A 61,522-nucleotide genomic window follows, 5' to 3' on the forward strand; every position below is an offset into this window, starting at 1 on the left:
AAGTTGGCCAGTTAATACCAGCCTAGAGGTCTGTTTACCAATGATAACGTGAAAAAATAAGAAAAAAAAAGTCCTCTGGGAATTAGGATTTGTCAGTTATTTCAGAAAGTTTGGGATCATTTTGGGGAAAACCAATTTTTAGAAGAGGAAGCTGTGTTAAAGTACCATTTCAGTAATCAGACTCTCTAAATCCAAAATGTAGGAAACCTTTCTTGCATGAAATAGTGTGTTTCAGTTTCTAGAGATATCTTTTAAAGAGTCAGTCAAGTTTATAGAGTTTGGTTGCACTGGGATCCCTAGGTGACAGCAGAAGTGTGGACAAGTGCCTTTAAACAGTCAGTTTTCACCTGCACAGTAAGCTGGTGAAGCACTATTTCCAGCACACCCTACAGAACAGGCACCTAAACCTCTTGCTTGCTCATACAACACATAGCATGCTCTCATGCCTGCCAGAGAAATGGGTGTAATAACAGATCTGACATCCTGTTTGTCATTACATACAAATCATTCCCATATATATTATGCCCCCATCAAACGTAACTGCATATTTTTCTGTCCCCAGCTAAAAAAAAATAAAAAGTGGTTTTGAGTTTTCCTGCTGATATTGCTACAGCAGTCTTCTGAGCAGCCCAAGCTTTGTAACCAAATGGGGGACGGAGTTAAAAGGCAAAGAGATGTAAATTAATTGTCTGGAAAGTTCCTAAGTGAGTTTTTGAGTACAGATTTCCAAGAATGTGCTCTTTTACAGAAAGAAGCAATTTTTTGCTGAGAGCAGCGAGTGTTGCTGATTTACTGAAGTTTATATTGGCTAGCTGCCTGGTTACAGTCCCAGGCACAGAATTATTTGCCTTCCAAGCTGCCAGCATTAAGTCCTTCAGCTCATCTCTATTTACTTCAGACACAGCCCAGGAGGTAGGAAAATTAATGCAGGCTTTCAAAAAGAGGTCAGGCCATAGACACACTGAGGATACAATGGTTACACTCACAATAGTCTCAATTTTCACAAGTCTGTTCCAGATCTTGTAAGCCCATGTCCCTGTCCTGTGAAAGCAGACACAGAGTACTGCTGTGCCTTGGAGAGGAGCGGGGTGTCATGTAAGCAGCTTTGTGTAAGAGGGTTCAAAAACCATTTACAATCACCAAAGATATTAAAACATGAAGGTATGCCTGCACACAGTGCAGTAGCCTGTGTCAGCATGAGGACCTGATAACACCATGCATCGATGCAGCTGGAAGAGGATTTTACTGCAAAAGTAACCCTGCAGTTCTTCCTGGCATTCCTGCTGTAGGTTTGGAAAGGACCTGGTGGCATTCAGTGCAGCCTCCTGTTATGAAAAGAAATGCATTTCATAGCCTACCCTAAAAAATGTTGGAACAAGATACAACATCCCTTAACAGCCTGTTCCAGAACATTAAAATATTTATAGTTCATTTTTTTTCCTAAATATTTAGCCAAAGTAATGCTTGATAAGACTTCAGCTGCTATTTTCCTGGATCTGTGCTGTTGAGCAGAGAGAATGATGGGTCACTGTCCTCTTATAATAATCTTCTAAATTTTACAGAGTTGAAAGGCTATCAGCATTACCTCTCCCCAGTCACAGTTATCTCTTTTCTGGAGATGACAAATCCTCCCCTCTTTCATTTCTCACAGATAATGTTTTTTAATACCTTTCACTATTTTCACTGCTCTTTTTTGGAATGTCTTCCTTTCAAAGTGTGGCATCCTGACCTCTCCAAATGCTGTCACACCAGCACCACAAAGAGTAAATTCTTCTAAGTTCCATGACTTATACATAGCATATGTGTAAGACTCGTTAATGCATCCCAGAGGGAGATTGATTTGCAGTGCAACAGTATGTTACTTGCTGATTTTTTTTCAGTTTGTGATCCCCACTCCCCATTCTGCAATTCTGCTATCTTGCCAGGCATTGACCATTTTGTGCTTGATTTCATATTATTATCATCATTCTACACATTTCTTTCTACTAATCTTCATTTTGTTCACCTTAGATCCTCAGTTTCTTCAGCCGGACTGGCTCTTTAGCTGGTACAAAGCCACTAATTGCAGTTGCAGTAGAGACTGTGCTGGTAAGCAGGTGTCCCAGCACAGCTGGACCAGTACTGGAGAGGAGCTCTCCACGATTAAGGTGCTTGGATTCCTGGAGGCTTAAGTCCCCACAGAAACATAGCAGTAATATCAGAGATGCAAAACATTTTATCCAGTATATTAGTTTCATTTTGTTATACCTCTAACAGAGAAAAAAAATGTATCTTCTGATTGCTCAAGTGCTTTGATCTTTCAGATATTAGCATCTGCCTGCTAACAAAGGGCTGGGTCCTATGCACACTCAGTAGGTCACAGCTGAACCAATCCCTTTCAACTGGCAGCCTTCTGAAAGCAGTTCACATACTAATGCATGGTAATGTCATAATCCAGGAATGCCTTTGTAACCTACTGCACCTGTCAGCTCTTGAAAGCAGTTTGTTGAACTCATGCGGTAGAATGGGCTGCTTTTAAAATACAACTGTTGTTAAGAAGAGTAGTTAACCAAATTACAGTTAATGTACAATGCCTTTTAAAAGGGTTTAAAACAGTAGATGCGTACATTAAGAATAATACCTATGCCTACATCCCACTGATCTTTGGACTCTAGGAGAATGGAAGTTCCATCAAAGAGCAACAGCAGAGAAAAGATATTCTTAGACTCGGTGAAGAGAGAGGTAATAATTAATATTAAAATAGTAGATTGGAAATGGCCTAGATTACCGTCACAGTGGCCAAGCAGTGCTGCTTTATAAGATGCTTGCATATACATCACACCATGGCAGATGCCATGAACATCCACAGGGTCTAAGAGAATGTTCTCTTTCTCCACTCCACAGAAACAATGACACTTTGGTCTTTACTACATTTGAACTGTGCTTACTCAAGACCAAAGAGAAGTCTTTTTCCTTTTCTGCCTCATCTTATCTTCTTTATATGGTCTATAATAATGAATACCTTCCATCATGTTCTGTAAGTATCCGAAAAATGTGTTTGACCAAGTGGGTAAAGCATTTTGTGAAGATAATTTATGAATAAAAATTATGCATACATTTCCTTTCATTTGTAAAACGTGCCACAATTTAGTCTTTTGACTGTGTGTTCTACATTGACCTGAGGTTCTAAAACTGAAAATCCATCCAGAACAGCAATTTACTGAGAACATCCTTGGTTTAAGCAGAGGGATTCCTAACACTGTCTCTGTCCCTCTACTTCCTTTCACTCACTGTCCAGAATAGACAGTAAAGTATCTGGTTTACTTTTCATTTTATATAGCATGTTATGGAGTCTGATTCTTGTTTGGGTCATAGACTGAACTATCTACAGTCGATACCAACTGAAATACTACTGAAGGTAAAGGAGAATACCTACTTTTAGACCAGCCAGAAGTTTGATACACTCCATGAAATGGGGGCTCAGACTCTTCTTGATATGCATGCTCTGCACACATACTGTCACTGCTTCTAGTTAGAATGTGTAATGAGAATGGTATGAATTTTGTTTTATGGATCAATTGTTATTAAAAATAATTACACAGCATTAGGCAGCAGCCACTTTCAAAAATGTCATTATCACAACTGCTGGATTCATCTAAAAAAGGAATACCATTTACATTATGGAGGAATAGTCTGCAAGCTTTGTTGTTGTTTTTTTTTATTTTATTTTTTTAGTGAAACAAAACAAATGGATTAAAATGCAGTGGCTTGTTGCAAAACTTTCTTAGACAGTTTTGATGACACATCATTAACACCACCAATGGGTGGGAACCGCCTGGTCAGTTGTCAGCTCTGGCTGGTAGTGCCCAAATGGGCAATACTCTGGGACCTCCAACATTGCTTTCCAAAAAAAAACATTATGTTCATATGTACCAAAGAGCTCCCCTATGTGCGGGGAGTCTCAGTCTCCAAGATCTCTCTCCCATTACTTTGTGGGAGATTTGCACCCAAAAGTGAGGCACCAGCTAACTGTGTGCTGGCTCTCAGCCATTGCATTTCAAACTCTGGTATAGCAGCTTAAACTACTCCTTTTGTTTATTTAAAACCAGGCAAAAAGATGTACCCAGTCCATGAACCATGTAAGCTATAACATAACTGAACTACACTGCAGGAGCTGCCAAGTCAGATTTGCAAGAGGTGGCCACGGGCAACACTTCTGAAAGAGTTACAGCAGCTCTATCTTCTACAGCACTAATACTTCTCTATTGTACTTATTGTACTTATATGTTGGTGAGGTACAGTGTTGGTGAGGGAAGGCAAAAGCTATAGGATGGATATAACATAAGCAAGTTTAGAAGTGAGCTAAATCACAAAATGCTCTATCTGTAGGGCATTAGATATATATGAAACGCCTTTTTTTCTATGAACACACGTAGACTCAAACTACATATGTGCAAGATGTAAAGCCATGTCTGAACATAGTGGGATATCAGATGTACCTAAATAAATATTTCAGACCATGGCTGTGCAAAATAAGTCTATTTGTTGCTGCATATGTGATGAGATATACATTAAATATGAGGATATTGATAGATATGTACTGTGTGTTAATTTGAAGCAGTAATAGTCTATTGAAGACACTATTGCTCTCTGCAAGTAGAATAAAGTTTGGTTTGGTTTTCACATTCTCTTTTCTATCTATGATTTGCCTTTCTTGCCCTGGCAAAAGATCATCTGTGGATTATTCTCATTTTGTCTCATAATGAAATATACTTTATCTCACCAGAGGAAAGAAATGTACACGATGTACTCTAGAAGCAAACTGTGCAGACTGAACTGAAATGGAGAGTCCAGATGAAGGTACTGGGAGGTGAGGAAAAGGGGAGGCAGAAAAAAAAAAAAAAACAGTCCTGGAAATTAAGTTTTTTCTGATCATGGAAGAAAGTACACATGTTTTGGAAGAGAGTACTGAATAATAAATGTAGTAAACTAGGTCTGAAATAAGGCCAGAGGGATTGTCAGTGGAATAATCTTTCCAGATGAAAAATAAGCAAAAAAATTCTAATTCTAAAATTGCAATCCAAAACTTACTCTTCAAATACAAAAAGAAAAGAAAACAAAACAAAGCAAACAAACAAACAAACAAAAAACCCCACATTCATGTCATGGGGAGTTCTAACAGTAGAAAATGGCTATAAAATAAAAAAGAACTAAAACAGGAAATTGAAGAAAATGCATAAATAAAGCAAAGTTGCTCATGTTCCCCTAGGCATACCAGGGGAATATCAGAAGCACATCTTGTGTGTTTCCCTTAAGCTGGTTCTATTTACTGAAACTGAATCCTTAATGGAAGTAGACTAAGCTGAATTTTTTTTTTTTTCATTGGCATTACTGTACATATATTTTCAGACAGATTAGTAACATCTCCTCTTTCTTCAGCAGCTGAGCTACATCTATGCAGATTTCTAAAGAAATGTTCATAGAATCATAGAATTACCAAGACTGGAAAAGACCTCCAAGATCATCCAGTCCAACTGTTCACCTACCACCAATATTTCCCCACTAAAATATGTCACTTAAGCTTAGTACAACATCAGAACATTTCTTAAACACCTCCAGGGGCAGTGACTCCATCACCTCCCTGGACAGCTCATTCCAGTGCCTAACCACACTGAATCTCTTCTGGAGCAACTTGAGGCCATTCCCTCTGGTCTAGTTACATGGGAGAAGAGGGTAATTCCCACCTTGCCACAACCTCTTTTCAGGTTGCTGTAGAGAGCTATAAGCTCTTCACTGAGCCTTCTCTTTTCCAGACTGAACATCCTCAGTTCTCTCAGCCACTCGCCATAAGACTTATGCTCCAGACTCCTCATCAGTTTCGTTGACCTTCTCTGGACGTGCTCCAGACGTGCTTCTATGTCTTTCTTGTAGAAAAAAAGGCCCAAAACTGAACACAGTACTCGAGGTGCAGCCTCACCACAACTGAATACAGGGAGATGATCACTTTGCTGCTCCTGTTGACTGCACTGTTTCTAACACAAGCCAGGATGCTATTGACCTTCTTGGCCACCTGAGCACACTGCTCTCTGAAGAGACCTTTGAAGGACCTTCCTACCTCCAGGCAGATTGACACTTCCTCCTAACTTGGTTTCATCTGCAAACTTGCTGAGGGTGCACTCAATCCTGTCATCCAGTTCAAGTTATTTTAAGCTAGAAGGATGAAGATTTCAAGTTGGTACCACAGGCAGAAGCAATCTCCATCACAAGCCTGTGGCTTCTGATTTCTGCCCAGAATTCTTTGCTGCACAATCCAGCAGGAGCTTGACATTCTGCTTACAGTACATTGTGTCAACACTTCTGTCCTACTATAGCAGTACCTGCAGCCTCAAGACCACTTTGTGTTAGGTATTGTTAGGCATATGGAAATTAGATGGTCAGGTGTTTACATCATAAGATGTTAATACATGAAATGAAGCAGGGGAGTGGAAGAAAATATTGAGGTGGCAATACCACTGAAATAAAAGATGGGCACAATACAGTGGATGCCCTCCCAGTATTGGGATTTGTAGCAAAGAGCTTATGGTGGGGTTGTTAAAGAAAATATGTTTGGACAACAAGAGCCTTCATGGGTCATCATCCCAACAAATTCATTTCTATTACAGTGTGCTGTTATATGGAGAAAAAAAAAAGTTTGAGTGCAGTGACTAAAACAGTCAAGCATGCATCTGCTTGTCTCATATACAGAATTAAACTGAGATAAAATGCAAGGCTGTTTTTTCTGTGTTTGTTAGGTCCCCAAAAAGCAAAACTTACCAAGTTCAGTCAGCATGTCCTTCAGATGTCTGTTCTCACCTTTCTGCACTTAAGTGCTAAATCTGGAACCTGATCATTCTCAATCTATTTGTAGAAGTAGATATAAAATAGATAAAAATCAGCATCCTTCTAATAAACTTTGCACAAACACAGTGCAGATACTCCTTGACCCAAAAGCGCATAAGATGATCAGGGAGAAAGCATACAGACATGTAAGTGCAGATTTAGCTAATACCTTTTAAACCACAAAGCAGGGCTTTCAATTACCTACTCCCTGATAAGCTCAGTGTGCTTTTCACTGCTCACCCTCCATTTTGCTCTTGTCCTCCGTCCTTTTGTAGCCCTGATTAAAACTGACATCTTTGTTCCCCCAGATTCCCCTCTTCCCTCTGGAAATGTTTACCCAGTAGATTTTGAGGATTTGCTATATTTGTTTTGGATTTCTTTGTGTCTTGGCAGACAAAATTGCTGGCACACTGTTGAACACAATCCAAATGAAAGCTGTTAGCAGAGATCTTGGTGATTTCCCATGTGTATGTATTGTGCAATGTTCGTGCAACACATATTCAGCATGTCTGTCATGAACATCGACAATACCTGCAGATTTCTTTCTGCAGAGGCAGACACACAACAGTCCCTGATAAACCGCTGCTTTTTTTCTTCCCATGCCTGATGCTGCCCAGTGCCTGATGCAGGTCGGTGTGAGGACAGGAGGAGTAACACAGAACACTGGTGACACCATGGGCTCCAATTCTGCTTTGCAGCCAGATAGACCCAGGGCTTCTCTGCTCAGCACTCTGTGGGTGCACTGCAGCACAGTACTCCCTGGTCACATCACACACTGCATTGTTTTTAGGGAATCCCAGCTGCCTCCTGCCCCTGCTTACTATTCTGGCATACGAACTGGCCTGCTCAGCGTGGCCTAGTTTGACCTGGCTTGGGCTGCCTTGCCTCAGCACCCTGTGAGGGCAGCCTGGAACAAGGCCTGCATTCACTGCTGAGCTGCACGGCAGGCCCTGCTCTCAGCTCACAGCCATATAGGCACTAATCAGACTTTGATTAACAAATCCTAACAGCATCCAGCCTCAGAAGCTTCATCCCACTCCCCTGCCTTGGTTACATTTGCAAGGCAGGTTTTTAATCCCTTTTCCTGAGGCATGCTACCTACACCTCTTGAAGAAGACTGAATGCCCTCTACATAAAGACTTTTTGATCAGGCTGATGGATGAGGCTCCCTAAGTTGACAGAATAAATCCATGGCAACGCAAACATGACTGAAAATATGCAGTGGGTTCCAAATTTACTGGTGGGGGCACAGTGAGTATGTAGCTTCCTCGAGGAAACTGAAAGCTAAACACACGTAGTGAGAGGAGTTTCCAGACTGACCACAAGATGTCCTCCCTACGCCAACACAAGTCCTCCTAAGGCTGTGCCAAAATGCTGGCTTGAAAGTGGCTTTTGTGCAAAGGCATGAAGTCCTCCAAACTGGCCTACAGTTGAAGTAACTTTTCAGTGTAATATTTGTCAGAATTTTTTCTGGTTTTCTGGTTTTCTTTTCCATGTAGGGTTCACTCAGAATTAATCCACTGTGGGTTTTTGTGTGCTGAAAACAGTGTGCTGTGAGCCAGCAGGCTGCAGAGACAGCTATCCAGGCTGCACTGTGCTCCTCAGAATGGTTATGGTGCTGTCCTTCACAGTGTGGTATGGTTTTCAGCCTCTATTTGGGCAAATAGTAAAAAGACAGGAAGAAAACTGTGCGCTCGCCATACTAACATCTGGGTGAAATGCTAATTGTGTTGCTGTAGGGATCAGCTGTAGGGATGAAGACCAATTTCCATTCCTATCCAGAATTCACTGGTAAGGCACATAGGCTGACTCCCATAGCCTGGGAGATGAAAATTTCCATGTACACCCAGAGGCAGCAGGTGACAGGCAGAGGTAAGAACTCAAAACAAAGAAACACAACTGCTCTCTATGTAGAGTTATATCACAACTATCAAGTAAAAAATGACAGCGTGCTTAAAGTCAGCATCAAAATAGGCCACCATCTGCTTTAACTTCCAGTTTTTCATAGTGAGGAGGTTAGAATTAACATTCCTTGTCTCAACAACCGGACTCATCTGTCTCAGTAGACTCGTACAAGAACGTGTGGGAACCATGACAGTTAGTTCTGGATGTGGTCCAACAGAATTACGGCCAAAATGTATGATGTCCACTAACTGTGTTCTGAGCTATTTTATGTATTCAAACCAAAATGAACAGCAGTTCAGTCTAACGTTTTTAGATGATTTCCCACAGCTATGAAAATGCAATCACTTTATATTTAGCTCTAGTGCAAAGTTAATTTGTTGTTACATGACATTCACAGCACTGGCTTTCTTTAAAATAGTTATTTGCATTCAAGGATAGAAAAGGGAAAATAGTCGATACTAATGTAGTAAAATATGTCCAGCTGTTTTATAATTTGGGAGTCAAATATCTCTCACTACTGAGGAAAATGCAGAAACGTGGTTTCATTATCCCAAATTAATCGCAAATTTGAATATAACTTGACAACGTTACAGCTGTAAAAGCCCAACCACACCTACAAAGATGTAAGAGTATCGTGGTGAGATAAAAATGCATCACTTAGTTAACAGGAAGAAAGAAAAGGAAGTTATAAAATCTAAAATTCACCTTCAAAACAAAGGGGTTCAGTCTAACTCCTGCTATGTTAGTATTAAATTCCATATATGATCAACCATAAAGGATAATGAGATTCCTGCAATAATGCTTACCAAAATACTGGTAGAAAAGAGCATTATGACTTGACATGGCCTGTAGAAATTTTGATTAAAGAAAAAAAAAATGTAGTTCCAAAATGTAAAGTCCCTATACAATTTCTGCTTCTCCAAGTTGTCCTCAAGACCTCATAAAAAGAATCATTTTAAACACTGGTATGATGCAAACTCTGGGTTTGGAAATCCATATACTGCAGATTATCAGAAACCAGGAATGTGTACTGGGCACTACAATTCTTTACACATGCTTTCCTCACATTCCTTCCCAATCTGATGATATACAAAATATTTTGGCCTATGAAGAATGAAAATTCAGACATTATTTCCCAGCATACTTCAAGGATTGGCTAATAGTCATGGCAGGTTTTTCAAATACGTGTTCAGAGACTGGAAAATCATCACAAGATTAGAATAAACCAGTGGCCAGAGGCCTTAGGAAAGTAAGCAGCTGCCTTCTGATACTTTCTGCTTGAACATGGGCACCAAGACAGCAGATTTGGTTGAATGCTATGGAAAGTGCTCATATACTAAGGTGGATAGGTCTGACAGGAAGCACTGATCTATATCAACCAAAGTTTTAATCTTTAATAATCAGAGTTTCTAAATACTCAAAGTTGCAAGTCCCAACAAACACAATACTGTAGTCGAGCCAAGACTTAAATCATCATACTTCTATAAAAGAGGTATATAGCTACAGGAAAAAAAGCCAAACACTCATCTTGGGTGCGTTACACAAGTATTATCTTAGCAGTGTAATTATACCAATCATGTAGACAAGTAAATACTTGGTTTGCAAAGGTTTGCCTTTGTCTGTGTCTCTCTTCTTTTATATCACTCCTCACTGTAAGACACTATTCAAATAAATTCTTTATAGTTTCAAAGTATGTTGAATAGTAGGAGGTTGTGGTTTAGCTGCCAAGCAAATCAGAGAGATGAGTACTCTCTTTGGGTAAGAACAAAGGAGTCTGTTCAATAGCAAGCTTGTGCAGGAAATTGAGAGTAGCTTTTTCACAGCTTCTTACCCTGGATCTTTAGAGTCACCATTTAGGGGACCAGAGCAGATGCTCTGTTTTTGCTTTGTCTAAAAGCAAATTTGAAATGAAAGTGCAAGTCCTAAATGCTACAACGTGAATATGGAGGGGGTGAGACAGAGGTTTGTATTTACCCCAGTATTACTGAGAATGGCATCTACTAATGCATACATTCTTAGACTTATTTCATAAATTAATGGAACTGCAATATGGGGTTTGCATTTGGCTAGCTCATACTGTGCTGCTATCTTATCATTGTCCTTTGATGACTGTTGTTATATGTCTCAGAACCTTTATTTTCTTATTGGATGAAGGTAGGATTTAAGAAGCCCTGAGAAGACCTTGCTAATGCTGTATAACCTGCATTTGCAGCTCAGAATGTCTAGAAACTGGATTTTTTCTGCTAACAAGGTAGAAAAGTCTTTTTCCTAACAGTTGAAAATTCAGCAAAGAAATTCCTGGATTGTGGTTTTCAGACCTTTTTGTGTTTTTACCTTTCTAAAGGTGGCTTCCAGCAGCCCTGAGGTGAGATACTTCAAAAACAAGGAACAGAGGAGCTCAGCTTACAAGGAGCCACATGCTTGACTTCCAGAACTGCATGCTCTCAACCATCAGCCCCTTGCTTAGTAAAACTGGCAGGTTCTCACACGTGCCTCCTCAGCAGACATCTCTTTTAAATTTTTTTTCTAAAACATCTTCCCACAAAACTCTTAACTTTTGATAAATCAGCACTTCCAGATGAAAAATTGTTCTACCTAAAAGTAAACAACCAGCTTTAGCTTTGAGAAATGTAGATTAGTTAATTGTATCAGCGAGTGCTTACTCTGAAGCTTAGATATAAACATATCCTTAATGCCCAACCAAGCTCTGCTAAGAAGAAAGGATGATTTATAGAGCAATGCAGAGGCTGGCAGAGCTTGAGGGTTGAGATTAAACCCTACTTTAATACTTGTTGATATTACTGTGTCCTGTGCCTCCCAGAAGGAATGACACAATACAGCAGAGAGGGACCAGCTTCTGGATATGTTATTTTCTACTCTTATTCATTATATCCGAGGTTGAGGTTTTCATGCTCTGCTCATGTGTATGCTAATAATAAAGGATCTGTTACAGTCACACTAAAAATGTTTTGCAGTGTATCCAGAGTAATAAGCCAGAGCAATGTTTTGTGCTGTTTCTCAAAGAATGTCCCTCTATTTGGGTTCACTTCACAAATTACATTCTAAATACTTTATCATACTATTTTTCTCCCGAGAACTGAACTCTAATGTCCATAACCATCTTCTTCTGTTTCTAGTAAAAGAAATTCTTTATATATGTTTTCTTTGATCATTTTTCATGTCATAGAAAGTCACACAGGAAACAGTGACAAGCTACTTGTCACAGAAACAGACCAAATAGCACATGAAGTTGATGGCAACTGGCCACCATATGGATTATACTCTTACCATCACCATCATGAATTTAAGGTGGGAAATATGCATCAAGAGCAACTGAATATATGATCCAGTTCCCCCAGGTTTTATGCACCTCTGCAAAGGGGGTACAGTCAAAGCCACTGCAGACCAATGGCTCCAACAGACACTAATGCTGAGAGTCTGAGAAACAGAGCTGGCATCATTTTGTCTTCAGAACTTTAGGTCAGGCCTATCTGATCCAATGACTGTGAACAGAGGGAACATTATGCTAAGACAGTGGTTGGAATAAAGATATATAAACTCTCAAATGTTTCTGTGAACTGCTCACATACCCCAGTAGTGAGTTGTACAACAAATTGACTGGCTGCATGCTGAAATGCTGGCGTTTTCCACTTGGATCTCTGTAATACAAATGTCTGTTCTACCAAGTGCATCCTGACTGTCCAATATTTTCAATTGTTTTTAATTTATAAAATGCAGTTAAAATGAAATTTGGTAATATCGTATGAGATTTTCATAATCAAAGGCAACATGGATTATTCGCTGCAATGAATGTTTCAGAGCCTACAAGTAACATATCAAGATCTCCATATTGCAGAGAGCAGCTTCCATGACAGCTAAATAGGTGGAACATCCAGCATTTGTCCACAGGTAGGTGGTAGCAGAAAATCCAAAAGGTGCTATCTGAGTTGACACTAGATGGACAGCTGAGTCCTGTGGCCCAGGACTGTCTGTCCCAGCACACTGCTCTGGTGACTGAGGGTTCAGGTCATTCTTTAGACACCTTGCCAGTGCTATCCCATAGCTCATTACATGGCTCAGCAGCAGCAGAACAACTTCATGAGCACCAGCATCTCAAAAATCACATTCAGACATGAGTGGAGAATATGAATTATGAGAAGTTTGGGAGTTTAAGCCAGTGTTAGTGAGAACAATTTCTCAGAACTGAGCACTAGTCAAACTAACAAAAGGACAGAAGGAAAAATTCTCTGTCTCAAAGCATCTTGTAGTTCAGCCTACCCAAAAAGCTACACTAGTCTAAAGATCAGAGTAGTGACTTTATCTTCAGGAAAATCTCAAGGGAATTTGATAAGCAACTCTGGCCCCTATCAACCTCAGGTTTATCAGAAAGTCATTTTCTTCCAGCCCTTGTAAGCTATGGCAAGCAAAACTGTGCTGCTTAGGCACATCGTATGTCAAAACGATGTTATACATCATGTGTCAAGTCCCAGTGGGACTATGCACAGTGGCATATCTTATTCTCATCGCACAGCAAAGCTACATCACTTGCTACACCTGCTGCAGACATAGAGAACAGCTTCCCCTGGAGCATACTTTGATTTCTGTTGCTATTTTTTCTGTATTTATTCAGAGCTTTTTCTGTCTTTCTTCTCAGCTTCTTCTGTCTTTCTGTTTTTCTGTCTTTCTAAAAGCTTGCATATCTCTCCTAACTACTGTCAGCAAGTGTAACTACCAAACAATTAAACTATCCCTCTGCAACATTCCTGAAGCTATTAAAGCATGTAGAGATTCAAGAATGGAAAGAAAACCTGGTACAGAAAATGGGAAGACTGCTGGAATTAGTGTCATGTTTTGAAGTTCTCCTTGGAGAAAACACACTGTTGAGACCTTCTAATTCTTTAAGAGCTCCTTCTTTTTGTATCTTTGCCCCTGCCAGTTCATACACTCAAGTTTAATTAGATCTCTATTAAACATTTCTACTTTCTTGCCCAAATCACATTAAAACTTAATTGGCAATGCTTCTTTCCTGCGTATTTTTATTTATCCTATTTTTCTCTTCCCCCAGGCCAGCTGGGTTAAGCAATAGAGCCCCACTCCCAAAACCTCACAAACAACCAATTCCTTTTTTGTGTCTTCATTTTTTCTTGTATTATGCACTTCTATCCTGTTGGCTTTTTATTTCTCTCTAGCTACTGTGTAATTTTTTCTGAGCACCAGGCTTAATTCTTGACATAAATGTAATAACTCCAGAGAGTTTGTACAAGTAGATTTGTGTGCTGAGACTTTATTCTAGAAATAAGTACCAACTTTAGAACAAATTGGTTACACATATCAGCCATTTATGGTGCTTCTTCCTAGTATCAAGAGACAGTGGTGCCATATGCAATCAACAGAAGATAGTTATCTCTCTGACATTCGCTGCAGGTAAATAAAAACCAGAAGGTACACACTGAGATCTCATTTTCTTCTCGTCATCATCTATGTCAGTGGTGAAGAACTGGTTATAATTAGAGTCCTTAGAGCTTTTGAATGTAAGTAAGTGCTCATGGACTCCTTAGAGCTTTATGTGGCCATATTTTCTTGAAAGGATTTGAAAAAGAGCATGGGAATAGACCTTCCTCCCCACATTTTGTTACTAGTATGACAATGGAGGGAATATATTCCTCACTGGCAAAACTCTATGTGTAAGTATTGTTTTCCACAGCCACACAGATGAATATTAAAATCCAGTATTCACTGAACAAAAGCTGATTTTGTTTCTCTCACTTTCTGCAGTAATACAGGTAGATGCAGTTTCTTGGTCATCTCTGTAGGATCTGTGAAGATGCAGCAGTATTGCATTGTAGCCTTTATCTCCGTTGACCTTGTATTGAAATTAGGCCTGGACAAGCAGTGACAACTGCAGCACCTCAGATCTTCCACTATAATGTGACCAGTGTACCCAGAACATGCCCCACATGCTTGCATGCCTGAGCTCTCCATTACACCATCTTCTATTTCACATCCTATTCCAACTTGGAGTTTAACACATTTGTATTTCTAGAAGAACGAGAAATGGTTTATAGGACTGCTTAAAGAGATGATGTAGATGCAGCCCAGGAACTTTCAGTCTTTCCCGTGCCTACTCCAAATGCTCCCCCCTGTAAGATGTACTCCTCCTGTGAAGTCTTCATAAATTATAGAACCAAAGAATCATAGAATCACCAAGTTTGGAAAAAACCTTTAGGACCATCTAGTCCAACCATCCACCTACCACCGATATTTTCCCACTAAACCATGTCCCTTAGTACAACATCACAACATTTATTGAACACCTCTGGGGATGGTGACTCCACCTCTTCCCTGAGCAGCCCATTCTAACACCTCACCACTTTTTCAGAGAATAAATTTTTCCTAACATCCAGCCTGAACCTCCCCTAGAGCAACTTGAGGCCATTCCCTCTCATCCTGTTGCTAGTTATGCAGGAGAAGAGGCCAATTCCCACCTCACCACAACCTCCTTTCAGGTTGTTGTAGAGAGTTATAAGGTCTCCCCTGAGCTTCCTCTTCTCCAGACTGAACAATCCCAGTTTCCTCAGCCACTCCTCATAAGTCTTGTGCTCCAGACACCTCAACAGCTTCACTGCCCTTGTCTGGACACACTCCAGGGCCTCAATGTCTTTCTTGTAGTGAAGGCCTCAAAATTGAACACAGTATTCAAGATGCGGCCTCACCAGGGTGGGTGCAGGAGGATAATCACCTTCCTGGTCCTGCTGACTATACAGAAAATGATGCTGTTTGCAAAAGAGCAAAATGTTCTTTCTCACTGCAGGCTATAGGAAAGCAAATAATTGGCATATAAAAGGTAAACTATTTTAATGCATTTCAAAAGAGAAAAAAATCTGTCCCTTTCTTCAAAATCTAAGAACTATAACCATGTTCTCTAGATGCACAGCAGATAATCTCTTCATAATATAAATATTTCCAAGATCTTTTAAAATCCTCCTTTTTTTCTGCTATCTTCTACTACAAACTTGTTCTCTATAATGTTTTATCTGCACTTAGGAAGCAAGGAATAGATAGTCACATAATGAAACTTAGTCATATCAAATTTCCAGTTGCTTTCTATATTTTTATTGTGACAATTTGCAAAGATGACAAGATGCATACATCTTATTGAGAACAATGTAATTCAATGACTCTTCAGCTGCTACTGTTAGGCATTTGCTGTACAAACTACACTATCACTTTCATAGAGCAATTAGTCCAACAAGCCAGAGTCGGTATATCCTTTTGATATGGTCTTTGATGAATAGACTCTCATTCTTCATTTCCAATCTATTATTAATAACATTGTCTGTGATCATCTAGACTCAAAGAATTAAGACGATAACTCAGTAAGTGAGTACCAGAGCCTTATCTTGCCCAATGGAATAGCAGTCATTAAGTTTCTGCCAAAAGACCACTGTTTCAGTCATAATGATGATCATTCAGGCTTGGAAAGTGTTTATGCATTGTGCATTAAGTTAAAAATATTCCCTTTTCTTGGGAGTTGTCTTGTGAGATACCAAACCTATCAGTTAATTTACCTAATGAAACACATTTTAATATAAAGTAATCTTCATTCCCAGTGTAAAAATCTCTTTAGTAACTATAGTATCTCTTTAGAATCAAGAATATAAATTAAAGCTTTTGTCTATGACCATCTTCCTGCAGACAACTTAATGAAAGAAAAAGAATATGGGTCAGGGTGAAAATATGTCTGTGTTGCCAACATTATATAAAAAAAAAAACAACAAAAAAACAGGAACAGACGTCATGAGACGAGAAGGGAGATATGAAATAAGCTAGAATAACAGCTTTTTGTTAACCAAGTTTTTGTGAGCAATCTGAAATAACACTGTGGTGTCCTAGCACTGCAATTCTGTCTCTGTTTCCGCACAAGTAGGGAGCGTTCACAGTATGCTCATTAAGAATTGCAGCTAGGAGATGAGAAATATGCAATCACAATTTAGGCATCACAATTATGTGCATACGGAGAGAGAAGACGAAACAGGCAAAAGAGCCTGCTGCATCGCTGCTGTCCCTGACCAGTAAATTTAGAACAATATGCATGGCACGTCTGCCTGTTTTTTGAATGCCCTAACATCATCACCCATCCCTATCCTTTCTTTGTACCATATCCAAGTATTTAGGATTAGCCATAAAACTGCCATTGTCAGTGCACAACTTCTTGCTGTTTTCTCATTTAGGAAGTGACCTGGCACAGAATGAGAGTGCACTGCACTATGACCACCTGTTGGCTGTATCGTCTGAACACATAAAGAAAATGTTGTGGTTTATGGGCTGCAGAAACTGCAGTCACAGCCTTCCAAATTTCATATCCCCTTCCCATGAATTCTGTGCATAATCTCATCTCTATAAACATAGCTTTCACTACATTATCTTTTCAAAAGTTGTGTATTCTCTTTATTTCACTCACCAAAATCTCAAATGCAGACCTGCTTTCCCAAAAGGAAGTTTCAATGTAGAACTAGCACAAGGCAACACCCAAGTTCTGAATGCATCCTGAAACACAAAGGTATTTGAATCGGAGATACACACCTATCCAAAACACCCTTCTCCCAGAAATCTCAGCTGAAGTTCTGCATCTGGTCAGCAAAATTCTAACATTTTTTCTTTCCTTTGTTTAACAAAACGCCTTCAGGAAATATACACTCTAATGTACTCATCATTATTTAATGGGTTTTAATTTATTATAAATAATTAACTACCCTTATAAAGTATTAATTATTGTTATCATTATTACCACTAGGATTGTTATTGACATCAATAATTAGAAGTAAACTTTAAAAGCAGTATGATCTGCATTTAGAAAGCAGAATTGCTTTACAGATAGGTGGAAAGTTAAGATTTTATCTACTTTAGCTCCTTTTCCCTTTGATTTTCAATGTTGTTTATCTAATCAATCTCAACATTTTCCCCAGCTTCTAAGTATTGTCTTCACTCTTCATTCCTTTTGTTTCTCTATCCGGGCCATATTAGCATGCACCTAATCTAGGAATGTACTAGCAGTCAGGTTCTCTCATCAACACATATTGCTCTTGACAGTGCTTAGCTATAAATAGTCTAGCTCAGCTTTTAATCATATGATGCAGAGTTATGAATGACTTTCCGTTCCTTATGCAGAGTTTCAATCATTTTTGCCTTTTAAACAAGGCTGAAATTTCTGACATTCTTTCATGGCTCAGAAAATAGATTTATTTAAAATTTGATGACATATTACTGGTGGAATTGATTTTGAAAACAAAAAGGCATTGTCCAAAGTTAATGGGATCTATAGATGTAAAATTAACACATAGAGTGGAAATGTCAAGTAAATAATTTGCTGAATAAGACTGGGCTTCCTAATGGGAAGAAACAAGACGTAGAAATACTGAAGTTCATATTAAATATTTTAGAATGTTGACATGTTGACATATGCAATATATTGCTCATCTGATGGTGTGTTTCTCAAAGGTCATAGAAATGTCCCAAGAACTTGCAGGTGTGCAGAATTACATGCAGAAGCATTAAAAATGCCACATTTCACATGTGTACAGCTCTTTCTCATTGTACTGTACTGTTTGGTTGTTGATGTTTTGTTGTTGCTTTTTTTAAACCTGAAGTTATCTGTCTGAAATCATTCTGAAAAGTTGAAATTTCAGACTTTCTAATCCAATAAGTCCATTACAAAATATCTATTACATTTCTGTTGTTTGCTTGTTTGTTTTTGTTTGTTTTCCGCTCAAACATGAGGGTTTGTAGGATTAGAATTTGGGCAGGATTAGATAATTTACAAAATATTATTGGTATTTAGCATTGATACACTTCCAAAAAGCATGGCATTCGTGTCATTTAAAAAACAATGGTTCTAAATATACTTTTAGCATTTTCCTTTTTGCTTTTCTTAAGCTATGTTATAAAAGGTTGTGTTCCCTTCATCCATCTAACTAGAAAACCTGTACCATTTCTACAAATACAAGCAGGAAAAAAAAAAAAAACGTGACTTTTTCCTGTTATTTTTCTTGTTATAGTTTCTGAAGTGCTATAATTGAAATTATATCCATGTATCAATTCACAAATGCTAATACAGTAGAGTTAAGTTGCCCAAAAATATTCTCCGTCTCTGTTTCCAGCAATACTCCTTGAACTCTGTGTTATTATTAAGTAGAAGAAGGGGCAGGAGCATCCATCCATTTGGGAAACCTGCGGTGTTTGGTAATGAGAGCTTAAACTGCAGAGGTGGAAGACTGGGCTATGCTGATGATGCAACTTAAATCATTTTCTTTCTTGCTTCACTGAGGATGGGCAAATGCAGAGTTACCCAAGTCTGGATGAAAGGGTTAGTTTCATCCTTGGTAACATCTCCAAATTGTGGGTCCTCCTGCATGCATAAGTAAAGGAAATGATCTAACTGCTTCCCCATTTCCTGCTCCTCTCTATTCTTCTTTAACTCCCTTATCCACATTTGTTTTTAATAACAAGTGGACAAAGCCAGGCATTAATTGCACATCTGTTTTAGCTCTGGCAAGAACTCTCAGGATGCAAGTTTCAACAACTGCCAACTGCTTTAACTTCAAAATGGAAATTTTCCTATGAAAACTTTCTCTGAAAGACTGATCTTGGCTGCCAAGTGAAACAGGCTACTGCAGTAGGTAGGACATTGTTGCAGCTCCTTTCTAAACACATAATAGAAAAATGCTATGCATTAATTCAGTTAAGAGAAAGTGAGGGAAGGGAAATGCTTTCTCCAAACATTGTGGTCCCGATAGCTGATAATATTTCACTTTATGAACTGATTTTGTGTAAGCTGAATTGGGCTTCAAAGATACGACTACTCATTTCTGCTATGTTTAATACAGCATTTAAAATAAAATAACAACCTCTATTTCTGACATCAAATTGTGAATCAATGGCTTTAGTGGACTGTAGCCTGAATGCCACCAGAGGGAGCCAGTGCAATTGCAATCTTGATATTCTAGTACTTTTGCAAAGAAACTCAAGGGAAGATTACTATCCTGATAAGCAGTAGTGAAAGAAATAGAAGAGCACATTTTGAAGCAAAAATCTCCTTCACATCCTAATTATATGTGATGAGAAACATCAGTGTAATTGATGAAACACTGCTTACACTTTTTCCCCAGGAATAGAAGTATTATTTCACATTCCGCTGAACTTTAACAACCCATAATTTAAATTATTGTTACCTCAACAATGATATATTGCCCCACTCCAATTACTAAGCCTTTTTCTCATCTCTCTGAGGTGGCATCTCCAAGCCAGCAAGTGCAGATAACATCTCCCATCTTCAGCAGCTGTGAGAATTTTGCAAAATGTCCTGCCTTCTCTGAACTTGACCTGATTGTACCTAGTAATACATCTGATACTTTTTATCTTACTGTTTTTTCTTTGATTTTATTAGAATTAATTTTCTGATTGTCAGGCAGCATACTACAGAGACACTATACTGTAGAACTCAGCTTTTAACAGCTGTGCTAAGCACATTATTTTCAACATTTCCTCATTTATGGCTTTGGCTGTTCAATTGTTAAATATTCATCTCTTGTCTCAAATTTTAAGTGCACTGTGATTCATTTCTGCATCTTTTTAAAATGTCATGCTTCTACAATTGAACAAGATGGTTCAATTGTAACTATCCATCACATCTTGGACAATCTCTGGTGAATGTGCACATTTGCTTTTCCCTGTCACGGGTATTGGAAATGGCAATTAATTTCTGTAGGGGGTATTTAATGTTTTATTTTATACTATCCTCCTTCTTCCAGTTGATAAAATGAAAAACCTATCTACTGCTCTTTTATTCCTCATCCGCCCACTGAAAATAGTGTTAGAAGACAAAGAGGCCAATCCAAAGATCATCTTCTGGCACAGCCAAAGGGGGATAGCAGATTCCTCTAGCCTTTTGGTGGCTCTTTTGCTTGCCTCTGACTTGGACAGAGAAGAGATGGGACATCCTATTTTTTCCTTAGTAGTAAGACAGACAAACAGACAAGCAAACAAAAAGGTGGTGGAGGTAGATGAATTCTGAAAAGAGGGGGGAAAAGATGAGGAAAGCCACAAAGTGGAAAAAACACTTGTACAGTGTATGGCAAGGATAAAAACCAACTCCTGAAATAAGAGCTTTTGTAGGCCACAGGGAACACTTGGGATTTCTCCATGTTTCCTTGCGTGCACAGATTACCTGACTTTGCAGCACTCCCTTAAGTAAGGCAAAAAAGAATGTACTTTCCATGCTGTGTGGCCCCCACATCCTAAGGAAATGTGAAGGGAGAAAACTATTACCCCATCGGCCACGGTTTTGACTAGAATGGAGGGTATTCTTTTGTTCCCCATGCACAACACAATGAAGTAGTAAATGGTGGCGACCACAGCACCAGGAATGCACAGTGAAGCCAGCACTAAAATAAATCACTACAGTGCTGGTAGCTTTGATCAAGTGCTTGGTTATTAAAATAAATGAGTTTCCAGCTTTGTCTTTTGCTGAGATGGATCTTACTAGTTTGTGCTTTTTTATAAATTATTATAATTTTTTTCAAAACATTCATCAAGCTCAGATGGCCTCCTCTAGTCAAACTAGTAGAGAAAGATTGCCAGCAAACATCACATTGTTCATCTAAGGTCCATTAACTCAGATCCATTTAGAAGATTCCAAACTGTCATTCACTATGCTTCTATTTATTACTGAATGCTTTCTTAAACAAAATGTATCTTACTGATGCAGTATGATGTCTTCACATCTGCTCACAATGCTGCCTTCTCTCTCATCTACACTCTTAGCTCTGGATATCGTAAGTCGCCAATACATTTTTCAGTGATGCACATCTGTCTCATTCTGAAACTTCTCAAAACCTTCACAAAAGCAGTGAAACATACATGCATTTCCCTTTATGCTTTCAGTACATGTTCTTATAGTATTTTCAAGGTGAGGTCAGTTTTCCTTCTGTGAGCTACTAGATAAAAACTAAACTGATTTCTAATAATTCTTGGCTCTGTACACTGACATTTTTTAACCTATTGATTTTTCAGTTTTACAGCAGTACAACCCATCAGAGAGCAGCACTAGTCAAGGTTTGTGGCATTAGTAAGTTCTCATATGGGAGCATATGATTTTTTTTTTTTTCCAATGATGAATCCTTCAGATTCTTTTGTGTATTTTCTAACTTAATACCTTGAGAAAGCATTGACTATTTGGTACTAATGGCACCTCTTCCCTAAGCTCATCTTTAGGTGCTTTAGATGCTTAATCTGTTCAGTTTCCCTCATCATAATTACTCAGCCTGCACTTGCCCCTGATGTTTATATTTTGCGAGCATCAATATGCATAAAAGAAGTTTCTGATGATCCAAGAGAAAGTTAAATTCATTGCATCATTCACGTTTTGGGAAAACAGACACCTTTAAACGTACCCCCATCTTCTTTACAGAATGTTTCATTTCTGTGTATGATGCTTCTGCCTCATGACATCTTTGCTTTAGTCACCTAACTTCAGCCTCTGATGTTTTTTCCTGTATTATTTTCTGTGGATTTTGCTTTACTAAATTCTTTTTTTTTCTTTTTCTTTTTTTCATTTTTACTGATAGATGTTCATTCCTGGAACAAATATGATGTGAGAGTTGGATCTGATGGTTATGTTATAACTAATTTTGATTTTCTCCACGTTCATCTCTAGAATTCTTCTTCTTAGGCACCGTTGTTCTAATTTAAGCAAATCATCAACAATTTCAAGATCCTAAGAAATGCCATATTTTAGACTAAGACAGACTAACGGTGTAATTGTTTGGATCCACTGCACTCTTTCACAGCTATAAAGTTATGACTATCATATGATAGAGATATTCTGGAATTCAGAACTGTACTATGCAAGGATACTTTCATCAGTATACAATCTATCGAATTTTTGCAGTGTCCTAGTATGTCTCTAAGGGCTTTGCTACATAAATACTCTTTTGAGTAAACTATACATTTCCTATGCCTGAATTCTGCATATAAACTTGACTGACCACCTGCCCTTTAATTACTGAGTCCTGTCTTCTGATTCTAAGCAAGACTCTTTCTGTTATTTGCTGTTCTAATGCTGAAACTATTTATTAAAACCAGCCAGCCTCCACTTTTCCTGATCTAATTGAATTTTCCAGTTTTTTATGGTATCTTTTCAGTACATTTATTTAGAAATCCCTTTTCAGGGGAAAAGTGATGAGAATGCAGATTCCCTCTGATAAGGAGCTTATTCTTACTGGGATCACCCAGTAGATTTAAACCATGCCACAGGAATATAAATGGTTAGATTAAATGGTTCAACTCTTCTTTCAGAGTGCTTTTTACCTAAATAGAAAACGCAGTTCTGCATGGGCATTTCTTGTCTATTTTATTATACAATTGTTAGGACATAAATTTTCAAGGCCTGAGATTCCTCCAACTAGTTTTTAAAAGACATCCTTTATTAGCCAGCTCACATGATGCGACATGGAGAGGAAGCTGCCCAGCTGTGTGGCTGCATTTAGTACTGTACAAACTATACCAGGCATGCTAATCAGGGAAAACCCCCTAAGTCCTCCCTCCCACTAATCCACCAGGCACTGACATACATTGCCATGTTCTTCTTTACCTTTAATTTCTTTGGCATTTCAGTCATCGGTTTTATGTGGGATGTCTGATCATTCACTTCCTTAAGTGATGTCAATTATTTTTCCAATAACTTCTAAAACTTTGTTCTAACTTGATCAAAATACATTAACACAGAAAAAAGGCCACTATGTCACGCAGAGCATACAACAAGCCTGCACAGAATTTATACAAGGCCAAAAGCTGTACAGAAATAATTCACATAACATAATATGCTATTTTCTAACTCATAAATTCTTAGTAAAAAGCTCATTAAATCCTGTGCTGTGAGCATACACAATGAGGGCTCAGACAAAAATTAAAAGTGGAACAGAAAAAAAGAGAAGAGGAAGGGTTGAGTATGCATGAAGAGCATAAAAAGTAGATAAGAAATCTAGTTTCATAGCAGCTCTGCTGGACTTAGGCATCCTAAGGGCCACATCACTGAAGGGCTTCACTTCTCACCTAAGAGTTTTTGTTGTTTTGCTGTTGTTGTTGTTGTTTGGGGGGGGGGTTGGTTTTTTTGTTTGTTGTTTGTTTGTTTGTTTGTTTTACATTGATTTAGAAGCATTATTTGGTAGCTTTTCTTGTCTTTCTCTGTTTGGACTCCTCACCTATTTCTAATGGGGTTATAGACAGCTGCACAGCAAATCTAAATCAGTGGCAGTTGATTTGCTTTGTCTAGCTTCTTTCATGGGCTCTGGTATGAAAAACCCTGTAAATAATGATCAGGGCAGCTCTCCAGAGGCTGTAGCACTTCAGAAGCAACATGGTGCAGATGTCAGCCAGTACTTGCCTTGACTACTCTGAAGCAGATATATTTTTAAGTATTAACATATTAGAAGACATATTCTAAGACTAAGAATGATATCAAGAAAATAGAAAGAAGCTGCAGTATCAAATAACTTCCTATTTAAAAAAAAGTATGGTCATTGGTCCTTTGTTTTTATAAAAAAGAAAGCTTAATGTACTTAATAGAAGACCACTTTCATAGCGAGGTTAAACAAAGCAGTTTATACAGCTTGCATTCATGATAGATATCTCTCACTGCACTACATTAAATCCACTCCTTATGGACTCTGGGTGCCAGTGTAGCTGAGCTGTGAGGACCTTATGTGCAGCTCAGCCTTTAGCCTGGGTAGCCAGGCAGTTTCCAATTAGAAAAGCAACTGATACTATCAAAGGCATGAGTGTCATTCAGTGGGGCCTTTCCAGGCTTTGGAGATAGATCAACATGAATGTCTTCAGATTCAGCAAAGTTAAATGCAAAGCCCTGCACCAAGAATAAAAGAGCCCCATGCAACAGCCAAGAGTTGAGTGCATAAACTTCATGGAGAAATTCCCAAATGTTCTGGAGAACAAGAAAGATGGATATGAGTGAGTAATTGCTCTTGTAGCAGTGAAAGCTAATCATATACTGGGCAGCATTAGTAACACCACAACCAATAAGCTGAGGGAAGTGATTAATGCTCCCCACGCCCTTTGGATGCATCTGATACTGCTTGTAGACTTATGTGCACAACTTGGAGTAATACAAGAAAGATATTGATGAACAGCAATGAATTCATTGGAGGATCACTCCAGAGAGCTGGAGCATGGGACACTGAGACAGCTGGATTTATTCAGCCTGGAAAAGACTACAGTTTTATCTAATTGTTGTCTTTAGATAGCCAGTAGGATGGCATAGAGACAATGAAGCCAGTCTCTTCCTGGAGAATCATGGCAAAATGACAAGAGAAAGCCAATCAAGCAGCAAGTTGGCAAATTCCAAGCAGATACAAAAAAAGAAAATATTTACAGTTAGAGAAGACAATCTCTTGCAACAAAGAGCTTATGGAATCTCCCATCTGTGATTATTTACAAAACACAATCGGATGACCATGTTTCAAGCTTTATTTCAGATAAGCAAGCTGAAAGGGAGGTAACTAGCTTCCAACTGCAATGCTGAGTGAGATCCTAGACCTACTGCTCCTCGTGGTTATGAAGGGCCTCTTGCAGACAACTGTTGCTTCAGGGATCAGCAGCCTAATGAGAGCTGATCACAGAGCTGGTACCATGATGAGGAAAGCACAGAAGGTTTGAATTAGGCACATAGAATAGCCATATGCAGATACCAAGGAGAAGACAAAAGCTTCCTAGACCTTGGAGCACTGATACTAGTTTCTAGTACTTGTTCCAGTTTCTGCTTACAGGTCTTTGTGACAAATCAACAGGGAAGATATTTGCTGTGTAACTGTGAGTCACAGCAGCGTTGTATTAACCGTCCACCCCAAAACAGCACTTTTGTTTCTCTGACTCATACTTCAACATCCCCTACTGACCCCATTCTTATATAGCTGCAGATAAGTCATCATCTAAGCATAGGATATGTTTGAAAGGACAGCTTCAGAAGTGCATATATGCTTCACTGAAGAAGCAAAAGTGGTCAAGATATTCATTTTCACCATAGTAGGATAGTTGGTTAACCTAACCCTATTTACCATCACCAGCTCCGATCAGAGTGTTTTTAGTAGATATTCTTGTTCTCCCTACCAAACAGGGAGTGGGAAGAGGCTATGCAAGAGCATGAGTTTGCATATTGACGGTGCTTTTGTTTCAGGATTGTCCCTGTTGGAAGAAAACATACAAAATATGTAAGATGGATGATGAAACTAACAGTACCTGTCCAGAAATGGGATCTGGGCAATGGATTGAGGCATGACCAAGGGCTCTCATCACGAAACTAGTTGCCATTCTGAGAAGACACACCAACATAAAATGTACTGAGCTATGTATGTACTGAAAATAGGGTAAAACACAACAACAAAGAGGAGGTCTTTGTAAAAGTTTGAGGCAAAACCAGATGTGAGCAAAGACCAGCAGCTCAGGACTGCAGCAAGCACCACCTCTTAGACAAGGCTGTTCTCAGCTCAGCTCCATGACCACAGGGATCAGGGAAGAGAGTGAGAAATGACAGGTTGAAAAGTCTGAACTAGCCAAGCACAATCAGTCCCACAAAATGCAGACAGTCAATATCTGATCCACCAGGAAGTCTCACAAGTTAAATCTAATCATCAGCGTCTTTTGAATAAAGATTGATCCTGCCTGGCAAGTTTAGACCAGCCTAGCAACGCTGCTTCTGATCCTGTTCCCTGAGGTTTAAAGCCTATCCATCACTAGATAGTAGCCCTACCAGTGCATCTCATTACACTACTCTAAAGTAATTCTATTATTATGAGACTTTAGCTCATGTTTTTCACTTGTCAGGATAAAACGTATGTTCTTGTTGCATCCACTCAGGAACACATTTATTTTCAAATGCTTTCAGGAGCTGATCGGTTTGTTGAAATGCTTCAGTCACAGGTCATTTATATTTAGATATTCTACGTACAGGTTGTTGTTTGTTCTTCAGCCACGATTGTCTGAAAACACCATTCTGGGGTCCTTTTGTCCAAAGAAATATTACTGGTATCAGAGATTGCTGAAAGAGAGCCTTGTGTGTTCCAGCTGACTTCTTATGCATGGAGTTAAAGCTTCATACAATGAGTAAATTACAAATAGTTTCCTGTCACTGTGATACAACCTGCAGCTGTGTTACCACTGACCAAACGAGTGCAAGACATTTGGTCACTGGGTGTCCTTCGGCCTTTTACTCTCCAATCTCAGAGTAATTGGTTTCCATTTTCCCCTCTCCCTTTTTAGGGAGGTGAGGAGCAGGTGCTGGAGTCCTCTCACCCAAGGACTGCTGACTCTGATGCTTCTCAGGTTCCTGTAAAAAGAAACTGTCTGCACGAACCAGATGCAAAAATACAAATGTAAAGATTATCTGGGCTGCTTTGCTTCTTCAGTGCCTCGAGCCTGGCAGTTTTCTTTCGCTTTTTTCACCAGTTTGCTCACACATGTCCTTCAATTATGGGGTGTAGGAGGAAACAAGCTACGGGTGGGAGGCTATCCACGCGTTCCCTCCTCGTGCCAGCAAACTGGCACCCACATAAAGAACACCCACTGTCTGGACAACGAACTCCAGCGCACGGCCCCGCCTTCTGCCGACTTCTGCCCAGCGCGGCCTCACTGAAGAGGGGCGGGAGACCCCGGGCGCCGCAGGGGCGGCGGCACCGGAGGCCGCGTGAGCCTTGCGGTTCCTCGTTAGTATAGTGGTGAGTATCCCCGCCTGTCACGCGGGAGACCGGGGTTCGATTCCCCGACGGGGAGAACCAAGATTTTTGCCTTACCGCCTCCCTCAAAGCGAGCATTGCTAGTGATCGCAGTTGGGCGCAGCTCTTGCTACAAAAACAGCAGCCAAAACAAACGTCACCCCAGGCGCCGCTGATTTGATCTTTAGTGTAGGTAACGCAGCCAGGCGGTGAGGATTAACAAAACACTGTCAGCCTCCCCGTCGGGGAATCGAACCGCGGTCTCCCGCGTGACAGGCGGGGATACTCACCACTATACTAACGAGGAACGCCTTAAAGCAGTGTTTTCATGGCTACCCTTTATCTGTGTTGTTTAACAACGTCGACAGTAGTCGATCGCGGCGGGAATAGGCAGAGGGACGGTCTCTTAGCCGCGGAAATAATCTGAGGGCCGTGGAGTGGGAACGAGCAACCAGGAGCCGTAGTATGACGGCAGAGCCGCGAGGAGTGAGCTTTACACCACCAAAGGAGCGAGAGGCCCTTAGTGCTGGCAGCCGGTGTGTGGGTAAGGGGCGTCAACAGACCTGCACGGGATGCGGGAAGTGAGCCCATGGGGGGGAAAGGGAGGTTTGAAGCAGTAAAGCGATGCGGCGGCGGGCAGCTCTTGTAGATGAGTTGTAAAGCTCTGAACAGCGCTTCGCAGTAGGACCTCGTGGCGCAACGGTAGCGCGTCTGACTCCAGATCAGAAGGCTGCGTGTTCGAATCACGTCGGGGTCATAATGTCTTTTTTGTTCCTGTCCTCCTTGCCGCCTTCTCTGCAGGGGAAAGGGCGGGGCGGGCGCTGTTGTTTGTTTTTGATTTGGAGGCGGGACTTCGGATTTCCTCGGGAAGCGACTCGAGTAGAACGAGGGGAAGGGAATGAAGCAGCGTGCAAGGCTTTTACAAAAAATAGGGAAATGAAGAAAAAAAAGTCGGAAAGATGCATTGGAATAACAACAAAAGGAGAGAAAGGAGGGACAGGGAAGCAGGTGTTACAGGATGGGTCAAGAGCCAGAGGGCAAATGTGGTTTGCTTTTAGGAACGGAAGAGGGCTAAGAAAACCCTAATTTCGAGGGAAATACTCACAAAGGTATTGTTCGTTTTCGGCTGTGATAGAGTGGAATGTTCCCAGAGTGGCCATTTCCAGAGGTAGAAAGGTCGAGAAAACACTTCGTTTTGTTCTAGATATGAGATAAGGAGACAGAGAACCAGTCGCTTTGTTATTTGGGTGGACTGGAAAGTCAGACACTTAATGAAATTTATTTAGGAAGGAAACAGAACAGTTTGTTAAAGTAAGCCCTGAACTTAAGAAACAGGAAAAAAAAAAAAAAAAAAAAAGGCAGAGAAAAGATCCAAGTTTGTAAGAACTCATGGTACAATTCTGTGATTCTGTGTGTGTTATAAACCATGGCAGGACAATAAAGAGAATAGAGAAGTCTTAGAAAGCACGTTCAACAGAGTCAACAAAATTTTTTTATTATTATTTTTTAGACAAATACTTTTGTGTTTGCAGCCTGATCTTTGTTTCATAAACCCTGAAAACCTTGGAAATACAGAGCCTGCAGTCTTTGCTCCGGTGCTTTGCCGTCACTGTTGCTCTGATGCTCACAAGTGTTGTTTAACCCTGATGTACCTTTTGTTGTAACTTAAATTCAGAACTCATGCCATTGCTAGGTGGTAATGGAGAACAATTTATTCCCTTCGTTTTCATAGCAACTTCTTACACATTAGAAATGTGTTAGGTCTCACTATTGATGCCTATTCTCAAGTAGTAGACTGTGTTTGCTGCTTCTTTCATTACTTGTGTTGCCAGAATCAAACACAGTACTCAGCTGGCTCAGGCTGTCAGTTCTGATAAGACAAGCAGGACAGCCACACATGCTGTGCTGACTGTGCCTCCTTTTCTGAGTTGGAACAGGCTGCCCAAGGAAGCTGTGGAGTCACCATCCCTGGAGGTGTTTAAGGAAAGGGGACATGTAGTACTTAGAGTCATGGTTTAGTGGGCAATGCTGGTGGTAGGTGGGTGATTGGACTGTATGATCTTAGAGGTCTTTTCCAACCATAGTGATTCTTTGATTCTATGGTTATGAGGTCAGCGCTTTTTTTCTTCCTTAACATGACACTGTTGTCAAGAGTCAGCCTATGTTTCACCACAGCAAACAGCACCTCCTCTGAGGGCTGATGCTTCACCAGCTGTTCCCTATCCCGTACTGGTTAACCTGGCTGCTCCTGGCTCCATATTTGCTGGAACAGGCTGCCCAGAGAGGCTGTGGATGCCTCGTCCCTACAGGTGTTCAAGGCCAGGCTGGATGGGTCCCTGGGCAGCTTGGTCTAGTATTAAATGGGGAGGTTGGTGGCCCTGCATGTGGCAGGGAGGTTGGAGATTCTTGAGGTCCCTTCCAACCCGGGTCATACTGTGATTCTGTGATGTTTTGCACTTATCACTGTCTAACTTCTTCCTACTTTTCCAGATAGTTCCCAGTTTCTTAGGATTAAACTGAGTTTTAAGTACTAATATATCCAATATATTTGCAGTCTCTGCTAGGTTCCTCTCATCTGCAAATCTACATGCCTCTCATCCTAATTTCTAATGGAAAGATTGTGTAGAAGAGAATGAGTGAATAATTGACAGTTTTTGCATTAAAATATTGATGGTTTTCTTGCAAAAAAAAAATATATATATATTTTAATATATTTTTCTTGCAGAAATTAGTTAAATATTAACCATTTTTGATGACACTGTGGACCTACCAGTCTTAACTACTGTAAGTTGTCGTGGCTTGCTTTTGATCATATTGCATGAAAGATACTAGTACAGTCAGAACATGTATATAGTCAGAATATAAATAATGTATATATTTAGTGAACAGACAGTGGAGTGGATCAAAAACTGTCTGGACAGCCAGGCCTAGAGGGCAGTAGTCAGTGGTGCAATGTCTGGTCGGAGGGCAGTAATAACAAGCAGAGTACCCAAGGCATCAGTTCTGAGTCCGGTCTTGTATAGCACCTTCATTAACAATCAGGATGAAGGAGTATAATGCATCTTCAGTAAATTAATAGACCATAAGTAACTACGGGAAATAGATGATTCACTGTAAAGCCGTGTCCCCATCCAGAGGGACCTAGACAGGCTGGGAGGTTGAGCTAGCAAGTTTCATTAAGTTCAACAAATGCAAACTCTTGCAATGCAGGAGGGACAACCTGTGCACCAGTACATGTTGGGGGCTACCCAGTTGGAAAGCAACTCTGCAGAAAAGTCCTGATGAACACCAAGTTGAATGTGAGCCACTAAGCCACTGTTGGACACTAAGAAGGATAACAATATTTGTGTCAGCATTAGGCCAAGCAGTGCCAGCAGGTCAAGAGGAGTGATCCTTCTGCATCCTTTTGCTCTGCTCAGCGTTGGTGAGGCCAACAACTGCTGTCCAGTTCTTGATCTTGACCACCAAGATGATGAAGGGACTAGAGTACCTCTCCTGTGAGAAGAGGCTGAGAGGGTTGGGACTGTTCAGCCTAGAGAAGAGGAGGCTCAGAGGGAATCTTATCAATGTCTATAAATACCTGAAGGGAGGGTGCAGAGACGATGGATTCAGACTTGTTTCAGTGGTGCCCAGTGACAAGACAAGAGGCAGTGAGCAACAAACTGGAACAGTTCAGGAACACTTCCTGAACATCAGGAAGAACATCAGGGCTGTGCAAGTGATGGAGTACTGCCAGATTTTCAAATGCAACCTCGTACATGAGCCTGGGAAGCCTGCTCTGGGTGTCCATGCTTGTGTGAGGGTTGGACCAAGTGGACCAAATATGCCCGCCAACCTCAGCCATTCTTGAACTCTGTGGTTCTATGACATAACTATTCTTTCTACTCAGGAGAACATCACAGAAGAGAACTGTCTTGACATGATTTATTCTTGGTACAAATTTTTAGTCTTCTTTTTGTCTTCTGAATGCGTTAAATTATTTGCTAACATTCTTCCCTGAGGATGAAAGATGAGTTCATTTTAGCACTTTATTTGCCTCTTTTCTAGAATGCACCCTCATGTATAGAAGTAAAATTTTCTGAAGATGTCCACTAGAGATTTTGCAGGTGCTTAGTTCTTCAGCACCATGTGATGTGTTCACCAACCTGAAAATATCTTCCTTACTTGATCATTTTGTGACTTGTTCTTTTCCTATTGTATCATGAATTCCTTCTCTTGTTAGCAGTATTAAAGCATAAATTGCTGTCAAACTAAATCAGTTAAGTGATAATTGAGAAACTGAATTACAGAAATGTAGTCCACTACCCTGAAAAGAACTATGTAGGTTCTTAAACTTTCTAAGTTAGAAGAAGCCTTGCTGAAAAAGAAGGTGAGGGAAACCGGACTGGATGCACAGTCTGCTACTTGTTCCCACGCTCCTACAAAATTTCTTATGTCTTCACCTAAGTTCCTGTCAGAGCCAATGGATGTAAGAAGCAGTGGCAATCTGCTTGCATTCCTGTGCTGCTGCCAAAGCAGGTGCGTTACTCCAAGCATTCCATGTTGTTGCCAGATGATACCCTTGGCTTGCAGCGAGTTCATCTAATGCCAACTCCGAAGATCTATTAATAGGAGCAGATGTTGTCAGGGTGTGGTTTCATACTGTAGCTAACATGAGTGCAGGCTGTCACACAGTTGTCAGACTTGCATCTCTGACCATCCCTGCCTGCCTATTTCCACCATTCCACTTGAATCGCATCTTGCAATTGTACAGCAACAGCTGCTGGCTCAGCATGAGGGCCTGGCAGCACAGCAGTAGAGCCAACATGAGGAAAGTGTCAGCAGTGTGAGGCCCAGGCAGAACAGAGAGCAGAATCGTCCCTTTCAACAAGCCGCAATTACCATGCAACAAAATAATGTCATTCAAAAGTAAATGAGAAAATTAAATGTTGCGTTCAAACTTCACAATGTCTGCGATTTTTTAAACTAATGTTTCCCCTTCTTGGTGTCCTATTGGTAAAATGGGGATAAGAGTTCTCTTCAGTTGCATAGAAGTACTGTGCAGCTTGCTCCATTAATTCTGAGGCACCTGAGTATACTGGTCAGTATTTGCTTCTCAGCAGCATTTCTACAGTATGTGTGCTTCTATGCTTTTGTCTCCTAACTTTTGAATACTGCATTTTGTAACCCAACTGATCTCTTAATGCAGATCTTTTTTCTTATGGAATTATTCCCAGTTAAATATAGACAGTAACTTAAATTCTTACAAGGTTAAAAAAAGTGGAAGTAATAGCTAATGTATGGTAAACAGAGCTTTTGTTTTATCTCTGTTCTTTTACAATAAAAATACACACCCATATAATTCCTGTTTGGAAAGTGCAGAACATTCTCCTGTATACTGTCCTTTTTCCTTAAGCTCTGTCTGCATACTTCAGTAGGATCTGACAGTTCTGTTTCCAGTCTGCATTGGTATAGGCCCCCATCTATCATGACAGTGATACAAAATTATTAATCAGCTGTACCATTGTACACATTTCTTTCTCTGCCTGGGTACAGTCACATAGACTTCCCACGGAGCTGGCCATCCCTGTGCTCAGACTGAGGGCAGCCACCAGCCTGTTTGCCCCATCAGGCAACCTGTAGCATTTCCCAGCTCAACAGGTGTGGAGTAGCAGGAGAGATCCTCGGAAGTACAGTTATACTATGCCATAATGATTGAGCAACTGCTTATTTTATTTGTATGAATGATTTCCAGCTTCTATTGCCTAAGAAGAAGTGCTATTTTGTTGTCAAACTCACCATAAACCAAGACTGAATTAACATCTCATATAGGTTTTTTACCTTATTTAGACAATAAAATTTCCTTATCAACTCAGTCTGAACAAGGGCATGTCTGTAGCACTTCCTTAAATGTCTCTGCCATGAATGGATTTACAGTTCTCACAATTTTACTATGTATTTTGAGGCAAATATTGTACATGAATGCAAATTCTACACGTGTATTTTGTTATGGATTAAATGTCATCCAGAAACTCTGCTGAGTTTAGGATAATTTTTTGATCACACAGATAGAGATAATACCTTTTTTTTAGTGTCCTACAACATTAACGACATGTCTTGTTTTTATTGGTGGCATTAGAGGTTAAGAATCCTAAACTTGGGGGAACTCTAAGCTAGAAATCTGAGATAATTTAGAAGGCATTAGGTCTTTACATATCAAAGATGACTTTATGACTGAAAATCTCTTCTCACACTCAGGAAAGCTAACAAATTCCAGACGTTTGGGAGGGTCATACAAGGAAAGGATTTTTGGCTTCTACTTTTAGCATATTTCACATTTTTTAGGCAAGCTTACAGCTGCTTTTCAACCACTGAAGATCACTATAGTCTCATTCCATTTTCACTTTTTTTCCTAAGCATTCTTTTTGTCCTGTTTATACTGTCAAGAGATAAAATGTGACTGCTTGTTTCTCAGGTAGGTGTGGGTATTCTGGTCTTTGAAAGCCAGAACTTGCTGTTAGCAGTAAACATTTAAGTGCTAGAACACTTCTCAGAAGGCATGGCAAAACAACAAGTTTGTATTCGATACTCAAAATGCAAATAACCTAATAGGTATATGTACCACTTTGGTTGTTTCTCCTTTTCTGAAGCAACACTAGAAAGCTTTTTTGGGCTTGTCTGTAATGAAGTTCTTCCCTTTGGCTGCTGTGTTATGTCACAGCATGTAAGCTTTGTTTCCCTCAAACAAAATAAATAGTAGAGGTGCAGATCCTTAGCTATATCAAGGTGTAGTTGCAGGATTGCAGGTTCCAGTGCTAATCATTATGTGCGTGCACATTTTGGCTCTCTTCCTTATTTCTTCTTCTACTTTTACCTCATCAGGAGAACACCCGTTGCTCCCAGGGAGAAACAATGAAAAGTGTAGGGCCAAGGAATAAGGGGCAGGTTTGTGCCAAGGTTTTGCTTTCGCAGAGCAGTCTACCATTCTGAAACAGGGTGATACAAAGTGTATGATGCTTTTTTAACTCTGGCCACTGTGGAAACAGCTGAAGGTAAGGCAATAAAAGCCCAGTGTCTGTACATTGTAAAAATGTAACCGAAAAAAATCATTAATGAAAGATGATACATATTTATGTGGTTGAGGAAATAGCTTGCAAAATACAAATGAAATGTAAATACAATCTGTAAGTAAGGTCCCTTTCAGACTGTGGTTCTGAAGTTAACCAAAACACATGATACTGAGTTTCTGCTGTCTTTGTGTTTCTGTGTTAGCTTTGCCTGACAGAAGAAAGAAGAATTACAGATCCAAGGTAACAGTGAGCCCACCTATTTTTAATGAACAAACCCAAATCCAGAATGTAGCCTTGCACTGATTTTCTACATTGTACCTAGTGCTGTTGCATTTTTAATGCTACACCTTGTACATTAAAGCGAGACAACATTGACATAATTTGATTAAAAGGTGCAAACTGACTTCAAACTCAACATTTTCCATCCTTCCACGGCTAAGGATCACCCACAAGAAAATCCAACACCAGCTGTATTGGATATATCGAACTGTGTATGGATTTGCAAATGGCTGCCATATGCCACTAAGAAGCAGCCAGAGAAAACAAGCTTCAGGCCTAGAGGATAACATCATTTATTGTCTGTGGGGATGTTAAACGATGTCTGCACTGAATTTCTATTGATCCAAAAGTAATGCATGCTATTTTATTTCCATGGAAACTACAAGGTATGAAATGTACAACAACACAATTTGATAGAGCAAATTCTCAGCTACAAAACACTATTTTTACAACATAGTCATCCCCACTAGCTATACCCTTTGCCAGCAATGAACAAGAGCCTGAATGTCACACTGTTAAAATCTTCACCAGCAGAAGTGACCCCCTATTACTGTTGTCACTGCTAAAATGCACCACCTACTGCCTCTCTGTGCTGCAGTTGCTGCAGGTTGTCTTTTCACTATTGACTTTGATTAAAGTTTCCCAGACCAGTTTCCCCTGACGCTGTTTTAAAACACTGTGACTTCGTATGAATTGTGTTTTTATTTTTCATGTTAGTACAATAGCTAAAGAACCTCCTCACTACTGGTATTTCTGATTTCAATCTGCAACAGGTTTCAAGTTTTATTTATATGAATAAGATGCAAATTCTGAAAGTGAAAGAAGCATCTGCTTTCCAAGTCACCTACAAGGGCTGCTCCGAAAGTAATGCCTCCTATTTAGTTCTCTTGGCCTAGGACATCAGAGGTGGATGTCAGTGTCAGGGCAGGGGAGGTTGACCCATCCTACCAATATTCCATTACATTTTGTTGCCATGTGACTGGTGGTAGCAAAGGGGCAGTCTGAAGAAATGGCACCTCAAATGCATATGAAACAAAGGTGTAGAACTGAATTCCTCAGTGTGGAAAAAATGGAACACACTGACATTCATTGATGCATGCTGAGAGTTTATGGAGACTGAACAGTGGATGTGAGCACAGTGAGGTGGAGGGTGGTGCATTTTAGCAGTGGAAACAGCAGATCATCTCTGCTGGTAAAGGTTTTAAACAAGTGTGGTATGCAGGCTCTTGTTCACTGCTGGTGAAAGGCATAGCAAGTGGTGGTGGCTATGTTGAAAAATAGAGTTTCATAGGTCGTATCTGTTCCATCAAATAGTGTTTTGTACTCTGCATCTTCTGTCATTTCCATGGAAATAAATAACTTTTGGAGTGACTTACTCCATACAAAACCAAGAACGAAATACTGTCACATATCGGTTACAACGAACAGCAGATGATAACCACCACCTATCATCAGTTTTGCTGCAAAGTAAACTAAATTCTGCAGGCTCAGCTACTCCCTTGCATTAACTGCTTTGTTACACTGCACCAATTCATCAGCGGGAAGCACCAGCCTTGGTGTGGGCAGACCACTTGAAATTCTCTCCTACAAAAACAGCCCTCAGCACAACCACAGCTGACACTGCAGCAACGGCCAGGCGAACCGGAGCGACAGGGACGGAGCAAACCAAAACGGGGAGAAATCTCCTCCACCACGGTGTGAAACTCCTTCAGGAATTGGACTCAATGATCCTTTCAGCTCGGGGCGCTCTGCGATTCTGAAACTCTAAGAAAGAGTGGGCACAAACACTGACGATCCTGTTTCACACCTGGGATCGGTGGATACATTTACATAGCCACTCAATTATTTCCATCTCCGATACTTCAAACACACGGGGTGCATAATCAGATGTAAATTTTGAACAGCTCCCGTCGTAAAACATAGGCAAATATACAGCGGTGAGCATTCCCAGCGAACAGCACGATAAACGCAAGGACTTAATTCGGGTTAAATCCCAAACTCAGCCCTCCTCTCCCAGTGGGGCAGCTTGCGAAACGCCTGAACTCAGCACTCACGCGGTGCTCTACCCAATTCCCCACCGCCGAGAAGGGCGGCAGGGCGACCGCACCACGAGGGAGGCGTAGGGCGGAAGGGCGGCGCCCAGCCCCTCAGGGCAGCACCACTCCACGCCTCTCCCGCCCGAGCCGAATTTAAACTGCGTTGCTAGTCCCCGCGCAAAGCACTAACGCTGGCCGAGCCCGCGCGCCTCTCCCCTCTCCCGCCCTACAGCCAATAGAAGAGCAGCTTCGTCCCCCTCCCCGCCAATCGGGGCGCGGTTTATTGGCGGCTGCGAGGAGCGCTCGCTGTGCGCGCCCGCTCGCTGTGGAGCTGAGTGCCTGGCGCGGGGCAGCGCGTCCCCTCCTCCCGCGCTTTGTTGGTGCCTCGGCGGGCGGCGGCGATGCCCGAATTCCTGGCGGACCCCTCGGTCCTGACGAAGGAGAAGCTGAAAAGCGAGCTGATTGCCAACAATGTGAGCCTGCCGGGTGGCGAGCAGCGCAAGGACGTCTACGTGCAGCTCTACCTGCAGCACCTCACCGCCCGCAACCCGCCCGTCATCGCGCAGCCCGACTTCTCCAGCGACGAGGAGCGGGAGCCCACCCCCATTGGCGTCCGGGGTCGCGGGGCCTCCGTCGGACGGGTGAGTGCCGCCGCACCGCGCTCCCGGGGCCCTCAGCCCGCCTTCCCGCCCGGCCGCGGCTCGGGGCCCGCCTGAGGCGCAGCGCCTCCGCCCTCCCGCCCGGCCCCGGGGCGGCTCCGCCGAGAGCGCCTGAAACGCGGCCCCCGGCAAACAGCCCCACGTGGAAGGCTGTGAAAGAACAGCTTGTTTGTTTTGGTTAATGAAGTGCGCTGTTTTAGTACGGTCTGCTTAATGTAGCTGTCTGCTCCTACGGCTGAGCACGTGTTTTAGAGCCAAGCCTTCTGGATGTAGTTCTTAACATCGTGCGTGTAGGGGACAGGGCAGCTGGTGCCGCTGAGTTCTTTTCCCTTTGGATACGCGTGATTTTTCCCTTTTAATTTCTAACGAGAGCTATGTAAACGCTCACGATCATTTAAGCGAGTTTAATTCATAAATGAAAAGTGAACGTCTGGCCTCTTAAGAGATTGTTAGCTGCAGTTTAGATTTGTGTGGCATTGCACTATTTGATTATATCTGAATTACTCCCTTGAAAAGCTCACTTGTAAAGCAAGAGCATGGATCACTCTTTAAAAGATATTCCATACTTCAAACTTTAAAAAAAAAAAAAAACAACAAAGCAAACACACCAACAGTGCTTGAACTGATAAACTAAAAATTGCACCTAAAAGATTTCTAACCAAATGGTTTGTCTCTTTCAACATCTGCCCAATTAAAACACTGAAGCTTACGTGGGAGAAATTGTATGCAAGACTTAACACTGAACTCAGCACTCCTTTAATATAGTGGTCTGCCTGTAGCATTTTTTTTTAAGATGCTTCCAAGTGTAATAGGATGAGCTTGAATCCAGGGTGTAAGCAGCTTGTGTCAGGAAGGAGTCCCTTGAGGTTTTGTTTGTTTTTCCCTTCCTTTCCTTTTTCCCAGGGCTTGAGCTTAAACAATTAGAGGTGGCTTTTCTGTTGTTTACACAGTGGGTGTTACTCTTACACTTTTACTTTTGTTAACAATATCTGTAAGGCTCTCTGCTGTTTCTGTTGCTCTTCTGCTAATTTCAGAGCAGTAAATTCTAAAACGTGACGGATGATGCTGGTGGCAGCTGTTTGGATTTGAGTGTCCTGCATCCTATCTGGGGGACTCTGTTATGGAAACTGAGTGAAATATCTTGATAAGATTAAGAGAGGACAGAAGGGAAAGCATTCAGACCTCTGAAAAAGGGAACTGAAAATAGGGCAAAGGGAAGGTACTCTGACTGCACAGCTCTGTGGAATTAATATAAGAATGCTGTATTTTATCTAAGTTGCTTTGTAAGGCCTGGAAACAAAGGTGGGTTTGATGTTCTGTTTTTCCTTCCTCTGTGCAATTCGATTGTTTTATCTTGTGTATTTCTTTTAAGCATGCGCTTAAGAGGACGAGAAAAGTTGTTTCTGGGTGCTTTAGAAAATAAGAGCGGGCTAACTTGCGGTGATACAGTGTAACATGGATAAAAGGAACAAAATGACAATGCTCTACTAGTTTCACTTTTATTTGTGTTGGAGGTCTTAGACATTATTGCATTGGCTTGTGGGGAAAATGTAAACCGGGTGTTGTTAACCTTTATGGGTCAACTGCGTGGCATCTTCTCTATCTTGTAGCATTCTAAAAAAAAAATAAAAAAAAATTAAGTGCTGCTTAATTTAAAAGTTGCAGAGGACTCTTCAGTGCAGATGATGCAGTCACGGCTAGTGTGAACTTGCTAAAAACGGTTGAATAGATTTGCATCTTCACAGAATCATTGAATGGCCTGGGTTGAAAAGGACCACAGTGATCATCTAGTTTCACCCCCCCTGCTATTTGTGCAGAGTTGCCGACCACCAGACCAGGCTGCCTAGAGCCACATCCAGCCTGGCCTTGAATACCTCCAGGGATAGGGAGGGTTCTGGCTTGCTGTGATCTGGTTTTTTTTTTTTGTTTTTTTTTTAATTATTTCTTTAGATATTGGTTTTTCTTTTTTAAAGACTTCATAAAATTAAGGGAACTTGATGCAGAAAACTCGCTCTCGCTGCTGGGTAAACGAGTGCCTGATGCGTGGAGGGAGAGAGAGGAAAAAGTCCAGAAGTGCACTTGGAGCAAAGAGGTGTTTTGAGTAGAGAGGAGCGAAGTGAGACCTGTCGCTGCCGTCTCAAGCTGGCGCTTACTCACTCGGAATACCAACACGGCAGCGTGCGGCTTTGTGCTCCCACGCGCCCTGCCTGCTAAATCCCGTCTGCCGAGGTTCAGCTGTCCGTCGCTTCGCTGCTCCGATGGGGCCCGGCCTGCCGGCGCTGTGCCAAGTGCATCGCTCGCCTCTTCGTGTGCAGAGCCGAGCCCGACGCGGCCCCTCCGCCTTCGCCAGAGCGGGGCGGGGGCTGGAGGGCGGGGCCGGCCGTGGAACCCCTCCTTCTCCGTTCCACCGGGGTTTCTTTTCCTCCGAGTGTTTTTGGCAGACGATTTCAGCGCAGCGCTCTGAGCGACTGTGCTGCAGCTGCTGGGAAGGTGGAACTGCGTCCGAGCCACTTTTCTCAAAACAAAAACCTCAATATGCTGGTGGTGTGAAGCTGAGGTGGTGTAGGACAAGTGTCGTGCATCCACAGTGATGTTGTTCTTGCTCGTGCTTGCTTATATTTACCTCTTTTTTTTTTTTTTTTTTTATCCTGATACAGGGATACATTAAGATGAATGTCTGAGCAGATCCAACCTTAGGAGAGTTTTGTTCTGCAGAGTGTTTTCAGGTCCTAGAAATGCTTTGGAATGGCAACTCTTTAGGCAGACAGTGCTTTTTTTTTTTTTTTTTTTTTTTTTTTTTTTTTTTTTTTTTTGAACCTTATGTTCACAGTGGAAGCATTTTAGTGTGGTAAGAAGTTGTGAACCTCAATCTCTTATGAACTGTAATGTGGTGCAGTAAATTGCATGTACTGCAGTCTGCTATGCACAGGGTGCTGTTAAATACATAAAATTGACTAAATCAAAGTAAACTTGATTATTGTTTCAAAGATTTCACAGGAAAGCTCTTTCAGAGTATCTTTTAACATGTGAGCACTTCTCTAGATATAACACTTATCTATAGTTTTGGGGCAAGTTTAGATGTGTCTTTGCTTTAGCCATTTATGCTTACTGTGAGAGGTAAGCATATAATGTCTTAAAATGATACTTCTCTGGGCCTCACTTTCTGATGTTGTCTGGAATATCCAACTACTCTAGGTGTACTGGTGTGGATAGTTCTGTTCGTTTTGTTGGTTTTGTTTTGGGGGAGGCTGTTTCTCCCATTTCACACAGTGATGTGTGAGGACGGTGGCTGATACTGGAGAAACCTTTTTCCTGCAGGGGAAACTACTCCGTGTGGGTGCTTATGGTGTTGGTTGATCTTAAGCTGGATGTCAGGACAGCTATTTGTAGCTCAAAGGAGCAATAACTACGCAATAGTATTTTTGCCTTTATAAGAGATAGATGCTATAAAGTCAATATCAAAAATATCATCTTGGTGTTGTTGCCAAACAGGAGCTGTTCAGAGCTCAGAAGGTGTAGTTTTTCATGACCTCACTTACTGGTGCTTTCATGTCTTCCTGGAAGAACTTTGTGAAACACTGAGTGAAATTCTGGTCTTCTAAAATGGTGATTTGGGAAAGATCACTCAGATAAGTCTTCTCACTTATGCTGGTAAAGGTGTAATGAGGACATTTGGATATGAGATGTCTCCTACAAAGCTACAAATAGGCACCTAGCAGGTAAAGATGTTTTTTTGTTTGTTTTAATTAAATAGACAGGTTCAAAAAAACAAACACACAATCTAGTTTCAGCTCTTAATTGTGTGGTAGGAGTAATATCTGCAGCTGATACAACTGTACTGTCTCAACTACTTCCCTATTGGAAATGCTGAAACTGGATGGTTGTGAAGATGAAGACCATGAAAGATGGGATTGTGTGCTTGAATAGGTGAGAGAATGTGAAATTCATGTGCTGCTGAGTGATCCACTCGGTGTTTCCTGTATGGCTGTATCTCCTGGTTATGATGTATTGTACAAATGTGACCTAGAGTACACATCAGTACTTTCCCTTTGAGAGCTTTTAAGTGCTTTTAAGTGTGTGTCAGTTTCTCAAGCTTTGTCTCCTGATCAGTGTTCATCTGTCTGAGTGGTGAGACCATCTGTTAGTTTGATTTCTTGATTTGCTTGTTCTCTGAACTTCCACTCTTTCATCAGATTCTCTGGAAACAGTTCTTCACCATGCAATATTCACCTGCTTTCAGGGCAGATGAATTCCCTTCACTGAGTAAAGTGGAATTTAGTGTCTGGGGGTGGAGGAGGAGGAGGCATAAGTCCATAATCTTATCATTTAGGACTGCTGCCTTACATAGACACCGAGGTCTGGTGTCCTTGCTAGGGGTAAAAGACAGAATTCTTAAAGCTGACTTTATCAACATCTCTGGATTAACTGCCGTATAATTTCCTTTCCATTGTTTATTTCGTTTGTCATAAAGCTTAGTAAATATTGTATTAATGTTCAGACTTAAAATTATGCTATGGCAGAAAATGTTTGTATATAATTGAATAAAAAGTGAATAAAAAAGAGAATAGACCCCAGTGTTTCAACGTGCAAGCCTGGTGACTGCAGTTGCTTATCTTTCCCAAGAGAAATAAGTGTCACCAGGGGTGACACTGTACAAACTGGAGAGTTAAAGAGCATCCTGTTGACATGATTTGGGCTTCCTTAGCCTGTCTTAACCTCATTCAGAGGAATAGTAAAGAAGCCCTGAGCCTTTCTGCTGCTGGTGATGAAGCTGCACCTGTTTGAGATTAAAGCCTTTGAATATCTTAATGTGGATGCCATTTAACTCAGGATTTGAAAATACTTTTGATGTACCATAGCTGTTTGCATAATGACTTCTTGATGATGTTACTCCTACTTGTCTGGTGGATCAGTTTTGGAAGCTAGTGCAGGTAGCAATCAGGTCTGTCTGACAAACTGATCTGTGGTTGTTGGATTTCTCATTGGCAGGAATAGCAAAGGTGAGGTATGAATTCACAGAACTTAAACTTTCTGCTCCTTCCCTGTTACTGAAAGAAGGTGAAAGTTTTCAGTGCAGCTGATGATACTGAGAAGGTGACCTTTTCTTATTTTATGTTTTCCCATTGCTGTAGAACTGAGAGCTGTGTGAGAATCCCATCCTTATAATTCACTTAAACACTTGTTTGAAGGGTTGAATATCAGCTGATCTAAAGCTGAGTGTGACAGGTACACTACCAAATTGCTATCTATTTGGTAGGAATGGATCTCTCTAGTGAAGTATGCTGATCTTCTATTTTTTTCCTAGAAAATGGCCACGACTGGATGTCTTTTTCCTTAATGCTGCTAGCTCTGGTTGGGATTATGAGATCTTCTGATAAGGATTTGTGAGTCTGGGTAGAGTGCTGCAAGAATATTTATAGGATTATGGGCAAAGTACCACTTTACTTCAGCAAATCCTGGTGTTCACCACAATTTTGTTTTAAACACTTAAACTTTTAATTTTTCAAATGTACACAAGATCAGGAAAATGTGGGTGTTCTTTGTATTGTTATCATTTCAAATGAGGGGGAAAAAATGAATTTTAAAGCCATTCCTTTTGACCTCTCTCCCAGGATACTCTCATGAATAAGTTGTCGTGCACAGAAAGTGCAGTGGTGTTTTGTAATACGATAACAACAGCGTTGTTGCGGAGATTCATGCTGTCTTATCACAGACAAGACAGGAAAGAATTTTTCTCATACCTTATGCTTCTGGGACTGATCCTTACTGGTTAAGTTGCAGCTTTTTACTTGTACAAGTGAAATCGTTTGCTTCTGCTTGAAGGGGAGTAATTGGCTGGAAGTGTGGATCTACCTGGGGGTAGCAAGGCCATACAGAGGGATCTTGACAGGCTGGAGAGCTGGGCTGAAGCCAACAGGATGAAGTTTAACAAGACCAAATGCCGGGTCCTGCACTTAGCCGCAACAACCCCAGGCGATGCTACAGGCTTGGGGCGGTGTGGCTGGAGGAATGTGTAGAGGAAATGGATGTGGGGGTATTGATTGATGCTCGGCTGAATGTGAGCCGACAGTGTGCCCAGGTGGCCAAGAAGGCCAATGGCATCCTGGCTTGCATCAGAAACAGTGTTGCCAGCAGGAGCAGAGAGGTGATTGTTCCCCTGTACTCAGCGCTGCTGAGGCCACACCTCGAGTACTGTGTCCAGTTTTGGGCCCCTCACTGCAAGAAAGACTTTGAGGCCCTGGAACGTGTTCAAAGGAGGGCAACAAAGCTGGTGAGGGGTCTGGAACACAGGCCTTATGAGGAGAGGCTGAAGGAGCTGGGAATGTTCAGCCTGGAGAAGAGGAGGCTCAGGGGAGACCTCATTGCTCTCTATAACTTCCTGAAGGGAGGTTGTAGTGAGCTGGGGGTCGGCCTCTTCTCTCGTGTCATTAGTGATAGGACCAGAGGGAATGGTTTCAAGCTACGACAGGGGAGATTCAAGCTGGACATTAGGAAGTATTACTTCCCGGAAAGGGTGGTCAGGCACTGGAATGGACTGCCCAGGAAGGGGGTGGAGTTGCCAACCCTGGGGGTGTTCAAGGAAAGACTGGATGTTGTGTTGAGGGACATGGTTTAGTGGGAGCTATTGATAATAGGTGAACGGTTGGACTGGATGATCTTTTAGGTCTTTTCCAACCTTGGTGATTCTATGATTCTAAGTGTTCAAAAGTAAAGATTAAAGGCATCCTAGAACACGAGATAATCAATGTGTCTGGCTGTAGTATTGAAAGACTCATTACTTTTGATTTTTCATTTTTCTGCTGCCCTCCTTTTCTGGTGAGAGTGACTGTTCTGATGGTTTCAACTTGTGGTAATGTGAAGTGATACAGAATAATACAATGAGAAATGGTATTTGGAAGAAAATGCTATTATATGTGAGTTTATTTGCATTGCTGGATTGTATTACTGATAAGTTGCAGTTATGTCTGATGAAAATCTCTGTAAAACATCTGGTAGAACACCAGGTAGTTCTTCTGCTCTGTATTTTCCAACAGTACAGGATCTTCTGTGATGTGTAGGTGATAGAAATCGATCATATCTTAAGTGTGGTTTCCAGTTCTTCAGAGAGGCATTGGAATGTCACTGCTTGCACCATGCTAGTTTTCATATGAAATACCAAAGTATTATCCTAGTTATTCTGACCAGTGATGAGTGTGAACACTGGAGATGTCAATAGTCTAAACAGATCCTAACAAAACCCAGCATATGCTTCGAACCTCTTCACTGTTGCAACATTTCAATAGTCCAGGAAGTCCAGAGATGAAAATTCTTATTAATACAATAACACTACTTTGTGTTAAGTGTAACTAATAGATTAAAAAGTAAATAAAGTGTTCTGCTTGTAGCTGCAAGTTACTTGATTTTTGTTACAGGATAAATGGGTCCTGTTATTTTAAAAGCAAATAAGATTTTTTCATGATAAAGGAATGGAATGGCAAAGTCATACCTCATTTCATCAGTCTCTAGACAAACTTGCCACTTCAATGTTTTTATGCATTCTTGAGACTGCTCAGAGACCTTTTCTTAGTTTTAAGAAACAGTACAAGTTCATGGAGATTCTGTTGCTTTTCAACTATTAAGTTCATCATGCTGATGTTATAACAATCCAGGAGTTAAGGAAAATCTAGGTTAATTAGGGAGGCAGTTACACTGGAAAATCTTATAGAGTTGCTGGTTAGCTTTAAAATGTCAAGACTAAGCTTTGCATACAAACCAGTGGTAGAACTGGCAAAAATGCCTGTCTAGTTACTATTGATTCATTTCAATGGTCTTCTTACAGTCTTCTAGTGCTACCTTAGTAAATACATCAAGAAAAGAGCTTTTAATCATGAATGAATGTTACATCTTACTTGTTTGGGATTTTAAGATTTTCAGTAATTAGCAAGAGACCCTGATAGCTCTTCTGAGCAATCCAGTTGAATCCCATTAAGTGTATTATTTGTGTATCTGTTTATATATTATGACTTTGAGATGCTGCTTTGAAGTAAGTTGTATTAGTAGTTTTTTTTTTTTTTTCTGTTGAGCAAGCAATTCCTAAGCATATTTATTCTGCCATCATACCTCATCACCCTCTTAAAGATCTTGGAACCTGGGAATGTCTATGGTAGCAACATTTGTTCTACTTGGGAAGCCTTTGTGATCGTTCTGGATGTTGTGGAAACAGCTAATTTGGGAGTAGCATCTTGGCAAGTTATTTTGATAACTATCTGCATGTGGTGGTATGTTGCCAACTGTTCAAGAGGTGTTGCCAGAGTTGTTTGTAGGATTCAATAAGGATGCAGTAAGAACGACCTGAGGAGATAGGGAAGGTGTTGAAAATTTGGGGGTGTTCTTGGCTTTGTCACTCCCCGTCTCATTTCATAACATCATGTAATCTCCCAGATAAAGTTAGGAGAAGAGGGGGAATAGGGATTTGGGGAACTTGATTGGGAGTGTGTGGTTACTGAGGAACTACTTCCACAATGATAGAGGAAGAGGTATTGACCTGCTAGATAGAAGGATAGTACAAAAAAGCCAATGGAATGTGAATATTTGTAGTTTAGAGTAGTGTTGGGTGAACGTTTAGAAGTTTACCTCTCCAATCATTGGAGAGCAATCCTCTCCATTTGTATAACTCAAATTAAAACATGGTCAGAATAATGAGTAAGATATTTATTATTATAGCGGCATCTTATAATGGGCATTTCCTTTGGTAGGAAAATAGGAAACATGTTTGTGTTATTTCATAAGTGTAAATGGTTTGAAGTGTTTGGTGTATGCTTTACTTTTAGTTGGGAATGGGTAGGAGAAGAATATAATTACTTTTCTAATGGCTCTCTTAGCTGCTTGTGCCCTCAGAATAAAAACGTGTCCTGCATTAACTGGAAACATTCTGCTTTTTGTTTTCACAGAAAGCCACAAAGAAAACTGACAAACTCAGGGCAGAGGAAAAGGATGACTTAGATGTAACAGAGCTCAGTAATGAAGATCTTCAAGAACAACTTACGAAGTATGGAATAAATCCCGGCCCAATTGTAGGTATGTCAACTAAACTAAACTTCAATGCTGAGTAGTCTAAGGTTCTTTGATAAGGTTACTTGTTAGTACCAACACTGTTGCAATTTTATTTTCCACTGAAGATGTTTTCATTGAACTAAATACACTGGAAATGCTTGAAGCATTCCTGTGGAGGCAAATTCACAGTTTATTCCCTGTATGTTCTAGGCTAGCTATACTTGTTTCAACTCCTTTTCTGAAGCTATGCAACTATTAAAGATCAGCACTATGGAAATTAGTTCTGATACAGAAGTTGAGATCTGGAGCCTACCTAAATAGCAAGTACATCTTATATAATAATTTAAGATCTGAGGGCAGAATGAGCATGGAAACTTTTCCCTAGGGCATTTTCTACTCTCTGCATTCAGCATTAATGTTTTTCTTTTTTTTTTTTTTTTTTTTTTCCTGGCCCCTTAACCTTGCATTCCATCCTGTATGCTGACCTACTTCAGCAGGGTGGTTGGCAAAAACTCCCAGCTTAATCCTCTGCCTTAGGCACTCTCCTGTGATACAAGATCAAAGGTCCTTGCCTTTCAGATTGTGCAGTGGCCTGGTGGCGAGATAATTTGATTTTACAATTCTTCAGTAGAAGGTAGTTTCATCTAGCACACTGAGCCGTCTGTGGCATGTATTTCAAATAGAATCGAAGTGCCAGTAATAAAGTCTGGAGTCTTGTGTGTGTTCAAATAGTTTGGTGCATAATCTTTTCTGTTACCTGTTTCAGTATGTCTGCTCATTCAACCTCTTTCTCTTGGGTAGAGCTCAAACCTGGAAAATTTAAGTAACTACACAGTCCCCTAGAAATATGTTCAGACTTAATTTTAAGTGAAAACTTCAGTTCCTACAGAGTGTGGATTCTGTTGTGACAGCTGTTTTTAATATGTGTAAAAAAGGCTTCTTAGAAGATTTCAGATAAGACAGGACTTTGCTGTTGCTAGCAGTGCAGGCACTGGTGATTTCTACAGATTTTTTTGTTAGCACAGTCCTGATGTGAATGTATGTGACAGCTTTTGTTTTAACATAACAGCTGGGTACAGGAAACAGGAAGCTTCATTCTTATTGCTTACTTACACCACCTCCCATGTTTATTGGGATGGATTTGAAAGCAGGGCAGATGTTTTTGTGAAGGTGTGACAACTCACGTCGCAATGTGTGAAACAACATAAAGCAGATTGAGTTACCCTTCTGTAGATGAATGCTCACAACAGTAGGTGTACCAACACATCTCAGCTTGTCAGAGTTCTCTTGAACCAAACACTCAAACCTTAGAGGTATAATTATATACCTAGATATATATGCTGTGGGTATACAGACACAAAAAATACAGAATAGGTATATGGAAATTCCTGAGGAATACATAATAATGAAGTTCTAGCAGTCAGGCCAGGAAAGACCAAAACTGCATCTCTAGCATGTATCTTTTGCTACAGCTACTACAAGGAAACTTTATGAGAAAAAGCTGTTGAAACTGATGGAGCAAGGTCCAGAACTGAAGACACCAGTGCCTCTCCCAGTGATTTCTTCAACTACTGAGAACACCAGACAGAATGGAAATAATGATTCTGACCAGTACAGTGACAATGAAGAAGGTAAGCCTGAAGCAGAACTTGCATGCAAACTATTCAAGTTATGTATGAGTGACACTTAGGGTAGAAGAAATATCTGAAGAGAGCATGATCTGCTGTTTGTTGAGGCTCAAAGATACTGCAGTAGACCATGTTGTTTGTATACTTCATGGAGTGCTAACACACTGACCCAGGAGGTGTTCTGGGAAATGAAATTTTATTAGTAAACTGCTTCTTTCTTATTCGTCCAGTTTCCCTACAGATCTGAGCCTGTAAATGTGATAGGTAGGAGAACTGGATGTCAAGTACTCAGTGTTCTTTGCAATTCAACTTTGAGTTTCATCTTATAACACACAGTAGTTGCCTTTATTTTAGGTTAGTGTGTCAATGTTTAAATTTATGCTCCTAAACACAGTTTAATTTCCTGCACATGGTAATTCCTCTTATACTCTGTTCCTTCGGGACCTGCAGTGGGTCAACTGGTGTGTGTGTGTGTGTGTGTGTGTGTGTGTGTGTGTGTGTGTGTAGTTCCTGCTCTTTTAATATCAAGAAATGATAGGGTCTGGAGAGGTAGAATCTAAAGCACACCATATATCTTACAAAAAGTAATGGTATAGGCTTTCAAGGAACATCACTTTGGTTAAAGTAACTGCAGTCTGATACTGGTTTCTAAGTGGAACAGCTGTATTAGTCAAAGATTGTATTGAATTATATGAGTTCTGTCCTAAAAAAAAATCCTACGTTGGGTCAGTTAAGATCATTCTTCCGAAGATTGTGTTCTTCATTGGAGAAACTTAACCTATGCTTGCCAGGCTGTTTAAGGAAACAGTAGTTCATGAAGTTTGATACCTCTTTAAATTAGTGCAATAAAATTCATTTAAAACCAATTGCAGTTTATCAATCAGTAATATTATAGAAACCAGTTATTAAAACTCATTACAGATCTAAAGACTGAGCTGAGGCTTGAGAAGAGGGAACCTCTGAAAGGCAGGATGAAGACTCCAGTAGCTCTCAAACAAAGAAGAGTTGTTGAGCATAACCAGGTATGTTTCATTTAGTGGCATCTAGAACAGCTACTAACTGCAGGCAGTGTATTCACTAAACATAATCACATTTGATTAAGTGGGCTATGCTGTTCTTAAAAGTTCAGTGTTCTTTGTTTTAAAACAGCCTATTCTAATATGAAAATCTTGTGAATTAACTACGTCTGCTACTTTTTGCCTGTGTTAATGTTCAAAATCATGGTCTGCTACTTGTCAGACTTGCCAGTGTGCATAGCTCACCTTTGAGGAAAACTCTAGGCAACCTTTGCATTCAAAATCTGACAGATAATAGGCTGGAGGCACTGATGTTTTGTTGTATAAGTGACTTAATAAAAGGAGCAATTTCTCAAAAAAAAAAAAAAAAAAATCTGAAAATGTTTTCTGTGAGAAATACTTTCAAATACTTGTACATCATATTTCTATCTATTTTTAGTGCCTATCTATAGATAAACAGAAGTGTGCATACACTGGTCTCTTAAAATTGTAGTTTAAACGCATTCTTTTATAGATTGTTATTTTTTTTATAGAGATACGTGTGTGTGTGTGTATATATACACATGTAACATCTCTATGGTATCTGTAGAATGCTTTGTCCTCAGCCACATGTGTAGCAGCATTACTAGAATACACATCAACTTACTAGAAAACTTCTCCTTAGAAAAATAGCTATTTTTAACTTCAAAGTATGTATCTCTTGTCCTTTAATATTACTATTAGTTCTCTTGGCCAAAGGGGGATTTTACAGAGGTGCCTCAGGCTTTCAAACTGCTGACTAAATACTGGATTCAATGATTGGTGGCTGATCTGTTCTTATGATGTGACAGTGTCACTAAATATCCTGCTGCACAGCTTAGATTACTTAGGATATTTACAGTGTTACTCATCTGACCAATAAGTAGTGGAGTTATGCTACATTAAGAACTTGTCCAGAAAACATTCAAGAGGGGAGCGATCTGACCTGTTCTTATCTGCTAATATCAGACTATTAACATTAAGAGACTAGTCTTTTCTCAAGATTGTATAGGATGATAAATGCCATGTTGTTCCTATTTAGGTGGTAGGTGCATATACAAGCATGCTGTATTTTGCTATGAATATCACCTAAAGTAGGTAATGCACAGCTCTGTGTGTTACAGTTACTGGGTTCCTCAGCTACTTCTGCTTATATTTGACTTTATTCTTAGGGCTGCAGACTAAATGTATCTTTCTTCTACAGATCAAAACAAACACACAGTTCAACACACAAAATCAATGTTCTTTAAAGTATTCAATCTGACCTCATGATGGTCTTTATAATGGGCATCAGAATCATAAGATTCTTCTATTTTAGGGATTATTCTTCTCTAAGTCACTGTCCATCCAAAAATCCCTGCTAACTTCTGTGTGGTGGAGGTATTTAATTTAGCTGTCAACAAATCTTTGTAATCTTCAGGTACCTGCTTTACCTGCTTCCTTTTTTTTTTTTTGTGGTATTTTTTGGTGATGAGGAATTATTCAATTTTTAAATCTAATTTTGCTGCAATAATACTAAGTTATTACTCTATTTTCTCTTGCAATCTTTTGTCTGTGGTATAGATTTAATATTTTTGCAGTTTGCATATTTTAAATGCCAGTAACTAATCAAAGGCATATAATTTGAAATGCTATCTTTGTGGATTAGTCAAAATGACAAATTCTTGAAGAACCCTCAAGTTTGTTAAAGCTTTTGCCTTTAAACTCGTGACTGTTGCTTTAAAAAAAGTCACCTTATAATTGCTTGAGTCAAAGAGGAAGCAAAACTCAAAATGTTTTTGGCTAGCAAATAAAACTGGAAGATTTGGAAGATGGTAACCTTTATTTCTTGTGAAATGGGGTCTCTAGATTGCAAATGATGTGTCAAGTGACCATACTCATTCTGCAGAATTAGATACAACTTCTGTTTGCTGTCTGGCAATGAGTCAAGGATTGAAGCTCTGAAGAGTGGTGGGGCTAACCTGGTTGGCAGTGTAATGTGAGCAGCTTAGTAGTCACTTATGGATCCTATGCTGCACTATTCTTAGTGTAGATATATGCAACTGGGAAGACTGTCATCTGGTGCTGAAGGCTTGGTACTGGTGGATGTTAGTGTTCTTTCTTATGAGTGCAAATAGGAAGTCTATGGAGGCTGGTGTAAAAACCAGAGGAGGAGGTGAGTGGGAGGCATTGACTTGACTTATCAGCTGGTTAGCAGCAATGGGCTAGATGAATTTGAGTCCTGCCCTTTGTGCCTAGTTGCCTCTTCGTAGTGAACTAAGAAAGTTGGAAGCAAACACTAACTTTGGATGTATTCTTCCAGGCAGGTGAATATAGAGTTAGAGGTCGGGAGTGTGAGCTTAAGGCCACGTAGGTGAAAAAGAGGTGAACTAAGCCATGTAGATGTTAAGGAGTCCTTAGAGCTTAGAATTATTTGCTCTTGTGACATTTCCACAGTGGCATTCTGGTTGTGCTGTGTTCCCCTACTCTTCTTTACTCTATTTTTTATTACTTGTGTAACGACTTCATGGATATCAAACATGCATGTTGTAGTTGCTGACATACACATCTATTGTGTGTGTGCCATCTGAAAAGCACAGAACTGTTAGTTGGTAAGTGATAGATCAGGTAACATCATTACCTGTGTCAGTTGAATGCATGTTCTGAATGATGCTTCTAAACAGTATTGCATCTTTCTCTGGCTATGTACCGGGGTACTGGTGTATCTAAATATTACACTTCAGTAGGGTTTATTTACTTCAGGTATTTGTGGGATAAGCAGAGAACACCTGTTCAATTAATGATGAAGACAGCTGTGACTGAAGACATAAATACTTTTTTTCTGTCTATTGAATAGGCTCTGCTGAAGTTGGGATGGGTCTCATGCAGTACACTTAGTCTTTTCCTGGATTTTTCATGCAAGATTTCCCTGGTACTTAAAACGCATGGCTTTCAACCGTCTAAGGAACTCAGTACATAGGTTCTTATTTACTGAAGACTTCTTTTTAGAAAAAAGTTCCTAGTAAAACTCCTAATAGAGAGCTCCCTCTGGAGCTCTCCATTTGTAGGACAAGAAAATTGTCTTGCATTCTTGAGTAGAATTAGAGTTGAACTTCTGAAATTAGTGTTTTTATTTTCTAAAGCTTCTGAGGAAGAACATCTCAAACAGAAAGAGGAGACATGATTGAATGTTGCAGATTAAGCTTTTTGTAACGGGGGATGTGAGAAGTTAGTATCTAGTGAATGTATGAGCAGGGATTAGGAGACCTTTAATCAGAAGTCCGTTTAAATTTGAAAGTATCAGAGACATAGGCTGAAATATGTAGTTCTGTATGAAATATCTGAATCTCTTTGGACTTGAGATCTGTTCATAAATACATATTATTCAGTTATCAGACTATTTCAGTGACTTTGAAGTATAGCAAAACACTTGTGCTCCCTCTGCTGGTTATGTAGTAGCTGTAATACTTCTGTTCAAAATTATAGAGTTGCTCAGCTTCTAGTTTCACTAGAGTAACTTCAAAGATACAAGTGGGAAGCTGAGAAGGGTAGTGTTATACTTTGTTATCCCTTGATAAATAAGTACCTTTCAGCCTATACTCTGAATGCACTGTTCTGTGGGCTAATTCTTCCAGAGAAGATATTTTGATGCACCAGTCTGTATAACTCCCATCAACACCAAATGTAACTTTCAAAACTTGGTAATGCACCAGTGAAAGAGATGCGTAGATTTAATTATCAACAAGGGATTTTTCTCTAATTGTTTTTAAACAAACAAACAAAATCTTAGGTCTATTTTAGAAGAAGCAGGCCATCTCTCGTCTCTCTTTCCTTCTAGATTTATGCTTGGAATTAGATTTAAGGAAGATTTTAATTTAAGCATAAAACTTGCAGTAAGGCTGTGGGAATTGATTTATACTGCTTCTGGCTGTGAAAGTCTGGCACTTTGCTATTATTTGGCTTTATTATGAACTGTTTTAAGCTTGACCATTTAAACCCACAGTTGTGTGACTTTTATCATTGTGAAAACTTCTAAGATTATAAAAACATCTCCCTCTCCCTCTATCTGGAGATGAGATCTCATTGATATGGAGGTGTCTGTGCCTGAACTGTCTGCAGGAGAAAATACATTCGTGGTGGGTTGAACAAATTATTGCATTCTGCTTGTGATCATAAGTTGTTTTTTTTTTTTTTTTGTAGGGAGGTAATGTAAGAAGCCTAGAAGTCAGCATATCCACTGTCTGATTTTCAGTATTACTTGAAGCATCGGTTATTTCATGCTATTGCAGTGAGAAGATTAACAGTTCTTACTGTTAGGTATTATCTAGTCAGCTCAGTATTTGAAAAACAGTTATCTCTAAGTATTGTAGACATCACTGCCCGTTTAGCTAGCTAGATGTTATTGGATCCAAGGTTACTGGGTTTCTTCAGTTGGTTTTTAGAGTGGGGTTGCTTTGCTTTTAGTTCTGGATATTTGTTCTGGAGTATATGCTATTTTGGCTTTTGGTTGTGTGTATCCAATGTTGAGAGCTGGCTTTCATGTATTTGATCATGTGTTTGATACTTGAATAGACTTATTCTCAAGATGAAGTTACTGAGACTGTCTGGACAAGTGGATCTTCAAAAAGTGGACCTCTTCAGGCATTTTCTAGGGACTCTACAAGAGTGTCAAGAAGAACACCAAGGAAAAGGGTGATGAGAGGCTTATTATAATAGAAAAGCTTATTTTTTTCACTATTAGGGTCCCAGTGGCTATTTTATTCAACTGTTTTCTTTTGTTTGTTTTAAACAAACAGGTGGAAGCTACAGTACAGTTGCCTGTAGATGATGCTGTTATATCAGAGAGTACTCCCATAGCAGAAACTATATTGACTGCAAGCAACGAAACCCTAGTAAATATGCTTAGTAAATGTATTTAATGAATAATGCAAGTAGTATTTTTTTGTAAAACCTTTATAATATGCCTTTACTGACAGAATCGTTTTAAACAGGCTGTTTTTAAAGAAAGTAAGACTTCTTATATTCAGTAGTCTTGGAACCATATGTTCAATAGCTATATTAGTGCCTAGTGGTGCTCACTTTGAGATGGGACTAGGTAGACACATGGTTTCATGTCTTTTTTGGGGGGAGGGTTGAGAAGATCCGCTTCAAAAGCTTAGCTCTCTTCTTAATTTAAGTACATATAGAATATCTGCTATATCTGCTTTAAAGCTTGGCTTTTCTTGTGAACTAATTAGCTTCTGTGTTTCTGAGTGGCTTAAAATAAACTATTTAGAATGATAAGCATTGCATTTCCTTTGCTTATTTCAGAGTATCTGTTACATAACCTTCAGTGAATTCCTAACATGCATGTATTTGCTGCAGATAAGGGTTTTGTTTAGTTCTGTCTCCCTTCCCCATTTTCCTTTGTGTTTTGGTTAATTCTGAGTTTGAACAATTTTGAATCTCGGCAGGTTGGCAATAGGGTGCCTGGAAATTTCAAGCATGCAGCTCCTACATTGTCAATCAGTGAACCCTCAGACATGCCCAGAAGAACACCAAAGAAACCACTGATGACAGCTGAAGTAAATTAAAACTTAGACTGTTATTGCTTACTCTCTTTGAAGAAGGTTCTTGTGTGTATGGATTCATTCTGTAGTACAGAAGGGGTGGAGGGTCTCATTGCCCAGGTGGGCATGATAGTGTAAACTAGCATTGTCAAATGGCATCAAAAAGAATATATGTATTTTTCTTATCCTTCCTTGTTTTTGTAAGGTGGAAAGAATCCTTCTTTGGACTGTTATTTTATCTTACAGTGTACGGGATGTACTTTTTTTCTTTTAAACTATATGAATAGTTGAAAGAGCGAAATTGTTATCTAGTTCTGTTATAAATCAGCATATCCTGGAAAAAAAAAAGTGCCTTACCTGAAGGACTAAAGTGGTAGGATTACTTGAAATCAAAAGTCTAAATTTAGAAAGCAACTGTAGATTTCTGTTAGCTACCAGTAAAGAAAATCATTCTTATACTCTGTTAGCCTATTCAAGTGGTCGAGATTATTTGGATAAATGTCTAAAGCATTTGAGAGTATGTATAATTGTAGTTATTAATGTAGTACTGAATTACTGTTGAATTTTACATTACAAAATAATAGTTGGCTGAATTTAAATGGAGTTCATTGCTCCATGTAGATATTGGTATAAAACTGCTCTACCAATGAATCTGAGACTTATTACACAGGCTACTTTGTTTATAAGAACTACTGCAGCTTAGGCTTAATTGTCAAATAAGATGGTTGTGGAAGAAGTTGATATTTTATTTCAAACTGCATAGTATTTCACTGTACTATGGCATTGTCTGTTACAGCAGAAAGAGACAGACTGCCCACGTCAATGCTTGGTTAATCATGTTGGCCGCAAACACTCCTATGATGTGCTCAACACAGCCATGATAGAGGTGATTGGTTAAGTTTTTTGATCATCTAGATCATTGGCTTGCAGATGTATTGCATTTATGACATATTCTTTATCTTAAAGGAAACTGAGGAGAGCAGTGAATATATTGAGACACCAAAAGTGACCAGACAGCTGCCAATAATTAAGGTTAACTAACTTTTAAAACTCAGGAATTAAAGTTCTTAAATGTCACTGGGTGGCTCAGATGCTTCCTTACAAACTGCACATGGTTATGGACACTGAGATAATTGAGCAGGAGCCTATTGTTTTGAATTTTGTTAGGCTGATAATGGTTTTTGTTTTCCTAGGTGCCGGAGAGAACTCAGACAGAAGAACGAAGTGTAGAAAGGGATATTCTGAAGGAAATGTTCCCTTATGAAGTATCAACACCTACAGGAATTAGGTATTGCTGAGGCTTATGGGGGCTTGTTTCTCACTTCTTGAGAACTATTTGAGCTGAGAAGGGTCTGTTGATTATATTGTTAGATTTCAGAAGAATTGTTTTGCAATTCTGACTTAGTGGCAGCTGAGACAACTGTTGAACTCTTCTGTTCTTCATACATAGTTTTATTAGCCAAAAAAGCCTTTCTTAATTTAAAGCTGGGGAGCAGGGGAATAGGGGGTAGCATTATAGCAGTAATTACCGTAGTAACTTGCTGGAGGTTAAATGGAAAAGGCCTCTCCATGGCTCCTAGTATGTCTACATACAACTATTTTAGCCCCTGCTGTTAGTTAAGAGAAGGTCTCCTAGCATAGATTTGAGATTTTTTTTTTAAGGCAAAAAATAATTTTCAAATAGTCTTCTTCTGTTATGTAATTGATCCTATTGTTGTCAAGCATCACTCAGTGTGAATAAAGCTGGCATGGCGAACAGAAGGACTAATATTGGAAACTTAGTACTTTAACAGAAAAGTGGAATAGCCCACTGGATAACTAAGTTGATACAGCTGACTGCCCCCTTTAGAAATATTGGCTGCTAGTGCATACTGATATCTGGAATTGAGTAGGGGCTGTGGAATCATAGCTGTTTTCATTGGAAATCTTCCCGAGATCACTAACAAGCAAAAGATGACAGAGTAATGGATAGAAAAAAAATAAAGAAAACACAGCATAATTTGTAACAAAAATAGTGCAGGCAAGACTTAATTCAAATAGATAAATTACAACAGATTCTTGCAGTGGTTTCTTAATCATTACTGCCTTGTCATTTTGCACATTGCACTGACTTGGACATCAATGATGTTTTAATGGCCTGAGACAATCCTAGGTTTAGAAGTCCTGGAAAGACTGCAGAAGTGATCAGTTAAAATACAGGTGCAGATGCTTCCTGGCATTTTGTTTCTTGTTCTAATGAGAGTATGTGGATAGGCCGACATAAAGTGGCACTTGAGGGTTTTTTTTTTAAAGGGATACTTATTTGAGCTCTGAATGATTAACCTCAATAATTGTAACGCTACGCGCTAAGGCATTTACAGACAGGTATTTCAGGTACTCTGTTCACTGAAAATAATTTATAGTTCTTCAGCTATGCTAAGATTTTCTTGTATACTGTAGATTGCTCTTTTAAACACACGGGTGTTTTTTGTTTTCTAATTAACAGTGCTAGCTGCCGTAGACCAATCAAAGGAGCTGCTAGCCGGCCTATCGAGCACACTGACTTCAAAATGGATGAAAGTTTCTTTAAGTATGCTCCAAAATATAGTACCTCAAGTGACATCAAGTCTGAGAAACCTTCAACAAAAAAAGAACGCTCCGTTCCCCTGTGGATAAAAATTCTTCTCTTTGTTCTTGTTTCAGTCTTCTTGTTTTCAGTTTATCAGTCAATGGAAACTAATCAAGGAAATCCTTTCTATAAATATACTCAGATGTTCTCTCAGGACGGTGCCAAATGAGTATCTTTCTGAAAGGCACACCCGATTTGATCTCCTATTTTTAATTGTAGAGAACTCTCCTGCCCTCTCATCGGCTCAAGGACTACTTATAAATAATGTGATTGGAACCTGATAAATTTGGATAAATGAAGCAAACTAATACTAAATGGACACTGGTAACTTTCTGGACTTTGGACTAGTAGGAGATCACTTTGCCATAGGAGTAACTTTTTTTTTTTTTAGGTCTTTGAACTTTTGTAGGCTTTATTTTTTTAATGTGGACATCCTTTAAATTCATTTTTGAGAAACTGTATATTTGTTTTTGCAGGAACTTGAAAGTTGAGAAGGGCAAAAATGTACTAAAATGTGAAGCTGTGTTTTTAAAGCTTTTTCATTGTACAGGAAAGAAGTTGTACTTCTGTCTTGGTAGATCTTGATAGATTATGAAGGGAGGAAGATTTGTAACAAGGGAATGAGGGAGATGCATTTTTGTATGCATTTTTCAGTAACAAATTAACTGAATTTGATCTCTTAAGATGTAGGGAGAGTACAACAGGCTTTTCTGTAGGTTACTGTAACTTTTTAGTAAATGTAACTGTAAACTTGTTTGCATTTCTGTAAAAGTCTTAGTATCATTAGTAACTGTTTAAGTGTAACATTTAAATGTATCACTTCATTTCAGTGCTTACAGTGTTGTAGGAGTTCAATATAAATTGGCAACAGGTGTCTTAGAGGAACTTATTTATTAGTTATATGCGTGGAAAATAAAAATTGCATCATACAATTTGCTACTAAATACTTATTTGGGGTAAAAGTTACCTAAGGTAGTCTAAATTCCAACTTTTAGCAGTGGTCTTTTTTCTTAATGTGAGGTCCTTCTATCACAGCTTTGTGATTATCTTTGAATATTCATGTAGAGAGGTATTCTCAAAGTGTGAAAATTCCATATGAAGTTTTATTCTTATATGAAGAGGGCATTGCTGCATTTTCTTCTACAATTTCATCTTCTGAGGTGAGATTTACTACATTCATGCAGTTGAGTATTTTTCTCAGTGGAAGCATGCTAAAACACTCAATATTGTATAACTTAGTTGAGCAGGCAGCTGACTTCACTACTACCAATGAGGAGTGATAAGCAACAACTTTTAAATTGAATGTATTCATTTTGATGTGCTTAAATCTGCAGCATACAGATGTTCAGTCTCATTGCTTCGTACAAAAATGCAATAAAATCATACTTATTCTTGAAGTGCTACTTATGAAAAGCTGAGAACTTTAGTTAATGGTCTATTTTTACTATAGGTACAATTATTGCGTAGACTAGATATGGGAGAACATTACTTTCTGTGACCTTTGGGACAAAAATGGTAATTTGTAGCAAAGCTATAGGTTTCTTCTGTTAAGATTTAATGTTTTTTTCCTTTGTCTGCTTTCTGAGTAATCCAATTAGCTGAACTTGTCCATCCTATAGAAAATTGTAACACATGACATTCACTTTTTTGGTGTCAAAATGCAGAAAAATAAAAATGATTTTAATGTGTGTGGATTTTCCTTACCAAAATAAATGCATTGCTGGAAAGAAGAAAGCAAAAGAAAGTCAACCTGTGCATCAGTCGTCGTGTTTTGTGCTGCTGTGTTATCTCATCTTTATGAAAGTGGATTGTTCTGGTAGTAAAACTAGAGCTGTTCTTATCAACAGGTGGTAAGGGAGAATAGTCATAATACTTGCACTAAATATTTTGCACCATTATTCTTTAGCATATGTTATCATTTTAATTTGAACAGAGGAAGTTATTTTTCAGTACTCGAGGAATTTCCTTTTCGCTTTTCATCCTACTATGAATTACATGTTAATGTGAAATCTATCTTTTCTAGCTATATGAAATACTTTCAACCACTTTCAGGGATAATGTTGTTGTTTTTAAATGACAATAAAACCCAACAACCTGCAATGCAATTAAATGCCATCATATTTTTTTTTTTTCATTTATATGCTACTTGAGGGATTCTTCAAAAGATACCTCTCAACTTCAGTGTTACTTCATGGAAGGTAAAGATTTCTCCACATAAGTCCTGACTCTGCATGCAGTTCATTTGTTGTTGGGAGACAATGTATCTTACAGAAAAAAAAATGTTGTCTGTCTACTTGGTGCATTTAATGTTCTGAGAGTTTTACCAACACTTCTAGAGTCAGTCAAATAATTGCATGGGTAACACATGTAGTAATACACATGTAGTAGCTGAATGGTTGAATGTGCTTAAAGCATCCAGAATACCACTGTCTAAATTACACTGAAGTATGCTCTATTCTTTATGTGAAAGTGATGAAGCACTGAAGTTGTTTGAAATTAACAAAATTCCTTTTTTTTTTTTTTTTTTAAGGCAAAATTGGGTTAAACTTTCAGCACCAATAACAAAATGGAGCAGTTTTGTGGACGGGTACTTAAACTTTTTCTTAATTTTTTTCCCCATTAAACTGTGTGCTGCTCTGTTAACATGCACTGAGTCTCAGGTGTCTGCTCTCAAGCTGTGAAGCACTAGGTGAAATTGCCAGCATTGGAACTTAATTTTATGGCATCTGACCTATTGAAAGGCGGGGGGAGTTTACTTTAGAGATCTTCCTTGAGTGTTTCCTGTCTAAATTAAAACTGTGTGTGTTTTGAAACCTAGATTATGCTTAAGTAGGAAATGGTATGAAGGAATGTACTTTTTTTTTTTTCTCCCTCCAGTATATATGTACTGTAGAACAGAATTGTGTGTGTTTTGTTGTGGCACAACCTACAAAAGTTTCCATGGTAACAACAGTCCTCAGTTCGTGCAACTAACTTCTCAGATGATTCTATGGATGAGGATGTCTTTAGAAAAATAAAGTTAATTGATTTGTTCAGATTTAGAACAGAGGAGTCCAAAAATAATGCCTTTTATAATGGAGCTCTATAGGAAGGCATTTCAGCAGAAAAGACGCGTATGCTGCAAATGAAGGTTGGAAAATTGTGTGGTGTACATTGTGTTTTTTTTTTTTCCTGCTTGCTTCACCTGACTGTAATAGATAAAGGGTAGGTTGTGATGTTTGATTTTAAAAGCTTGTGTTTATGAACTTGTTTCAGCATAGTTTTAGTTATCATTAGAGATTTGACCTTATGGGCTTCACCAAAATGTTAAGTCTGTGGGAAGCCCTTGTAAGAAAGGAGCTAAAGGGGGAGGGAAAAAAAAAGTGAGTGTTAATAACAGAAGTACGGCTGGGAAAGCTTTGCAGTTGCCAAACTGGTGTACTCCTACCTACCCAAAATTTGAGAAGATACAGATTTAAAGAGAGGGATTTAATTTACAATGGCTTGTTTTTGCTGTGAATTTGAAAGAGGCAGACACCAAAGTGTAGTCTTGAAAGACTATTTCCTATTGCTGCCTTCATTGTGTGCCAGAAATCAGATTAACTTGATCAAATTGCAGGCTTTTGCTATTCTATTCTTTCAGGTTTAGGAAAAGTTGAAGGGATTTTCTGCATAAAATGGAAGGCGTTCAGCGGAAACGTGTTATTCCTGTACTTTCTCTAGGATGTTAGGCTCTTCTGAGGCACCATCTGGAGTACTGCATCCAGGCCTGGGTCTTCCAGTATAGGAAGGACGTGGAGCTCTTGGAGTGAGTCCAGAAGAGAGCCACTAAGGTGATCAGAGAGCTGGAGAATCTCTCCTATGAAGAAAGGTTGAGGGAACTGGGGTTGTTTAGCTTGGAGAAGAGAAGGCTCCAGGGAGACCTCATTGTGGCCTTCCAGTACTTGAAAGGAATGTATAAGCAGGAGGGGAAATGGCTGTTTACAAGGATGGATAGCAATAGGACAAAGGGGGAACAGTTTTTTAAACTGAGACGGGTGGTTTAGGTTAGGTATTAGGAGGAAGTTTTTCACACAGGGTGGTGACACTGGAACAGGTTGCCCAAGGAGGTTGTGGATGCCCCATCCCTGTGGCTCTGGGCAGCCTGGTC

At 39.8% G+C, this 61,522-nt stretch overlaps 1 protein-coding gene and 3 non-coding genes across 8 annotated transcripts; 3 read left to right on the top strand and 1 right to left on the bottom strand.

Annotated features, from left to right (window-relative positions):
- Nucleotides 1–27,525: 27,525 nt before the first annotated feature.
- On the top strand, nt 27,526–27,597 carry TRNAD-GUC (transfer RNA aspartic acid (anticodon GUC)). The gene has a single exon. It is a non-coding gene; the product is annotated as a tRNA-Asp (tRNA).
- A 177-nt stretch (nt 27,598–27,774) lies between these two features.
- TRNAD-GUC (transfer RNA aspartic acid (anticodon GUC)) lies at nt 27,775–27,846 on the bottom strand. The gene has a single exon. It is a non-coding gene; the product is annotated as a tRNA-Asp (tRNA).
- A 378-nt stretch (nt 27,847–28,224) lies between these two features.
- TRNAW-CCA (transfer RNA tryptophan (anticodon CCA)) lies at nt 28,225–28,296 on the top strand. Its single transcript has one exon. It is a non-coding gene; the product is annotated as a tRNA-Trp (tRNA).
- An 8,856-nt stretch (nt 28,297–37,152) lies between these two features.
- Nucleotides 37,153–59,142, top strand: TMPO (thymopoietin). 5 transcript variants are annotated; one of them, XM_085223589.1, is made up of 11 exons: nt 37,153–37,544; nt 46,493–46,619; nt 48,068–48,226; nt 49,145–49,245; nt 53,809–53,928; nt 54,033–54,128; nt 54,690–54,800; nt 55,582–55,671; nt 55,752–55,817; nt 55,979–56,073; nt 57,271–59,142. In XM_085223589.1, exons 1-11 carry the CDS (start codon nt 37,305–37,307, stop codon nt 57,560–57,562), a joined length of 1,497 nt encoding a protein of 498 aa, XP_085079715.1. In that variant the 5' UTR covers nt 37,153–37,304; the 3' UTR covers nt 57,563–59,142. The 5 variants fall into 5 exon arrangements, with proteins under 5 accessions (XP_085079715.1, XP_085079724.1, XP_085079733.1 ...); XM_085223598.1 differs by lacking the exon at nt 55,752–55,817; XM_085223607.1 differs by lacking the exon at nt 53,809–53,928.
- The last annotated feature ends 2,380 nt before the right edge of the window (nt 59,143–61,522 follow it).

The sequence above is a fragment of the Meleagris gallopavo genome, chromosome 1, assembly GCF_905368555.1.
Source record: "Meleagris gallopavo chromosome 1, MGAL_WU_HG_1.1, whole genome shotgun sequence".
Classification (NCBI taxonomy): domain Eukaryota; kingdom Metazoa; phylum Chordata; class Aves; order Galliformes; family Phasianidae; genus Meleagris; species Meleagris gallopavo.

What these genes read in the sequence shown, in the direction of transcription:
- TMPO (XM_085223589.1), top strand. Translation starts at nt 37,305, where the DNA reads ATGCCCGAATTCCTGGCGGACCCCTCGGTCCTGACGAAGGAGAAGCTG. An exon ending in AAATCCCGGCCCAATTGTAG is followed by an intron (nt 46,620 to 48,067) that starts GTATGTCAACTA and finishes CTTTTGCTACAG; the next exon opens with CTACTACAAGGAAACTTTAT. An exon ending in GTACAGTGACAATGAAGAAG is followed by an intron (nt 48,227 to 49,144) that starts GTAAGCCTGAAG and finishes AACTCATTACAG; the next exon opens with ATCTAAAGACTGAGCTGAGG.